This window comes from Gastrolobium bilobum, unplaced genomic scaffold (genome assembly GCF_033153095.1).
Source record: "Gastrolobium bilobum isolate Gb01-03AN ecotype WA unplaced genomic scaffold, APGP_CSIRO_Gbil_v1 utg4377, whole genome shotgun sequence".
Taxonomy (NCBI): Eukaryota; Viridiplantae; Streptophyta; class Magnoliopsida; order Fabales; family Fabaceae; genus Gastrolobium; species Gastrolobium bilobum.
In genome coordinates, this window is record NW_026895684.1 from 1066495 (window position 1) to 1137022 (window position 70528).

General features: G+C 34.5%; 8 protein-coding genes across 13 annotated transcripts; 5 read left to right on the forward strand and 3 right to left on the reverse strand.

The window, feature by feature from the left end:
- The first annotated feature begins 856 nt into the window (after positions 1 to 856).
- On the forward strand, positions 857 to 11670 carry LOC133290533 (protein CELLULOSE SYNTHASE INTERACTIVE 1-like). The gene is made up of 7 exons (XM_061488632.1): positions 857 to 907; positions 2009 to 2082; positions 2511 to 5568; positions 6510 to 9048; positions 10033 to 10487; positions 11106 to 11222; positions 11333 to 11670. Exons 1-7 carry the CDS (start codon positions 866 to 868, stop codon positions 11471 to 11473), a joined length of 6426 nt encoding a protein of 2141 aa, XP_061344616.1. The 5' UTR covers positions 857 to 865; the 3' UTR covers positions 11474 to 11670.
- Positions 11671 to 20991: 9321 nt separating this feature from the next.
- LOC133291122 (photosynthetic NDH subunit of lumenal location 4, chloroplastic) lies at positions 20992 to 29687 on the reverse strand. 6 transcript variants are annotated; one of them, XM_061489348.1, is made up of 6 exons: positions 29309 to 29687; positions 29133 to 29225; positions 28958 to 29018; positions 28797 to 28865; positions 27957 to 28090; positions 20992 to 21143 (listed from the first exon to the last, which is right to left on the reverse strand). In XM_061489348.1, the coding sequence occupies exons 1-5, from the start codon at positions 29648 to 29650 to the stop codon at positions 28011 to 28013; spliced, it is 645 nt and encodes a 214-aa protein (XP_061345332.1). In that variant the 5' UTR covers positions 29651 to 29687; the 3' UTR covers positions 20992 to 21143; positions 27957 to 28010. The 6 variants fall into 6 exon arrangements, with proteins under 6 accessions (XP_061345332.1, XP_061345341.1, XP_061345319.1 ...); XM_061489357.1 differs by lacking the exon at positions 20992 to 21143 and adding an exon at positions 26902 to 26980; XM_061489335.1 differs by lacking the exon at positions 20992 to 21143 and adding an exon at positions 27046 to 27240.
- On the forward strand, positions 21090 to 22063 carry LOC133291155 (heavy metal-associated isoprenylated plant protein 23). The gene is made up of 3 exons (XM_061489364.1): positions 21090 to 21221; positions 21518 to 21679; positions 21765 to 22063. Exons 2-3 carry the CDS (start codon positions 21520 to 21522, stop codon positions 22061 to 22063), a joined length of 459 nt encoding a protein of 152 aa, XP_061345348.1. The 5' UTR covers positions 21090 to 21221; positions 21518 to 21519.
- A 300-nt stretch (positions 29688 to 29987) lies between the features above and the next one.
- Positions 29988 to 31431, forward strand: LOC133291111 (fasciclin-like arabinogalactan protein 21). Its single transcript, XM_061489310.1, has one exon. The coding sequence runs from the start codon at positions 30076 to 30078 to the stop codon at positions 31429 to 31431; it is 1356 nt and encodes a 451-aa protein (XP_061345294.1). The 5' UTR covers positions 29988 to 30075.
- Positions 31432 to 33703: 2272 nt separating this feature from the next.
- LOC133291290 (L-ascorbate oxidase) lies at positions 33704 to 35917 on the reverse strand. Its single transcript, XM_061489532.1, has 5 exons — positions 35630 to 35917; positions 35429 to 35521; positions 35059 to 35265; positions 34763 to 34945; positions 33704 to 34660 (listed from the first exon to the last, which is right to left on the reverse strand). Exons 1-5 carry the CDS (start codon positions 35915 to 35917, stop codon positions 33704 to 33706), a joined length of 1728 nt encoding a protein of 575 aa, XP_061345516.1.
- An 11224-nt stretch (positions 35918 to 47141) lies between these two features.
- LOC133290427 (bifunctional aspartate aminotransferase and glutamate/aspartate-prephenate aminotransferase-like) lies at positions 47142 to 50606 on the forward strand. The gene is made up of 10 exons (XM_061488509.1): positions 47142 to 47443; positions 47529 to 47778; positions 47894 to 47987; positions 48078 to 48181; positions 48743 to 48991; positions 49087 to 49200; positions 49420 to 49503; positions 49727 to 49897; positions 49986 to 50099; positions 50335 to 50606. The coding sequence occupies exons 1-10, from the start codon at positions 47310 to 47312 to the stop codon at positions 50473 to 50475; spliced, it is 1455 nt and encodes a 484-aa protein (XP_061344493.1). The 5' UTR covers positions 47142 to 47309; the 3' UTR covers positions 50476 to 50606.
- Positions 50607 to 52577: 1971 nt separating this feature from the next.
- LOC133291388 (protein NEN4) lies at positions 52578 to 54032 on the forward strand. Its single transcript, XM_061489653.1, has 5 exons — positions 52578 to 53027; positions 53109 to 53155; positions 53275 to 53338; positions 53458 to 53634; positions 53937 to 54032. Exons 1-5 carry the CDS (start codon positions 52578 to 52580, stop codon positions 54030 to 54032), a joined length of 834 nt encoding a protein of 277 aa, XP_061345637.1.
- A 5808-nt stretch (positions 54033 to 59840) lies between these two features.
- LOC133290004 (sulfate transporter 2.1-like) lies at positions 59841 to 65994 on the reverse strand. The gene is made up of 12 exons (XM_061488047.1): positions 65671 to 65994; positions 65538 to 65586; positions 65018 to 65225; positions 64760 to 64934; positions 63928 to 63993; positions 63595 to 63825; positions 63366 to 63492; positions 62484 to 62770; positions 60600 to 60793; positions 60409 to 60497; positions 60060 to 60136; positions 59841 to 59966 (listed from the first exon to the last, which is right to left on the reverse strand). The coding sequence occupies exons 1-12, from the start codon at positions 65992 to 65994 to the stop codon at positions 59841 to 59843; spliced, it is 1953 nt and encodes a 650-aa protein (XP_061344031.1).
- Between the last annotated feature and the right edge of the window lie 4534 nt (positions 65995 to 70528).

Consider the following 70528-nt stretch of genomic DNA (forward strand, 5'->3'; position numbering starts at 1 on the left):
TATAACATGGTTTATAAGTTCCTAACAACTACCTATGATAATAATGATAAAAAAAAGTATTTATTTGTACTTTTGTATTTTTTTTTTAATTCCAAACTTTTCATTTCCAGTTTTTTTTTTTCACGAGAGTAAACGTGAAGCCGACACCTAGCTGTCAGCTGGTAAGCTTAGAGCTTGAACTTGGTAGTTGTCGGTGGTCGGGTCCAGCGACGGTCACAGTATGAAAAAACAGCCAAACTATTTCCCCTCACAGTTACAGACACTCCGTATCCATGAAAAATGAAAACGTAAGACACAATCAAAAGACCCACAAAGTAAAAAAGCAAAAATAAAAATAAATAAAAAATAAAAAAATAAAGAAAAGAACAAGTTACAGCCATATTTGTACCAAATGGTCGTGTCTTGTGTGTTCTGTCCTTCCCATTCCTCTCTCTTTTTATCTTCTACGAAATCCATTGATAGATGCGTATGCTGCATCATTCGCTACTCACTCTCTGAACATTCCATTCTCTCTTTATCTCTTCCCAATTCTAACTATAGCATTGCTGAATTCCTCAAGTTTCATGCATTTCGTTGTAACCTCATTGACTAACGAACCATAACACAAGCATATTCCACTTTGAACCACAGGTTATTGATCTGCTTCCTCGGATTAGATTGTTGCATGGAGAATTTCGTTTCAGTTCAATTTACTGTTTGAGATTCGTGATTGTGTTTGTGATCCACATTCTGTCATGTTTATGACTCTGCTATGTTGGTGTTGAGCAGGAGGAGACTTTGAATGATATTCTGAATGTCTCTATAGTGTAGATCTGGAGAGGGGCAGGGTTCTGGTTTGATCTTTCTACTTGATAGTGAAGTGAAGATGGCGACCACACTGACTTGGAGGCTTCCTGCTAATGATCTGGTACCTTCTTCAAACTTTTTTTTTCACATTTTTCCATGTTTGTGCCTTGCACTTCACTATACTCCTACACGATTTGTTGTTAGTAAAGGTGAGAAGTGCTCTAGTCAGTGTATGCATGTAATGCAATTTATGGATCTTAGTCCCAGCTGGTGACATCTGGATATTTTTTTTGTCAAATTCAACAGCCTCTAGGGTAAGGCTAGGATTCTCCTCACTCCTATCTCGCTAGTCGGGTTTAACGGGGAGTGATTTTTTTTATCATTGAGGATCAATCAATCACGGAAGTTTAAAGAAAATCTTGAGATTTAATTCTTCCTTTTTGTTGAATTGTCCCCTAAAAACATATCTGTGACCGTTATTGAGATTGAGACATGCACAGTTTTATGAATATTATGAAATTGGTAAGAAATATTTATTATAGATAGCAGGCTTTATGTTAACTACGCAACGCACCTAGTATTCTATGTGCTGCGCCTACAACATACAATCTTTGCATTGAAAGTGGGATGCAGGGAAAAACTAGAAAACGGAACGAAAGGATGGCAATTATAAGATAGTCCATGCCAGTTTATCTGTTTATGTATATTTTACTTAAGGTTGATGACTGTTTATCTTCACAGGTTTGTTATGATATTTGCTTGGCAAAGAACATATTCTTCTGTGGTTCTTTGGTGACATTTTACATTGCTGTGCAATGTTTACTTCCTATCAGAATTCCCTTCTGTTTTGCTCAATAAGATGCAATCCTAAATGATTAAAAAGTCAACTTTATTATAAGCAACAATTTTATTTGCTTTGTACTCTGAAATTTTTCATTTTCTTGATAAGGAATATAATCAAGTTGTGATATATATTGGTTCACCTATGTTCCATTAGAACTTGATAACCCATTTCATCTCCTCTTTCTTTAAAAATATTACTTAGTTTTCCACCCCTCACTTGCTTTATGAATATGAAAATGAAAAATACTAGCAACAAATGCTCCTAGGCTGATCTTTTTCTATATTATTCCTTTGTTTGTGTTTTTATTTTTTCTGTTTCTGATATTTTAATTGAAGTATTAAGAGATAACATTATCTGCTGTCATTCTTTTGATTGCAGGAAAGAAATGGTGATGGGAAGGCTCAAGATTCAGAGCCCCCAACTCCACATTCTGTTCTGAAGATGGGATTGAGGTTGGTTACAACTTCAAACGTACCTAAAAATTTTTGTCATACAGGAATAGTTGACATCCTAATAAAATTATTGATCAATTTCTTGCAATGCTGCTAGAACCAATGGTTGCAATTTCTTTTGTTTGATACATTTGTGCGCTAGTATCTGTCCTTCTGGTTGCAGCCAATTAAGCTAACTGTATAACTCCTGTGGGATTTCTCTTTTGGTAGTTTTATTGTCAAAAGGCAGAGATTTTTATTTTATTTTATGTTTTTTAAAAGAATCTCATATAATAGAGGATAAGGTTGTGGATGTCTTCAACAATTTGATATATATACTCTGATTTAAGAACCATCTGAATTGATACTTGGATTTATGGACTTTGGAAATTCAAATTTTTGTACACAACATTTTGGTATCTTACATTCTTAACTGGTTACACTTGCAGAGAGCGTAGCAGCAGCATGGAGGATCCAGATGGGACATTAGCTAGTGTTGCCCAATGCATTGAGCAGCTGCGTCAGAGCTCATCTTCTGTTCAAGAGAAAGAGTATTCCTTAAGGCAGTTATCGGAGCTTATAGATATGCGTGAAAATGCTTTTAGTGCTGTTGGATCTCACTCTCAGGCAGTTCCAGTACTTGTTTCCCTTCTCCGGACAGGTTCATTGAATGTGAAGATACAGGCAGCAACCGTCTTGGGCTCCCTTTGTAAAGAAAATGAGCTGAGGGTGAAAGTTTTGCTTGGAGGATGCATTCCTCCATTGCTTGGTCTGCTAAAGTCCAGTTCTACTGAAGGGCAGATTGCTGCTGCAAAGACTATTTATGCTGTCTCTCAAGATGGTGCAAAAGATCATGTTGGTTCAAAAATATTTTCAACTGAAGGAGTTGTACCAGTACTCTGGGAGCAGCTGCAAAGTGGCCTGAAGACAGGAAATGTAGTTGAAAGTTTATTGACTGGAGCATTGAAAAATCTCTCCAGCAATACTGAGGGATTCTGGAATGAAACAATACAGGCCGGAGGAGTGAACGTATTAATGAAGTTACTGGCAACAGGACAGCCTAGTACTTTAGCTAATGTGTGCTTTTTACTTGCTTCTCTAATGATGGAGGATGAATCTGTTTGTTCGAAGGTGTTGACAGCAGAGGCGACAAAACAACTCCTGAAACTATTAGGCCCCGGTAATGATGACCCTGTTAGAGCTGAAGCAGCCAGTGCTCTCAAATCTCTATCTGCCCAGTGCAAAGAAGCAAGGCGAGAGATAGCCAATTCCAATGGTATTCCTGCTTTGATCAATGCGACCATAGCTCCATCCAAAGAATTCATGCAGGGTGAGTGTGCTCAAGCATTACAGGAGAATGCTATGTGTGCTCTAGCAAACATCTCTGGTGGTTTGTCTTATGTCATATCTAGCCTTGGTCAAAGCCTTGAATCATGCACCTCACCTACCCAAATTGCTGACACATTAGGAGCTTTAGCATCAGCTCTTATGATATATGATAACAAGGCAGAATCTACCAGAGCATCAGATCCTTCTGTAGTTGAGCAGACATTAATCAAACAATTTAAACCTCGCTTGCCCTTCCTTGTGCAGGAACGGACCATTGAAGCTCTAGCTAGTTTGTATGGCAATCCCATACTCTCAACTAAACTTGCAAATTCTGATGCAAAACATTTGCTTGTTGGTTTAATAACAATGGCCGCCAATGAAGTGCAAGATGAGCTTATAAAAGCTCTCTTGACACTGTGCAATAGTGAAGACAGTCTATGGCGTGCACTTAAGGGTCGTGAAGGAATTCAGCTACTGATATCTCTTCTGGGACTTTCATCAGAACAGCAGCAAGAATGTGCAGTTGCCCTGCTTTGCCTTCTATCTAATGAAAATGATGAAAGTAAATGGGCAATCACTGCTGGCGGTGGTATACCTCCACTTGTTCAAATTTTGGAGACAGGATCTGCGAAAGCAAAGGAAGATTCTGCAAGAATCCTTAAGAACCTGTGCAATCATAGCGAAGATATACGTGCTTGTGTTGAAAGTGCTGATGCTGTTCCTGCATTGCTGTGGCTGTTGAAGAATGGAAGCCCAAATGGGAAGGATATTGCAGCAAAGACTTTACATCATTTAATTCATAAATCTGATACTACGGCTATCAGTCAGCTTACAGCGTTATTGACTAGTGATCTTCCTGATTCTAAGGTTTATGTTTTGGATGCTTTAAGAAGTATGCTTTCTGCTGCTCCTCTTAGTGACATTCTACGTGAAGGTAGTGCTGCCAGTGATGCATTTGATACCATGATAATATTATTGAGCTCTGCTAAGGAAGAAACTCAGGCAAAGTCTGCATCAGCTCTGGCAGGAATTTTCGAAACAAGGAAAGATGTACGTGAAAGTAGCTTTGCTGTTAAAACTCTTCGGTCAGCCATGAAATTGCTTAATGTTGAATCTGAAAGTATCCTAATGGAGTCCTCACACTGCCTGGCTGCAATATTTCTTTCCATTAAAGAGAACAGGGATGTAGCAGCTGTTGCAAGAGATGCAATATCCCCCCTAGTTGAACTAGCTAGCTCTTCAATTTTGGAAGTTGCAGAGATGGCAACGTGTGCTGTGGCAAATCTTATTTTGGATAGTGAAATTGCAGAGAAAGCTGATCCAGAAGAAGTTATCTTGCCTGCTACCAGAGTATTACATGAAGGCACAATATCGGGAAAAAGTCATGCTGCAGCAGCAATTGCTCGCCTCTTACATTCTCGGCAAGTTGATTATGCTGTAACTGATTGTGTGAATCGTTCTGGCACTGTTCTTGCATTAGTTTCTTTTTTAGATTCTGCTATTAATGGATCTGTTTCCACATCAGAGGCTCTAGAAGCACTTGCCATTTTGTCCAGGTCAGAACAGACCAGTGCACATAGCAAACCTGCATGTGCAGTTTTGGCCGAATTTCCTGAAAGCATAAGCCCAATAGTCCTGAGTATTGTTGATTCAACGCCGATGTTGCAGGATAAAACGATTGAGATTTTATCTCGATTATGCAAGGATCAGGCTGTTGTTTTAGGGCACGCTGTTACTTCTGCCTCTGGATGTATATCTTCAATAGCTAAGAGGATAATTAGTTCAACAAATGTAAAGGTCAAAATTGGGGGGGCTGCACTTCTTATTTGTGCTGCAAAAGAAAATCATCAGAGACTGGTGGAGGATCTCAATTTATCAAACTTGTGTGTTAATCTTATTCAGTCTCTAGTTGATATTGTTATTTCTGCACAGCTTTCTTTGGGTAATCAGGGTGATGACAAGAAGGAATTCATCAGCATATGCTGGCCCACAAAAGAAGAGGTCAATGGTTGTGAATCCAACACTGGCACCACCATTATATGTGGTGCGGACTTAGCTATATGGTTATTGTCTATTCTTGCTTGTCGTGATGAAAAAAATAAAATTGCAATAATGGAGGCTGGAGCAATTGATGTCCTCACTGACAGGATCTCAAATTATTTCTCACAATATTCTCAGGTATTTAAGTGCCTTTTCCAGTCAATCAAGAAGAAAGAAAGAGACAGTTCTTCTGATTCTGATCATAGTTAATACTTAATAGGGAAAATTATGCTTTAACTCTTCCACCTCCCCTCCCCTTGAAGTTTTGTCCAAAACCATCTTTAGTGCACCTAATTTAGAATCCTACAAGTTAAACCCGCCAAGTTTCAAAATCTCCACACTATATTCCCTTGCTAGAAACATTGTATGTGATCATTTTCTCAGTTAAATTGCATGGAATTTACCAAGATGCATCTGATATTGATCTTCTGAAACATATTAGTTGGAGAGACACTGAGTTCTGTGTATACTAAAAAACCGTTAAAGACAATATGAATTTTTGATGTAAACAGTAGAAAACAAGTTGTTGGGGAAATCTATGTACTCTTAGTGAATTTTTGCCAAAGAAAATGCTCACAAGTGTGGCCAATGACCTGTCCATTGTCAGTTTTAACTAATTAGTTAACCACTACAATGTTTTATATATCTTCCAGGAATTTTTTTTTTTTTTTTTGGGGGGGGGGGGGGGGTGGGGGGGGGTGGTGGTTAAGTGTATGTCTCAGAAACATAAGGGGAGTTAATATTTTTAAAATTGATTCAGACAAAAATTTCATGGAGGTAAACTGTAATTTTTCTTTGTAAATATTCACTTATTTGCACATAATGGTATCCGTACCTGTAAAACGTTGTTCCAATGCCTGCTGCCTGTTAGAGAGACTGATTTGTATCAGGTTTTCTATATAAATCATGTGTTCCATCAGTTTTCTGTTTAACTGACAGCTGTCAGCATAGGTAGAGTTAGTTATATACTTTTTGTTTTTATCACCCCCCTAATGCACAAAATTGTTAGACAACAGATTACTATATGACTATTATTTCTGTATATAAAACCGGTTTACTCCTTTATGATGAACATGCAGATTGACTACAAAGAAGATAGCAGCATGTGGATTTGTGCTTTGTTGTTGGCAATATTATTTCAAGATAGAGATATCATACGGGCACATGCAACCACAAAATCTGTAGCAGCACTTGCCAATTTATTAAAGTCAGAGGAATTGGCAAACAAATATTTTGCTGCACAATCAATAGCTAGCCTTGTCTGTAATGGTAGCAGGGGAACACTTCTTTCTGTTGCAAATTCTGGGGCAGCAGGTGGACTTATCTCTTTGCTTGGCTGTGCTGATACTGATATACAGAATCTTTTGGAATTGTCAGATGAATTTTTTTTGGTGCGTTATCCTGATCAAGTGGCTCTTGAGAGGTTGTTTAGAGTTGATGATATAAGAGTTGGTGCCACTTCTCGAAAGGCAATACCTGCCCTAGTTGATCTGCTCAAACCAATTCCAGATCGCCCTGGGGCACCATATTTAGCACTTGGGCTTTTGACTCAGCTTGGTAGAGATTGTCCATCGAATAAGATTGTAATGGTAGAGTCGGGGGCCTTAGAGGCACTTACAAAGTATCTTTCACTGAGTCCACAAGATGCAACCGAAGAAGCTGCTACAGATCTGCTAGGAATTCTGTTCAGTAGTGCTGAGATACGAAAACATGAGTCAGCATTTGGTGCTGTTACTCAACTTATAGCTGTGCTACGTTTAGGAGGAAGAGGTGCAAGGTACAGTGCTGCAAAAGCCTTGGAAAGTTTATTTTCTGCTGATCACATTAGAAATGCAGAGATTGCTAGACAAGCTATTCAACCCTTGGTTGAGATTCTTAATACTGGTTCAGAAAGGGAGCAGCATGCTGCAATTGCTGCATTGGTTGGGTTACTGAGTGAAAACCCATCAAGAGCACTGGCTGTTGCAGATGTTGAAATGAATGCAGTGGATGTTCTTTGTAGGATCCTTTCATCAAGTTGTTCAATGGACCTCAAAGGTGATGCTGCCGAATTATGTTGCGCTCTTTTTGGAAATACAAGGATTCGGTCCACGATGGCTGCTGCACAGTGTGTTGAACCTCTAGTGTCTCTCCTTGTAACCGAGTTTAGTCCTGCTCAGCATTCAGTTGTCCGGGCATTGGATAGGCTTGTTGATGATGAGCAACTTGCTGAATTAGTTGTTGCACATGGTGCAGTTGTTCCTCTTGTTGGCCTATTGTCTGGTAGGATACTTCATGAGGCCATATCCAGAGCTCTGGTCAAGTTAGGAAAAGACAGGCCTTCTTGTAAAATGGAAATGGTGAAAGCTGGAGTTATTGAAAGCCTACTAAACATCTTACATGAAGCACCTGATTATCTATGTGCATCTTTTACAGAATTGTTGCGTATATTGACCAATAATGCTAGCATAGCTAAAGGACCATCTGCTGCTAAAGTGGTTGAACCCTTGTTTTTGATGCTGACAAAACATGAATTTGGGCCTGATGGACAGCACAGTTCATTGCAGGTTTTGGTTAATATCTTAGAACATCCGCAGTGTCGTGCTGACTATTCATTGACTTCTCACCAAGTTATTGAACCACTTATCCCATTGCTTGATTCTCCAATATCAGCAGTGCAACAGTTGGCTGCTGAGCTTCTTTCACATCTACTTCTAGAGGAGAAACTTCAAAAGGATCCGGTGACACAACAAGTAATTGGCCCTCTTATACGAGTTCTTGGTTCTGGTATACACATATTACAGCAGAGAGCTGTAAAGGCCCTAGTTAGCATTGCACTAACATGGCCAAATGAAATTGCGAAAGAGGGTGGTGTTATTGAAATTTCCAAAGTGATATTGCAAGCCGATCCTTCCCTTCCTCATGCTTTATGGGAGTCTGCTGCCTCTGTTTTGTCAAGTATTCTGCAATTTAGTTCTGAATTCTACTTGGAAGTGCCTGTTGCTGTGTTGGTAAGGTTGCTTCGATCTGGCTCAGAGAGCACGGTTGTTGGTGCTTTAAATGCTCTTCTGGTGTTGGAAAGTGATGATGGAACTAGTGCAGAAGCTATGGCTGAAAGTGGTGCTATAGAGGCTCTCTTGGAGCTCCTAAGATCCCATCAGTGTGAGGAAACTGCTGCAAGACTCTTAGAAGTATTGCTGAACAATGTAAAGATCCGAGAGACCAAAGTTACTAAATCAGCTATCTTACCATTATCCCAGTACCTCTTGGACCCACAAACCCAAGCACAGCAGGCAAGGTTATTGGCAACTTTGTCTCTTGGTGACCTGTTCCAGAATGAGGGTCTTGCTCGAACAAGTGATGCAGTTTCAGCTTGTCGTGCTTTAGTGAATGTGCTTGAAGAACAACCGACAGAAGAAATGAAAGTTGTAGCCATATGTGCTTTGCAAAACCTTGTAATGTACAGTCGATCAAATAAAAGAGCAGTTGCAGAGGCCGGTGGTGTCCAGGTTGTATTGGATCTGATAGGTTCAAGTGTTCCAGAAACATCTGTTCAGGCTGCAATGTTTATTAAACTTCTCTTCTCAAATAATACTATTCAAGAGTATGCTTCTAGTGAAACAGTCAGAGCGATCACTGGTGAGTTTTTCTTTGCTTATCATGCAGTTTTTACTGCTTAGCTGATTGAGCACCTTAACACATTTTTTTTTCTTCTCAAAATTTTGAAAAAAATGCATAATAACTTATCATCATTTTATTCTCTAGAAGAGGCACCCTGATGCAGGTGTGAGGAGAATTCCTGATTTTATTTTAATGATGGCAGTTTTTCAAAACTGAATATAAACTGATTTTGAAATTGTAATAACAATAATAATAATAAAGATAAGTTCCTTAAAAGTAGGAGTGGATATAAGTGGTGGGCCTTTGTGTGCATTTCTAATTGACAATTTTGTGTTCGTTTAGTTATAGTTAAAACAAAACATTGAACATCTTGGGAAAGTTAAAAAGACAGAAGTGAGGGAATACACTTTCTACCAAAGTATTGATACAAAGTAGTGTGTTTGTTATTTTATATGTTCTGATGCAGATTTTCTTATCCTCTTAGTTATTTGCACAACCATGATAAATGCTTTTTGCCTTACTTTTATAAGCCTTAGCCAGGGCTCAACTTGATTTGTAAAAGTCTTTCAATAAAATAGGCAAAGAACACAAAATAATGTTACATATGAAGAAGTGAACGAACCTTTTGAATAACAGTAGAGCTGGTTATTGATTGGTCGTGCACCTAAAATTTAGAGAAGCATAAATATTAAAACTTGTGGCTTGTGAAATTCAGCCAATTATTGCGTTATTTAAACAACTTGACTCTAGTTGTGCTTATATAACCTCTTGTAGCAAAAATTGACACCTATTACTCTTGTAGCAAAAAGTGCCTTCAACGCCTAAATTACATGTATAAAGTTGCAGTTTTTCCTTATAATTGATCGATGAACATCGATGATTCTCTCAAGTTGCTTCAACATGAAAACATGAAAACCTCTCCCCCTTCCCCTGGTATATATATCTGTGTCTCTTGATTTGATGTGTGTAGACAAGGACTAACAAGGTTTTATGTTTTTGTAGCCGCTATTGAAAAAGATTTGTGGGCTACTGGAATTGTGAATGAAGAGTATCTGAAAGCCTTAAATTCTCTATTTAGCAACTTCCCACGACTGAGAGCAACTGAACCAGCAACACTTAGCATTCCTCATCTTGTTACATCCTTAAAGACAGGTTCAGAGGCTTGTCAGGAAGCCGCCTTGGACGCGCTTTTTCTTCTTAGACAAGCTTGGTCAGCATGCCCAGCTGAGGTTTCAAGAGCTCAGTCAATTGCAGCTGCAGATGCTATTCCATTGCTACAGTACTTAATCCAGTCTGGCCCACCCCGGTTTCAGGAGAAGGCAGAACTTTTATTGCAGTGTTTGCCGGGGACATTGGTGGTGATCATTAAGCGCGGTAACAATATGAAGCAGTCTGTTGGAAACCCAAGTGTTTACTGCAAGCTTACACTTGGCAGCACTCCACCAAGGCTAACCAAGGTCACTTCCTTTTTCATATAATTTCATATTTATCTATTATCTTTGAATCTCAACCATGCACAAATATAACCTATGAATGCTGTTTCTTGAATAACTTAATATTATCTGCTTTTTCTCTTTGAACATTATGCCAATACAAAAATGCTAAATTAGGATGTGCATTTTTAGAGCTGCTTCTTAGAAAGAATTCTGGTTGATCATCTGCATATTCTGCTGTGGTTTTGCTGCTTATGTAGACTTCAACAATGGAGATTCACTCAACCAAAATGATTTTATTTTGTCCCTTTAAAATGGTTTTGAATTAATTGTTGATTTACAACTTGGTTCTCAAGTTGTGGTTCCTCAACTCTTTGGCATCCTATCTAGAGCCACTTCAAGTTGTAGACTATTTTACCATTTTGAGTTTCAAGATGTACAGGCACGAATTTGTAGCCTGAATATGATTAAGGCATGGAACATTGTGTTTTCTGCTGAATGTGTATAAAACTTAATTGTTAATTTGTTTTCCTGATGGAGCTTTATTTTTTTGTTAATACATATCTTCTGCTGTATATACTCTTTTCCTGGAAAAGTGAATAAACTATATTACTAATATCCATATGATGATGTGCTAATCAGGTGGTCTCAACTGGCCCTAATCCAGAGTGGGATGAGAGCTTTTCATGGTCCTTTGAGAGTCCTCCAAAAGGCCAGAAGCTTAACATTTCTTGCAAAAATAAAAGCAAAGTGGGAAAGGTAAATGCATGAAAAACATGGACTAATAAATGCAGTGTATTTATCTTCAATTATCTTGTTTTTACACTTCCAATTAACCCCTCTATTGTGAAATTGTGATTTGATGACAGAGTAAATTTGGGAAAGTAACAATCCAGATTGATCGAGTGGTAATGCTTGGAGCAGTAGCTGGAGAGTACACTCTGTTGCCTCAAAGTAAAAGTGGCCCCTCAAGGAATCTAGAAATAGAATTTCAGTGGTCTAACAAGTGATACTTGTTGCTGAGTTTAGTGTCCAGCTTTCGAATTGGAACATTAGGGAACAAGCTGGGATGGAAAAAAAATTATTTTTATTTTTTTAAAATCGTGTATATAGCAGTTGTTTATTTTTCGTCTATAGTTCCAAACAGATTCTTTTGTCATAATATTCTTTTGTAACTTGGTCCTTCATTTCCTAGGATAAACACTAGGGGCACGAAGATCAAGTCTGCTTGTATGATTCATTGCGTGTGGTCAATTTAAAGTAAAATAGCGAGTCTGTGTTATCATTTCTGCTTTTGGGGCTGTAGTAGAAGTACAATTATTTGAGACTAAATTGAATATAAAATAACACACATATTGCTTCTGTGAACATAGTTGCTAAATAATCCTAACGTGTCACGTAAGGCAGATATTGTATAATTGTTCGATTTTTTTTTTTTTTAATTCTAAGCAATTAACCCCAAAATAAGAAATTGTATGGATACAGGGTATAAAAAAAGAGTAAATAAAATAGAAATAGATAAAGAAAGGGCTCGTTTGTATTGCCTTTTCAAAAAAGTCCTTTTTATCACTTCTTTATTTTAAAAGTACTTTATATAAAAGTTACAGCTATTTAGATTTTTTAAAAAATATTTGATTTTTGAAAAAAATATTTGGCTTTTGACTTCTGCTTTTTTAAAAAGCTAAATTTTTTAGCTTTCGAAAAAAAGTAGATTTTTGGCTTTTTTATGACTTCTGTTTTTTTTAAAAGCAGGCATCCAAACAGACTTTTTTTGAGAATTGCTTTTTTTTCTTAAAAAAAATAGCTTTTGAAGAAAAAAAGCTCATTCAAACGGGCTCATAAAGATTGTGGTGTATTAAAAGATAGTTTTCTTGATTAATTCCTTTTTCTTAGAATTACTGTCATCTTTTCATATTATATAATTAAATGATAATATAGAAAGTTTTAATTTGATATCAAAATCTGTTTTTATAAAAATAATTGAGAAAAATATACTTTATTCTGTAATATAGGTGTTTCATAACCAATTCCCATAAATTATTTTAGCTAATACTATATGTACGTATTATATACACCATATACTTTCAGAAGATCTTAAAATAATTTTTAATAGCTATCTCGTTCAAATATTATTGCATCTTTTTGTCTAATTTAATGTTATTCTTTTCTTTAACCCCCGCTCTTGGTGAGTACTGCCGCTGTACCCCATTGGGTATAGCTTTTTCCCAATTTTGGAATTTTTTTTTTCATTTCACTCCCTTTTTCTATTTCTATTCTGGTATGAGTCCCCAAATTTTTTTCCCTTTTGGTCAGATGTACCATACATCATCTATACTAAAGATTTTTCCCTTGGTGAGGTTATGTAAATTAACTTTACCTAGTGGTATCCTCAAACTGTTTTTTTTAGATTCAAGGTTTGTTTTTTCAATCAACCAGTTCTATGTTACTGTGTTAACTTCTTTGAGATTCTAATAGTCAAAGTGAAATATTGCTTTTGGTAAGTGGACAATTTAATTTTTCAAAAATTAAAAAGTATAGATTATAAGATTTTCTCATTTTATGTCATAACTAATAGGGGTTAATATTTCTTATGCAATATAAGAAGATTCTTCTCATGCTATATTTACACGTTTTGTATGTTAATATTTTTAATTTTTTTATTTACTTTTTTTTTTTCAGTGGAGTCATTAAGTATGTGTGTGCTGCAAAAATTCTTTTATTATGTTGTATAAGAAATATAAACTCCTAATATTATCAGAGAAAAGAAGTTCATGCTTTGTTGATTGTCTAGTCAATTACCTAAATGTATCAAATGATCACGTATCGTATTGGAGGACTATAGGAGAGTTGGCGTAATTCATACTGTGGTAGTTTTATGGCAAAAGCATGAAATATGACAAATTGACAAGTGCATTATGCGTAGTCGAGGGCAAATGGTCCTTGCAAGAAAAGCCCGATTGCGAGGCTATGTCATGAAGAACGATGACGAATCCACAAATATTGCATTGCGTTATACCCTAACCTAATCCTGTTCAACATTGCGTACGAGCATAAGTTTACATCAGTGCTATAAAAATTCATACCAGACCGAATAATATGTTGGGAAATACAAGTGTTATGTTACATGAAAAATCTCCATTTTTCTACACACTTAATATAGAATGAGACCCATTTCAACTTTTTTTTTTTTTTTTACTATACAATAGAGTCTACAGTATTTTTGTGTCCGTAACATGACACAAATAGTGTCATGTTACGTGACAAACTATTATCCATAATATGTTATATCAAACTCATATCAAACCCAGGGTGATTTGGACAATTGGTTCACGAGATAAAAAAGAAAAAGAAAATAAGAAGGCATTGAACCAACTTGAGAGTGAGTGGACCCCAGGTTACACATGCATGTCAGATATGTGATGTTGACTTGTAAATTTGTAATCTTCCCTCTTCAGCGAAAGAAGCTGTTGCTATTTGCTAAGGTCTTTCTCTTTCTGACCTCCAAAAGAAGACAGAAAGGATGAAATCAATTTAAGGGTGAGATGTCAAAATTTTCTTAAAGTATTTGTAAATAAAAATTAATATATACATAGTTCAATTAAAAGTATTAAATTATAATATTTATAAGTTATTATTATTCAGTTGAATGTGATTTATCCATTATATTTCTCCCGTGAACAATCTTCCCCGCTATTGTCCACTCATGTATTTAAAATAAAAATTGATTTAGAAATTAATTTTATTATATGGAAATTAAATTATATATAATTTATGAGATATGATATTGTGACAACCAAATAATATTATTACCACATTTTAACCATTGATTTCCGCCAATCAACGGTTATTATTTATTACGAATTAATAATTAATTAATGAGTTTGATTTGAAAAATGATAACCGTTGATTGGCAGAAATCAACGGTTAAGATGTGGTAATAACATTGATAGTAACATTATTTAGTTGTCACAATATCCTATTCCTTGTTTATTTTTTTTTGGATATAACATTTTTTTTTTTGGATATATCTATCCCTTGTTTATTAGTTAGGGATACACTTACTTAATTAGATTACTTTCCTTAAGATATGTTTTTAATATAAAAATTTAACTCCATCATCATTTGATAATCAGCTCTCCTCTATTTGACCCCTTATCACTTATTAGAATTATTAACCTACCATTTAACCTCATCAAACATTATCGACTTATTTAATACTTTTTAAGGCTTTTGCTAGGGGGAATTTAATATAGGACTTTGATTTATTTTTGAATGTATAATTTGTCTTTACAATCTCAATTTTTTTTTGTTTAACTCAGTTATTGTGTGTATCACAACATGTTTAGAAGAATAACACATAACTAAATGGTGGTAGTTCAGTTGGCGCATGAGAGATAAGCAGGTGAGAATGAGAACATGTGTTCGAATCTCCCCAGTACCATCTTTGGGAGGAATTTAAAATTGACCCGCCCCAAATCGAATTAGTTGCGAAGCAATAAACCGATTAAAATATTTCTAAAAAAAAAAAAATAACACGTAACAAACAATTATTAACCTTTGAATATATTAACTGTAGTGTAAAAAAAGTAAGGAAAAAATGGTGTGATCATTTTCAAAAACCTTCGAGCGTCAGAAAGGCAAACTCCAAGTGTAATGTAAACGAGTGTAATGTAAACAAAAGAGGGGAAAAAATGATGTGCAAACATCGTTTTCCTAAAGTGCTATGAAGTGAGAAGAGACTAAAGAGTGACAATGGGTTTGGATTCTTGGTTCTTATTAACAAAAGGGTTCAACCATTGTGTGAGTTTATAATAGGTTGCATTATCTTGCAAGATGCTGATTAGATGAATGGAACCTATGTCCTAATGGTTTACGCATTCAAGGAGAAAATCAATAGTGCCCACTAAGAACACATCTAAACGATAAAAATTTCAATCAAATGGGAATATCAAAGTCGGTGCTCCCTTTTATTAAGTAGGGAAATTTTTTAGGATCTAAAGAAAAATATAAAAAAAAAAATATGGGTATTTTTTTTTTTCTTTCTATTTAATAAAAAAGAGTACATTGAGGATTTTCTCCATCTAAATGGTCTTTGGTCTTTCGTTTTTTTGGCTGCTCGAAATATCCTCCAGTCAAATATTAATTTTTTCGAAGCAAGAGATCACATAAAATATGAGTAAATCGCTGCCACCAAAGTCTTTTCCAACTCTCTAGTCTTTACAAAGATACATGTAATCACTCTAGTTAATGAAAAAAATGCTTTTGTTGTTATTATTGTATTTGTGACTCCTTGAGGTTATATAATTTGAACAGTTCATGTTCCCAACTAAAAGCTACCCACGAAGGACGTCAAAATTGACATCTGTATGTGATTTCACTTCACATATATACTTGATGGAATGCTTTAGCGTGTGTCATAGTTCTAACAGGTGACAGAGTCCACTTCTAATAGCTATTGCTTTATACTAACGGCACTAAAAGCTTACATACATATCTTAATCTTGGTATTGTGATGCATGTTTCTCTTCTCAGTTCTCACCTACTATACCTTTGTTACATTTTTTTTATTTTTTGTTTACCTTTCTCTTTGCACCATACTTTTTTTTTTTTTTTTTTCAAAAGTGAGAGCTTTCTGTGTAGTATTGTTCTAATTGAAAAGGCTCATTCAGGTTGGTTAAATGATTTAAATTGCTTCATTTGGGTCCCTCAATAAATATATCAGAGATGAAAGCTGCTGTTATGTTAGCTTTTTGAGAAAGTATAAGACGAATCAAAGTTCCAAGGCTAATTCAAACAAGATGGGAATTTTTTTGTTGTTGTTGTTGAAAACAGAGGTATATCAATCTAGCAGCTTCTTTATCATGGTGCACCGAAACCATGATCGCCCCTGTGCCCCACTCTCTATCCCTAAAAAGAAAAAGGCAGAAAAAGAAAGAAAGAAAGAAAGAAAGAAGGGAACCAGGGTTCGTAATAAAAGAGAAACAGAAAAGGGGTAATGGTAATACTCTCTTCATTCTTCATATATTAGAAAATATAGTGACTTTGATTATGACTATCAAAATAATAAATGATAAATTGTTATTTATTTTTTTGTTTGTCATACGGAAGACCATTACCAAGCATATGAAAATTATAGCCTTTAACTTCTTCATGAATAAGATCAGAAATCATTTATTATTTATACAACCATGCAATATCTTTTTACTGAGCAGGTAACTATCGTTTTCCATAGATCATTCACTCTTATCCGGAAGGCTTCATGTTGTTAGTTGTAGTTACAACTTGCAACACACATAATTGTTGGCAGTTTTATATATATATATATATATATATATATAGAGAGAGAGAGAGAGAGAGAGAGGGGTGAGGGGTAGGATCCTTTGAAACTAGTGTCAAATTTGAAATTTGACATCTCATCTAATAGTCGTTAGATCAAAAAAGATCAATGGTGTCACATGCTTACAAATGAGAGTCGTTGATCTTTTTTGATCTAACGACTATTAGATGAGGTGTCAAAGGATCTACCGCATATATATATATATATATATATATATGTGTGTGTGTGTGTGTGTGTGTGTGTGTGTGGTAGGATCATTTGACACCAGTGTCAAACTTTGAAATTTGACATCAAATCCTAACCGTTAATTTCTGCCAATCAACGGTTATCATTTATTGGAAGTTAATAATTAATTAATAAGTTTGATTCCCAATAAATGATAACTGTTGATTGGCGAAAATCAATAGTTAAGATTTGGTGTCAAATTTTAAAGTTTGACAGCGGTGTCAAAGGATCATATCCCTATATATATATATGATATATGATCCTTTGACATCTCATCTGAGAGCCGTTAGATAAAAAGAGATCAACGACTTTGATTTGTAAGCATGTGACACCATTGATCTTTTTTTATCTAACGACTCTCAGATGAGGTGTCAAATTTAAATTTTGCACCAGTGTAAGTTACACTCTCAATCTTATCCGTTGACTCCATTTATATCTAACGCTCAAATTTTTTAGTAACGTGAGCCATTGGATACAAGTGGATCAATGGTCAAGATTGAGTGTAAGACTTCTAACTCTTACACCGGTGTAAGAATATTTTCTCTCTCTCTCTCTATATATATATATATATATATATATATATATATATATATAGAGGATCAGAGTCATTTTACACCGATGTAAGATTAATAACTCTTACACCACATCTTAACTGTTGATTCACGTGTATCCAACGGTTATAATTTAAGAAGTTGTACGAATTAATTAATATTAATTAATTATTAATTACACTACAAATACCAACCGATGATTTTCATCCATCAACGGTTAAGATATGGTGTAAGACTTGTTAGTCTTACTCTGATGTAAACAGAACCTGCCCTGTGTACTAAAAAAAAGAACATGTTACAAAATTTTTATTTATAAACTCTTACAAACTACACTATGTACTCCCAAAAGTACACTCGGTTACACTATGCACATCCGAGAGTACATAGTGTAATTTGAAAAAATTTGTAAAGAAAAATGTAAACGAATCATTCCCCATATAGGGGAAGATTATATTGACAAATATTTTTTCTTACAAACTACAATAAGTCTGACTAGTCATACACTCTTGATTGAAGTTCGACTAGTCAGACATAAGTATTTGAAAAAAGAGAAACAAGGTTGACATCTACTCATCTATTTATCAATTATGTCCCAATTTTTTTAAAACAAAACTAGAATTAACAATTCCTTTAATTAGATTGCATTGTTGGGAATTTAAGTGTGAGTAGTGAAGTTTTATATTAGTTAAAATAAACTCAATAAAAACTGTAACGCCTGGTCGCTTCAAGAATCAATGACTATCCCCACATACTAACACGAGACTTTTCAGTGTGCTTTTTTCTCACTCGCACACTTCTTGAGAAAACTTCCCAAGAGGTCACCCATCCCAGAATTGCCCCAAGTCAAACACGCTTAACTATGGAGTTCTTCCGTTCCGGGCTACCGAAAAGTAGATGCATCTTGTTAGTATAAGTAGTACCAATTAATTTTTATAAGTTATCCCAAACTATGCAGTCTCACACCTGCACAGTCTTTGGAATCCCTCTCTTTCGGGTGTCGATTCGATTCATTCATGCATGTAACCCCCCGCTGGAAGCCTATCAGGAGCCGCTTCTTATCCGTGCCTCTTTGCACCGGCGATCACTCCTCGTCCTCGTCAGCGCTTGGAATGTTACAAAAACCATATAAATATAAGTACCCATAAATTTAACACTTAAAATTTTAGATTAAGATATGATATCGAGCCCGATAAATTAGGGCTTCCCATTACCTACTAACATGCATTGCAGTAGTATTAACTTTAAACTCTAAAGAGATTATATTGATGGCTTTGTCTATATGCATCCACTATCTATATTGATAATCTTTTAGGTGGAGACAACAATTTCAATAGTGCATCTGCACTTTTGAAGAATTGGTTGTTTTAGGTAGATGGACCGATGATGATCGATCATATAATAGACTAGTGGCACCAAACGGCCATGCAAGAGTCTAGCACTATAGTAATATGCATGGGCGTGCTAATTGAGTGGAAAGGCATACTCATGGTCATGGGGTTGGTGAAAAGAGTGGGGCTTTGTTATCACATGCATTCAAATCTATGGAGGCCATAATAGCTGTAAGAGGACAAAACCAAACAGAGAAAAGGACGTGCACACATTTATTATGTCCTATATATCCATTTGTTATCCATGTATACTATCAACTGGATGGTTTTAGAGACAGGCATTGGACATTGCTATGTGTCCAGCATCATGGATGAATAAATAAAAGGGCAATAGTAAAGTTCTATATATTAAATAGAAGTATAAAACTAGTTAAGTAGGTAACAGTAAGCCAAAACAAAAAACAAAAGTTAAGTAGGTAATGGCGTACATGCTAATTTCCCCCTTGGTTCATTTAAGTTTGTTTTAGAGTTCAGTTTAACGCATTATTTACAATATAACAATTGATAAATAAAACCTTAAATTTAGGGTAGAATGCATTTTGCCCTCTTACTTCATTAGATCCGTTCACTTTAATTATATGATTAAGAGTATTCCACTCTAATTTTTTACACTCTTCCAATTTTTAATAAAACTAAATAAATTAATTGTAATTAACATAGAGTGCCAAAATTACAAATGTTGTCAATTCAGTATTAAAAATTATAAACTAACTAATAAAAATTACAAAACTCATTTAAGTTACAAATGTTATAATTTTTATTATTCAGACTTGATCAAAAACAATTTTTTGCTATGGGTAGGGGATCAAAGAAGCTTCCAAAACCACCATCATAGTCTTCTCTTAGATTATTCGATTGAAATAAAATAAATACTCATTTTGGAATTCATCATTATACGCACCAACTCTATAACAGCTGTAATGTGTGAATGTTCCCAACGAAACACGTTCGTGGCTTTTGTCATTTAACTGAATGTGTTACATAAACAAATTTGTAAAATAAAGTATTTGTAACGACTGCGTATGGTCACACATTAAGAAACAAGTGCATCTCAGGTTTATACTTTCTCCCTAACCCTAAGGGCTAAGGCCATGTCCTACGGTGTTTTGGTGTGGCAATATTTAGGATGCACACCTATAACCTAAAGTCACTTTCACCCTACCAAAGAAAATTGGTTCAAATCGTACATATTTGATTCCAGTAAAGTCTTGAATTTAAGTTTTTGTGAATACAAAACATTATCTCTGTGAAAGTTACTTCTATCATGATGTGAATATTCCTGACTCGAACATAATTGTATCTCACGAAGGATACACGTGGTTTATTCAACTCACTGCTTAATTATCAACCTCTGTTTGGGAACTAAAATCATAACCAAAAACATATCAATCATTTTTTTATCAAAATTAATTTTATAAAATCAAGACAATCCAAAATCAAGTTTTCAAACACTTCCTCAATCACACACTTCATTAGCTTATTTGGAGTGATTTTGTAGTGGAAAGAAAATAAAAAAGCTATGTAGTATGATAGTTTGCAAGGGCGCGGCAATGGAAGGCCCCAGTTTTACTTTTACAGATTTGTACGCTCTTTGCACAACGGAAGCATTTCAATCAGCGTGACCTGATTTGACCTCATACACATTCTGCGTTCATTCATACATGGGACTTGGAATTTCTTTCACTTTCATTGGTTGACCATTGCTCTCCAATTTGAATCCAAGCACTGGTGAACCGAAAGTTTTATTATCTTTGATTTGGAGCTTTCTTTGTGAATATTTTACTACATTAATTTATTGTATCAAAGATAAAATATTAAAACAAACGCACACATTTATATATGTAGCATTCTGATGATCATATTTTTTGTTCAAATTGTTTAAAATTTAACGAATCTCAAACTTTTGCATGCAAACCAAGGTTGACATAGACATGTAATATATTTAAATTTATATGTACCTAATCATTCAACTGTGTAATAATTGTCTGTCTCTCTACATATTTTGAGTTCAAACCCCAAAAGCCCTTTTTATGTTACAAAGAACCCATTTTATAAATAAGGTATACCATCTCAAAGGAAACATCAGGGGGTACCAAAAAGGCTTTTGTTTACTGGTGTAGGTAGGGGCCGCAACTTTTCCTCTGTTTGAATCTGATTAAACGCCTCTCTGTAAGTAGGCCTGTGCAAAACATCTCAAACCAAGTAAAGAAGTTCTTCATAGAACAACAGAGCAGCATTATTTATTGATTATTTCAAGGTAAGGAAGGAATCCATTTTACAGAAAGAAAGTTCCTTGCAACTTCTTTTTTGCTAGAGAGCTGGGTTCCCACGTTTTCAATATAAAACCATCTTTATACATTCCAATCATGATCAACCTATATATGCTATATATATTATCCCTTGCTCAACTCTCATCAAACACCCCCCTTTTTTTTTTGTGACATACTCAAGAAGTTAAGCTATCAATTGTGATCCTGTATTCATATCATATATATCCACGGGCAAGTCTTTTTCACTTTTTGTTTATAAACCATTTTACTTCTGAAAATACAGAAATGGGAGTTGGAGGCACTCTGGAGTACTTGTCTGATCTAATGGGCAGTGGCCACTACCACAAGAAGAAGAGAAAGCAGTTACAGACCGTAGAGCTAAAGGTGAGGATGGACTGTGATGGCTGTGAGCTTAAGGTCAAGAAAACCCTCTCTTCACTAAGTGGTGAGTTACATTCTTTGTTATCATCTAGTATCTATTTGTCAGTAGCATTCAACATGAAGCTGATGAAATGAAATGGTGATTGTAGGAGTGAAATCGGTGGAAATTAACCGTAAACAGCAGAAGGTGACAGTAACTGGGTATGTTGAACCAAACAAGGTGCTCAAGAAGGCCAAGTCAACAGGGAAGAAGGCTGAGATTTGGCCTTATGTACCCTACAACTTGGTGGCTCAACCATATGCTGCTCCCGCTTATGACAAGAAGGCTCCTCCTGGTTATGTGAGGAAAGTGGATATTACTCCTACCGTTGGAACCGTGACAAGATATGAAGACCCTTACATGAACATGTTCAGTGATGAAAACCCAAATGCCTGCTCTATCATGTAGACAAAATATGTATTCTTTTTCCCCCCACAGCACTGTAAATTTTCAAATTTTAATGTAATTTGTTCTTTCCTTCTTTCTGGTCAATTTCCAAGTTTTTGTTTTCCTGGAGTGTAGACTTTTCTTTACATAAAAAAGGATCAGAAGAGAACGTTGCTGTGATCAATGTTTTCCTAATTCTAGTGTTCCAGAACTGTGCACTGTTCTTGCTTGTAGTTTTGCAGTATGTAGTTAGGGTGGGCCTTGACCTTGAGATATAAAATTGTTTTTGTTATTATGGCCTTCTTTTTCCAAGAAACGAACCTGGATTGGGTGTAAAACAATCATTGTGAATTGCAAATGAATGAGGAAGGCAGGGTTGATATGGTAAATAGAACAAGCATGTCTGCTTGTAATTCAAGTTTTTTTATTTTTCTGTGTGCGCTTAGAGTTGAAGAGAGAAGTGGCAAATTTGGATCATTAGAAGAGAGTGAAAAACAAAAAAAGCAGCAGCAAGCAATATTACGAATGAAGGTCACAAAAAGGAAGCAGCAATTAACTTTAAAGACTCAAAATTGCTCGCAATTACAGGCTTTTATCATTTCCCATTAGTATCTGGCTTTGCTTGCCGCCTAGTTCTGGAGCATTTGGCCCCTCCTTTCACCAAAAAAAGAAATTTCAAGCGGATGTACTGGGGCTAGTGTTGAAAAAACATACGTAATTGAAATTCAATTCCAAATATACTTGGTTCCCAGAAGAAGCTGGAGCTAACAGGAACAATAATGTTCAAGTAAGGCATATCCTTTTCTCTCAATCAACGTGAGCCAGGAATCAGCTTTACTTTTTCTGCTTTGCCTTTTTCTGTTTTCCCTCTCCCTTTACAAGATCCTAACAAAGTGTAAAGGCACATGTAACTCGGGCCAGTATAGAGGATTCAACAGAATTACGCAGATGATGATTCTCATTATTAACACTAGAACTAGAAGACTGGGGTTGTGCAACATATTTATTCGGCATCTCCAAATTGGAGTACCATATAAATGACATATAAATTTTAGGTTTGAAATTTGAGCTCCTGGTCTAAACATAGATGAATTATATCAGATTCTATGCACAATGAATTATTATCATTTAAAAAAGTAAGTTTAGCTCGCTCGTATTTATGACCTAGTGAAACGCTAATATCAAGCCGCACTCATAGCTAGTTTACCTGGGATATTTTGCCTAACAAGTTGAAGTGTTGAACCAGACAACTTCCACATCAACAACAACATTATTCCAAATTAATTGGGATCCGTGATAGTTTAACCCAAATGAAAGGTACGAAGGGGTAAAATAAAAAGAAATAAACAAATAATAATAATAATATATAAAAAAAAAAGAGAAAGAAGAAGATGGGGAAGGGGAAAAGAGACAAAGGAAAAGAAGGAAAAAATAAGAAGAGGGGGGAGATGAAGCGAGAAAGGATTAAAAAAGGACCATCTCGAACATATGGATAACAATGGGTCAAACCTCCACCATTTTAATAGCTTTTCTCCATTCCGTCCTAAGACATACCGTCAGAGGTTAGAGCATCGCATTTGTAATACGATGGTCATCGGTTCGATTCCGATAGCCGGCTTTTCCCTATTTGTTTTTTTTTTTACCTAATTGATAATGTGCCTTTTCTTTATTTAAGAAATTGGGGGAATTCGATCTTTTTCGATCTCTGTAGAACAAACCAATAAAAGAACCTGTTAAGTAAACGTTAAATGTTACTTTAATGTGATTGAATTTGTCGGTTATGGAGTTTATGAGTCATGAGGGTTAGCATTAAGTTTAGGAGTTTTGAAAGGTTAAGAGTCAGTCGTTATGTTTTGTTATTAAGTTTGGTTTTAATTGTGGTTTATGGCTATTTAGTGTTGCAGTTTTAGAAAGGCAAACTATAGCCTATAAATAGTCTAGTATATTGTTTGAGAAATATAGAATTGAGAAGCAACGAAGTTTAGTAAAATATTTCACAGAAGTTTGTTCTCTTTCTCCACAAGTCCTCACGACATTCTTGAATAGTTGTTTTATTTGTTGATTTTGTATTTGAGCGATCCTACAAATTGGTATCAGAGCTATGGAAAGGGGGAGTGATATGGCACTACCAAAGTTGACGAAGGAGAACTACGAGAATTGGAGCATCCAGATGAAGGCTCTTCTCGGATCCCAGGACGCTTGGGAGAATGTTCAAGCAGGTTTTGTAGAACCACAGGATACTGGAGGCTATTCAGCGGCTCAAACTAAAGCGTTGAAAGAGATGCGTGCAAAAGACAAGCTGGCGTTATTCATGCTCTTCCGAGCTGTAGACGAATCCGGGTTCGAGAAGATAGCAAATTGTGAGACCTCAAAGGCAGCCTGGGACATCTTGGCAAATGTCTATAGAGGAGCTAACCGGGCTAAACAAGTCCGGCTTCAAACCCTTCGTGCCGAGTTGGAGGGAATGAAGATGAAGGACTTCTGCCTTAGTAAAAACTCCTTTGTTTTACTCTTCTCCTAACAAATTGGTATCAGAGCTATGGGGAAAAAGAGCGAGTTAGAGGTGCCACTCTTCTATGGAGATAAGGATGAAGCATTATATTGGCTTCTTTGTTTGAAGGAACATTTTCGGAAAGAAAAAACCTGGACGGAGGACAAATGGCAGGTGGCCATGAGAAGACTCAGAGGAAGAGCAATCAAATGGTTCCGTACATGGAACTGCCGCGACTTTAATAATATGTGGAAGGATTTTCTAATGGCCTTCGTAACAAAATACTTGCCTGGACGTTTTGATCTGATTAATGAAGAAGATGAAATCTTCAATGATGATGATGAAGATGAGGAGAATGATGCGGATGAAGAAGAGACCGAGATGGCGGAATCCGAGGTTGCCAACGGAAACGCATCCGCAGAGGAGATTGACGTGTCAGAACGCGTAAGAGACGACTCGGAGAAGAAGACGATGGAGATGACTGCGACCGAAGGAGCCGAGATAGAAGAGGAGGAGAACGAAGGAGCCGAGATCGAAGCAGAGAAGGACGAGAACGACGAGTCCATTGTCGAGGTAGAAGACTTCGTGGAACCTGAGTGTCTGGAGACAGAGTCGAAAATCGAAAAGGAGATTGAGAAGCCGAGGTGCTTGATGGAGACCAACATGGAAGAGACTGCGAATCCGAGTTCCTTGTTGATAACTGGGATGGGGGAGATCCTGGCTAAATCACCGAGTTCATCTTTTGGAGAAGAGCTCGACCCCGGCGTGATGAGGTTGACTTCGGCGACCGGCATAGGTCGCTGGTCCGAGATGCCATTGAGGAGGTGCGAGGAAGACGGCAATGGAGGAGCCGAGAACGGCGAAAAAATGGAAGGTGCATTTGAAGAAAAGGATGTGGTCTTGAAGAGAAAAAGAGGTTTTGTTGACAATACCAATGATGCAGAAATTGGGATTGGACGAGGAAATAAAATTGTGAAAGCAACTGGCGAAAAAATGGAAGGTGCATTTGAAGAAAAGGATGTGGTCTTGAAGAGAAAAAGAGGTTTTGTTGACAATACCAATGATGCAGAAATTGGGATTGGACGAGGAAATAAAATTGTGAAAGCAACTGATGAAGTGACGAATGAAACTGAGAAGAATTTGGGTGACGAGAAACTTGCAGGTGAAGAAGATGCAGCGAATGGAAACAAGGAAAGTCCTGCTAAGGAAACTGAAAATATCAAATTAAAGAAGCCACCAGATAAAATAAAATATGTTCAGAAAAATAATTGCTGGGGAGATATTTTTTTTTAGTTAAATAAGTTGGAAGGTGTTAGATGTTTCTTCTTAGTGATCAAGATTGAAGAAAACAGGCGCGATCAGAAAGTTGAAGAAAAACAGAAGCAACACGAAGAAAGAAAGAAGTATTTAAGTTTACAGGGGAGTTTTGTTAAGTAAACGTTAAATGTTATTTTAATGTGATTGAATTTGTCGGTTATGGAGTTTATGAGTCATGAGGGTTAGCATTAAGTTTAGGAGTTTTGAAAGGTTAGGAGTCAGTCGTTATGTTTTGTTATTAAGTTTGGTTTTAATTGTGGTTTATGGCTATTTAGTGTTGCAGTTTTAGAAAGGCAAACTATAGCCTATAAATAGTCAAGTATATTGTTTGAGAAATATAGAATTGAGAAGCAACAAAGTTTAGTAAAATATTTCACAGAAGTTTGTTCTCTTTCTCCACAAGTCCTCACGACATTCTTGAATAGTTGTTTTATTTGTTGATTTTGTATTTGAGCGATCCTACAGAACCTACTTTTTTTATTTTCTATATACAATAGAATAAGGTTCGTATATTGATCTAATTCATCTAATTCTTTTTTATTTGTCATTTAGTTTAGTTTTAATTTATAATATTTTCGTTTTTAAAGGAGTCTTTATGTCACGTTACAGAGGACCTCGTTTCAAAAAAATACGTCGTCTGGGGGCTCTACCAGGACTAACTAGTAAAAGACCTACAGTGGGAAGCGAACTTAGAAACCAATCGCGCTCCGGTAAAAAATCTCAATATCGTATTCGTTTAGAAGAAAAACAAAAATTACGTTTTCATTATGGTCTTACAGAACGACAATTGCTTAAATACGTTCGTATAGCCGGAAAAGCTAAAGGGTCAACCGGTAGGGTTTTACTACAATTACTTGAAATGCGCTTGGATAACATACGCCAATCTATATCTCACTCCATTAAATCTTATTTTTCTACCTTCCCCAAGTGTTGAAATGGACATAGAAGCAAAATTTGCATTTGAGAAAACTAAAATGTAGGATATCTTTAGGAACATATTTCTAATTTTAGATGAATTAAACCAAAATAATGGTTAATCAAGTCAACATAGTAATCATCTTTGAACATTTTTTGCCACTCAACTTGCTAATCAACCGAAATTATGATGCTCCCTTTGCATTTCATTGTTCCTAGCAAACAGAGCCATGCCCATTTCAGGCAAGAAGATCAAAAGGGTAAAGCATATCAAGTAGGAAGGATAAAATTTATCATATAAAGAATTAATGAATTTATCATTCAGAGAGCAGTATTGAAAATTACATTTACACCAAAGATACAAAGGCTGGATTGCATGTCATGCGCAAGAGATACACCTGACTTGTCTAATATATATTGCCTGGAAAGGCTGCTCATTTCTCTCAAAAGGGGTACCCAGGTCAACCATGTCCAACTGCACTAACCAGGAACAGTAACTTGAGTAGCTGGAATCAGGAAGGAGATTCTGCCAAACAAGTTGATCCACATTCTCTAGCCTATTTAATTGCTCTAAACTATTAGAGATCAGAATTATACCTATTATAGATAATACAGACCAGAGAAGAAAATACAGCATCAGTGTCACCATTAGCATTTATAGTTTTAAAGGTTTTTTTTCCTTATACTATAGGAAGATATATTAACTTGCAAATATGCTGGTCTACTTCTACTTGTCATTACTTGCTACAAGATCGATTAGACAACCAACAAAACCTCATATTAATCTTAAAAATCACTCAGTCGCTAAACAACATGGTATTGTACCCTATGTTTTCAGACAAGAGTCAAAATATTTAAGCAGATTATGCTTTAACTACGATCGTTTGTGTCAGAAAATTTTAACATTGCTTATTAGATGTAATTAATACCAAACTTGTCAAACCATTGAAGCAGGTGATCAATGTTTTATCATGCAGGCGCTGCATACACCTACAAATGCATAAAAGCTTCCTGGTTAAATGGCCAAGATTGGAAGCTGATGCTTACTATTTTGATGATGTGGAAAGAAAACCAGCAAGTTTAGGTGCCAAGCATGCAGAAAGTGAGCTGGACACAACAATCTCTACCATTTCATGTTTTCACCTATATACTCTTAAGGATATAATATTTTCAGGAGATCAGGAAACTCACTTGATTCATGTGTGGTTCATATGCAGATATGTATCTGATCAGTTTTGACTTGCTTCACTTTCGGTTGCCCGAATAAATACCAATAAAATTAATATCATATAAAAGAGTAGCATTGCCGGGTATGTTGCAGTCACCTATTGAATCAGAGACAAACATGTCAAAATCTAACAAATTTAATGACTTGCTGCATCTTCTGATAATAAATCATACAACTCAATATCTGCTGTAGCTTTTTCCAAAACCGAACTAATTAACAAGAAATTGCATGTCACCTGTGATAAAAACAATAAAAATCTTTTCCTGAAACAAGTAGACCTGGATTTTAGAAAATCAAATCCACGGTCTTAATTTTCTTAAAAAAAAGAAAGAAAAGAAATGTCGGACACTCGGACAGTATGAGGAGAGGATATACTAGAGGGATTACATGTGACTAAATGCGTAAGTAATTAACCAATGAATAATGATTTCTCCCTTCTCTCCACTCTACTACTTTTCATGTGTTGCAGATCTGGTAAAAATGGGTTTTTCCATGTTTATGACTGTTAGTAAAGTAAATAGTATCTCATATCATTGTATTAGTAATGTCTAGATTCATTGTAAAAGCTAACCAAATCCGGAATTTATAGTATTCTTTGTAATAATTATTCTTCACGTATTTTTCACCTATATCGTCATTAGTCATTATCCTGTATATTTAATGTCTAGTATCTTTGTAATTATTATTTTTTACCTATATTAATTCTAGCTCAGCACACATGAATTTCACTGCATGCCTCTAATTTCCTCCTCCCTTAACAATGACTAAATCAGATACTACAGCAATTAACGATGGAACATAACCTGAGAAGCACCCCGCAGGTTCAGGGCCATATGCTAACAGTGGAGGAATCCTCAATTTGCGTTTCCCACCTACATAAATATGGTAGGTTATAAAGTTCTGAAAGGGACAGGCAAGTGACATATACCAAAAAAAACTCAAACTCTTCAATTAAATTCCATACCTATCCGCATCGGTGGCACTCCTTCACCTCCTAAAATCCCCTGATCCAGGCCCTTGATTACCTGGACTTCATATACTCTTATAAGTGCGTGCCAACTTAACAAAAGTACGTTACAAAATGATTTTTGTGTAAAATATATATATAAATATCTTAATAGTGAAGAAAACTTGTTGACCTTGCCAGCGCCAATGCGCATGGTGAGAGGTCTAGCACGTTTATAGCTGCTATCAAAGACTGTCCCATCAGCGAATCTTGCAGTATAGTGAACCTGTAACGTATATAACATTCATTCACACACAGGAACAGTAAAGGAATCTAAAATGTTTGGATATAAAAAACAGAGTAACTGACATTGATAAGCTCACCGAGAGGAGCTTCGTCACCGACGCCCTCAACAATATCGCAGTAACCGAGGCCAGACTTAGCATAGTTCAGCTCACACAAAGGCTCTCCCACAGTAGCGTAGTATTCGATTCTCGTGGCATCCGCATCCAACGGCGTTAAACCCATCACCGAAGCCGCAACAACCCCAATACCAATTCCAACAAATGGATTCTTATCACTATGTGCATGTGCTGAACACGATACCTTATTAGGCGCTTTGCAACTCATGCCCTTCGGTTTCCAAAGACAAGAAGGAACAACGCCTACACCGTAGGAGAGTGAGAGTGAGAGTGAGAGTGAACGTGCCATCTTCTTTTCTCAGCTCCACCTATCTGTATACAGAGTCTTCGTATGGCTCTCAAGAGGATATCAAACCCGGACCCGGGTCCACCCACAGCCAACGATAGATTTTTATTAATAGACTTAAAAAAAAATCTAAAATATTTCTATTAGTCTAAAATTTCTTCATAAGGGTAATATTGGAATTGGAGTGATGAATAACGCTAACCCCATAACTGAATCCAAATCAAAAAGATTCAAGAACGTTCTAACCTCTAACAACCATGTAACTGACAAGCACGCTTCCAAGATTCCTCTAACCACCTTCTCATAACCGTTCCCTCCCTCACTCCCGCGCGCGCAAGTTTATATATTATAAATATCTTTGCACCTCCTTACTTGCTTCATTTTCCGTTGGCATTCACTCACTTCTTCTCTCTCTCTCTCTCTCAGCCATGGACAACTCCTCTTCATTCTCGTTGCGATTCGCACTGCTGTTCGCCGTCTCCGTTGCCGCCATGCTCGGCGGCCCCAAGGTTACCGCCACTGAAGGACTCGAAGCTCCCTTCACTCCTTCAACGCCCTTAACTCCACCTTCAACGCCCTTAACTCCACCTCCAACTCCAACTCCACAAGATCTCCAAGAACACTCGTTCTTCTCTCACACCGCACTCCTCCCTCCGATCTTGTCTCATCTCGGTTTCCACGAGCTGGCGACGGCGGCTCCGTCGCTCTCCGATACTGCATCCACCACTTCCTCTGCCTGGACCGGTCCTTCCACTATCTTTGCTCCCTCCGACTCCTCCCTCCGTACCTGCTTCTCTTGCTCCGTCCCCAACCTCCTCCGCGAGCACATTGTTCCAGGTCTCTTCACCATCGATTATCTGCGGAGACTTGCTTTTGGCACCAAGATCGAGACCTTGAGTCCTGGCCGTTGCATCACCATCACCTCCGATTCGGTCCATCCGAACACCACCGCCGCAGCTGCGAAGGTCTTCATCGGAGGCGTGGAGATCACGCAACCTGATCTCTTCAACAACGGCATGGTTGTGGTTCATGGCCTTCAAGGTTTCGTCACTCCGCTATCTCCGTTTTCTTGTGACGTGGAGAGGATGACCTCGCTCTCCTTCCCGTACCATCCAGATCAACGTTCCAGTCACCATCTCCACACTCCCGCCGCTTCGGTGCAGCCAGCTATAATGCGCCTAATGCTCAGAGATGCCATGCTCAGGCTCCGTAACAACGGCTTCAGCATCCTAGCCCTTGCCTTGAAGGTGAAGTACCCTGAGCTCGTGACTCTCAACAACATGACCGTGTTCGCCGTCGACGACCTTTCTATCTTCTCCGGTTCTCATTCGTATATCAGCAATGTCAGGTTCCATATTGTGCCGAACCATTACTTGTCGATTGCGGATCTGGAGAAGCTTCCGGTGGGGACTGCTCTGCCGACATTGGAACGAGGCCAACCGCTGCTCATCACAACCTCCGGTGGAGGAGTGACCTTGGCGCCGATGAGGATTAACTATGTGAGGGTTAAGGTGTCGGACGTCATTCGCAACGTCAAGATCATGGTGCACAGTGTGTACTTGCCATTTCCGCATATTAATCCTGTGGCCGCTGCTTATGACAGTATCTTAGGGGGTGAAGGAGCATCGGAAGGAGAGGCTAATATACCACCAGATTCGGTAGCTCAGAGTCAGAGGACAGAAGGGACCTGTTCTGCTCTTGATGGACGTGGAAATTGTGGTGGTGTCCCTCCGATGCCTAATGTCAAGCCAATGGTGGATATCGAAGACCACCATGGCCTGTGAATGTGATCCATCCTGATGAAGATGGTGTACTTCTTTCTCTACTGCATGTAGTGAATCTTTCTGACATCCGTAGTTAGTTCCCTCTGTTATCCATCTACTTTGCTTAGTTCTTTTCCGTTTGTGCGTTCAGCATGAAACCTGAGTGTTCTGTAGTTTGAGAACGTGCAACATATAATCCAATATACTGTTATCGCTTAATAAAACTTTGTTGATTCAAACTTCACAGATTTCTTGGCTTGTTTCCAGATTATCTTTGCTTTCTTGACTATATATCATGAATATTCAGCGATTCTTTATTGGTATTATCTATCAGGTTTTCCCTCTAGTAGTTCTTTCTTTTGCTCTTATTGCAGTGCTTCTTGGCTTGTAATTAAGTTGCTACTAGCAAGAATGATATTTAATCATGTCATTAGTCCTTAGATGCCTTTGGTAAACTCAACTGGCCAAACATTCTGTTGTGAAATTGATGTGAGTAACACTAAATAATCTAAACTCTTTTTTTATTTAATTAGACGATGAAATTCATCTAATAATAAAAGAACGTTTTATAAAGAATGTATTAAAGAATATCTTGCTAGTATTATTATTAAAGTATATTAAATAGCCGAATTGAAGATATTCCCATTAAATTTTACGACTAACGAGGGGTATTGCTCAAATGAATGGAAGGATAAAATCGTCTTTCGCTAGCCTTGCAATAACTAATACTAATAGATGTATTATCATTGCTCTGCTTTTCTTTCTCCGCCGGGAATTTCTTTCAATTTGTCAATTGCCTGGCCAGAGGCGTCACTCCTGGAAAAGTTCCTTTCATTAATTTTTTCCCTTTTTGGGTAAATTATGCATTATATAGCATCCACTCATCCGTTGCCTGCAGGGAGAGTTGTTCAATTTTGATCACATTATCTTTAATACTATTTTTTAAACGCAAATTTACAGTCTTACAGGGCTTCACATATAATGAGTTTTTTTTTAAAATTTGTAAAAATAAAAATTATGTAAAATGTAAAATAATTAAATTTTACATGAGAAAAGTGTTTCTCCGGTCATTGGAGATATCTTTATCTCCAGTGAACTCAAAACAACGTTATTTATTAAGTTATAAGATTAAAAAAACTATAATGATAAAGACAATATAAATATATAATCCTGCAATTTATTAGAATTACCAAAACACCTTAATTTCCGTCACAAAACAATGTTATTTTGGACTCACCAGAAATAACTTAACTCTATTAACCGGAGAAATTCTTTACCTTTTTACACGTGTGAAAATAATAGTACCGGGTTAAAAATATGATATGGATTATGTGAACTGGTTATCTAGTATCTTATCTATTAATTAGGCCGTAGTCAGTGCAAACACGATCCTTCACTCTCTTTTTTCTTTCCTTGGGGGTATTAGATGATTCAAGTTGTAAACCACCTGTAATCCAACATATGTGGATCCATTACATTTTTCTGATTTTTTTTAATTAGTTGACTATTATGCTTGAGGGACATTGAACCAAGTGACAAACTTTCTAATATTATCGACCGGAATGTAACCAATGACTTCGGTAATGTGACACTTTAGAAAAAATTTACTCCTATAATGACATTTCGGTCAATAATATTGAAAAGTGTGGCACTTGGTCAATGTCACTATGTTTGAAGATGAGAAGCGTGTCTTTGTGACGTAACTTTGTGTCAGTTGTGTGGAGTCTGGACTAGTGGAGATCATATTTAAGCGAGAAACTACAATAAGTGATATTAAAAATGAGATTGAAGATAAGATCGCAACGAATTAGCTTCTCGGTCAAAGATACGTTATATATGATGCACTGTGCAAGTTGGTAGTGATAATTGATAATTGCCGGCGGAGGCCATAGAGGGAATAATTTTAGTTTTCTCCAATATAAGAAAAAAATTAATTTCAACATTTGCTTATTATTAAATGGGTTGCAAGGGAATTTTAAAAATAAATATAGTAATTTCTCAATATTACCGCTTATAACAAGAAAGTGTTAAAAGGAACGAGTACAAATACAATTACGATTTACAATTTACAACCTACACTAACAAAGGAACAATTTCTACAACAGTAACAATTTTTTTAGTAAGAAAAAAAAAAAGACTTTTCTTGATGATTCTTCTGGACAGATGATTGAAATTTTCAATACTTTAAAGCAAACAGAATTGAATTGAATTAAACTGATACATATGCAACGCTAAATTCGAATGTCGTGAACATTTTTTTTTTTTACAAAGAAATTGAAATTGAATGTTAAAGTTAGGGCCTGTAAGAACCTTTGCTTTTACCACAACCCATGATGGATGGAGGGAGCTTCCCAACCCTTTCAATTCCTTCTTCAAAAACAACTCCCATGCCCATATACAAGTGAGGGTCTATATGGCAATGGAAAGCCCACACACCTGGATTATCCGACCTAAACCTCAATGCAGTCCATCCATATGTATGCAATGGCACCGTATTTTTCCTTATTGGGTTCTCCAAATTATAATTTTTTGTGTCATTCTTCATGTCAAACTTCCCCTTTCCATACCCAAGAACCCAAAAATCGTGCCCATGAAGATGCCATGGATGTGTCTCGCTGTTGTTTTTGTTCATGGTGTTGGCATTTTGAAGTATAACATCCACCGTTGTGTTGAACTTCAGCCTATAAATGCCATTGCCAGAAGTGGCATTTGTGTTGTTGGCCACACTGAAAATGTCATAATGAAGAGAATCATAGCCTTCAGGTGGAGGGGTTTGGTCGAATGCATCGGTTATGTTCTCTTTGAGGGCAACAAGATAAGGGGTGTGAGGGAGGGAGAAAGAGACATTGTTCACCGACCAATGGAAATAACCATTTATTTTATTCTGTGTGTTGAGGAATACTATAACTCTGTCCGAGGTTGTCGGAGGTTTTGTTATGTAACCTTGGCGAGCCTTGATGGCAAGGCTTTGAGCTAGCCTTGGCTCAACATCATCCCAAGCAGGTGGAGTAGGTGGAGCCGTTGGTGGTGACCGCCGTGGATGGTTGGGGTAGTAGTTGAAAATGGCCAAGCCAGGTGGGGTGGTTCTGTTTCTGCTTACCACATTTGAGGTCATCCAGTAGTTCCTCGATGGATCTTGATCAGCTTTCACAAGAACTGAGTATGTCTCACCAGAGTATATGAAGAGATTCTGAACCACAAAAGGCTCAACATAATGACCATCTGCTTCAACCACAGTCATATTATGACCCTGCATCATTAGAAATTGGTCAGAAACTGTTGTTTATGTACAAGATTATGTAAGCAAAAGAATAAGATGATCACAATTTGACAACTGAGAATGTAATATTACCTCTATTTGGAAACTGAGTGCTGATAAAGCAGTCAAGCTACCAATTCTGAAGCGGTATGTTTTTCCTGGGATCACAGTTCGTACAAGGGGAGAGCATTCAGGGTTTGATGTGTTACAAATACTAGTGCTTAAGGTTGGAGATGTAGAGCAGTTGAATCTTCCTTTTCCATGAATCAAAAGTGACTGGGGGAACCAAATATTGAGAAAGAGTAAAACCATTAGTTAGACAATAGAACAAAGAAAGAAAGAAAAAGAAAAAAAAAACATGGTAGAATTTGATCAGTAGATTCATTTACCTGAGGTTCCCCAACCCATTGAAAAGGAATTGAAGACAATCCAGCAGCTTGTTCATATGTGCTCTGGTGGTACCAATCATTCAGAATAATGCTTCGATCATAGTCATAAGTAAAGGGCTCAGGGTCACGGGATGCCACTCGAATTAATCCATATAATCCCGCAGCCCTTTGCATTCCATAGTGAGCATGGTAAAGATATGTACCAGGCTGTGATGTTAAAGATGCAAAACAAATTAGATATAAAAGTTTTTATGTCATGATCGATGATGATGAATAAATTACATATATTATCTTATACTAAATTGTTAGAAAGGAATCCACATAGTTATTCATATTGCTTAATGTCACAGCTCCAATTTTAACCACTTACCCTGTCAACAACAAACTGATACTTAAAGGGGTCTCCAGGCAGTATAGGACATTGAGTTACCCCTTCTGTTCCATCAAACCAAGGAGTTCCAATCTGCCACATACAAACCATAGATGTCATTAATCAATAAGTCCCAAAAAAAAAAAAAAAAAAAAGTCAATGCAGTACTTGAAAATCCATCTTATTTAATACTTATAATACCTGTCTAATCCCATGCCAATGGATGGCAAGGTTTTCTGTCAGCAAATTGTTGTTAACTTCTACAATGACAGTATCACCCTCCTCTGCTTGAATGGTAGGTCCTGGAGTCATGCCATTAATGGTGATAACCACCTTCTTAAAGCAATCAGGGGACTTATACTCATACTTAACCTCCCATTTGTAATGTCTAACTCTGGCCTCAGCTTTGTGGAAATTCCCCAAAATGAGGAAGAAACACAGAACCAACAATGTTGGCACAGCCCTTAAGCTTAATTGAAGATCAAACATGCCTATAAGTGAGTCAAGGATGTCTAGTCCTGAGAGAGAGTTCAAGTGCTAACAAAGAGATGGTTTAGGAATTTTAACTTTGGTGATTGATGTGTGTAGAGTTCTTTGGTCTAACAAAGAGAAAACTTTGGGATTGCCATTAATTAATGATTCTGCTCTGTTGAACTATATTCTCTATTTATATTATTGCTTCGGTCTATTCAAACTAAGTTGGTAGCGCGGCGTGTTGACAAAAAGATCTCTATAAAATATCGTTGAATTTGGATTAAGTGGCATGCCAATGCCATGAGCTTATTTAAGCTTAATCACTAATTTTAAATTCGAATTATAGGTATGTGATTGTGTTAATTATTAAAAATTTAGTAGGGAAAATTTTGTTATCTTATATAATCTTATTGAACTAAAATTTAATTAATCGAATAATCGATAAATCGACATCATAATAAAAATATATATATCATTTTTATTTTGATTCAGCGTGTTGATTTTTTTCTCAGCCTTGGAGTTTTTTTGTTATTCAATATATCCGTTTTTTGAACTAGTCGCTGTGGATTAGAAAAGTATAAGTAGTAAATTACCATGAAGATGTACAAGTTGATATTTATGTATGGAGCCTAATATAAGAGGTGATCATGACTCGGCTTGGACTGAGTTTAATTTGGTGGACTTTACTTTTTTAGAATGTAGACTTTACTTATTCAAGCCACTAATGGTACAGTTGAAATTGAAATAGATAAAATATATAATTAAATATTATATATAGCTAAATTATAAAATTTTAAAAATGAATAATTGAAATTAAAGGACTTTTAAATATGTATTGAAATGAATTATATTAATACAAAAATATTGTTATATTATACAAAAGTCATTAATTTAAGTTAATAAATTTTATAATTTATCATTAATTAAACAATCATGTTTTAAAATGTCATGTGGTATTGAGTTATTTGATATCAACCTAAAGTATAGCCCGAATTTAATTTAAAAATTCATAGGAGGAAATGAAAGATTGTCAAAATTCTAAAAGAGGAAAATCATAAGCGTAAATTAGAAACTCCTTCAAACTTCTCTCTCTCTCCTTTAAATCTAATTTACTCCAAATTGCAAAATTAAATAGAAAATTCCGGTTACTTCAATGTTGCATCCAAGCAACTTCCAAAGTAAACTTCATTAATCAATAATTTGAATTCTTAAAATAGAGAACATCGCCATATACGCAATAAACTTACTCTATTTGAATATAAACTTCAAATATAGTCCTTTTTGGTTTATCGCGCTTTCCACATTTCACGTAATAATAATCTTTGTGATTAAATCAACACGTTTGTAGGATACAAAAATAAAATAAAAAAATCAACGCGTTTGTTAAATCAACACATTTCCAGTTACTGATAATAATTTTATTGATTTTTATAGTCCAGTTGTAAATTTCTTAATAATTTTTTTTTATAATTTTGACCTTTTAACAATATTAAAGAAATATCAGGGGCCTGAAACATGCTTTCAATCAATGAACCCAACGTAAAAGGGAACTTAGATAATCATCATAATGAAAGCTGTTTATGTCTGGCGCTTTGGAATAAGTCGTGATCATAAAATCCTATAAGAACCATCCAACAAAAAGAAAAGCAAATAACTTTAGGATATATTTATTAAAAAAGACTTGAGAATATAGTGGTAAGGAAAATAGAAAAAGTCAAAAATAAAATAAAAATCTGAGCAAAGCAAATATAGAGGCTTTTCAAGGTTTGTGATTGTGATTGCCAAGTCATTTTGCTGCTAGAACCTTTTTCCTGACATGGCGTTCATTGTACATGTAACTGTAACCATGTGGATTTGTTCATTTCCTTGTTGATTGTTTACACTTTACACTCATATCATGGATTTCAGGAAAGTACCAGTGACATAGACTGAAGGAATAAATAACTTTTTCCCACAAACAGGTAAAAAAAAAAAAGATTTGCTAAAAACATTCAGTGGACGTTTTACTTTTACCTTCTAATTATTAATAGCATATTTGGTTATTAATTTTTTTTTTAAATAAACGCTTTTTTCTTAAGTTTTTTAGAATTTGTTAAAAAATCTATTCTTTAAAAATAAACTAATTTAAATACATCCTGAAACTTTCTTTTCTCTTACCTGGAATTTTCACTCAACTTGATCATCAGTTTTCTAAAGTCTAAAGTCACCTCCGGACATGATGTTGAGTAATTGGTCCAAATTGGATCTTTGCAATTGGACAAAATTCGAGAGAGTCACTTAACGGAAATAGCCTAACGCCCAATTGCTGTGTGAACAAAAAGAATTTGTCTTGTACCCAAATTCAAACTTGGCATAGATTCTCTCACTACATCAATTTCTGAGCTCAATTGCTATTCGACGGAACTATGCATTCTCTCTGAATAGAACAATGGTCTTATGCTTGAAGACTTGACTCATTAAATCAAATTCATAACCATCAATTACAAACTAACACGTTTCTCGTGCAATTTTCGTTGACTTTTATTTTTGTGAGAAAAAAAAAATGCAAATTTGACTTCAACGCCAAAGAAAAAAAAATTATATATATATGAGATAGGATCCTTTGACACCTCATCTGAGAGCCGTCAGATCAAAAAAGATCAACGACTCTGATTTGTAAACATGTGACATCATTGATCTTTTTTGATCTAACGACTCTCAGATGAGGTGTCAAATTTCAAATTTGACACTGGTGTTAAAGGATCCTAACCCTATATATATATATATATATGAGATAAGATCCTTTGACACCACTGTCAAATTTGAATCTTGACACCTCATCTAGAAGCCAATAGATCAAAAAAGATCAACGACTCTGATTTGTAAGCATGTGACACAATTGATCTTTTTTTATCAAATGGCTCCTAGATGAGGTGTCAAAATTCAAATTTGACACCGGTGTCAAAGGTTCCTACCTCTATATATATATATATATGGGGTTTAAATTTCTACAACTGCTATATGTGCAACAGTCAAATACTTGCCATATATATACATGAAAGCCTTAAATGTAAAGAATCATAATCATACAAAGATCAAAATATTAAATGTGGAGAACCCTAACTATACACCTGTCATTGTTGTACCTGTACGTAAAGAGTGTGGTTCTCTCGCACTGTTTTTGAAAAAAAACAATTATTTTCTATATATATATATATATATGAGGTAGGATCTTTTGACATCAGTGTCAAAATTTAAATTTGACATCTTATCTGAGAACCGTTAGATCAAAAAAGATCAACGGTGTCACATGCTTATAAATCAGAGTCGTTGATCTTTTTTGATCTAACGGCTCTCAGATGAGGTGTCAAATTTAAAATTTAACACCAGTATCAAAAGATCCTACCTCTATATATATATACATGTACATATATATGTATATACATATACGTATATGTATGTATGTATGAATATATATATATATATGTGTGTGTGTATGCACATATACATATACATATATATATATATATGTGTGTGTGCAAAAAAAATTAAAATATTATTTTTTTAATAAGTAATTACGAATATATAGCTGTTTTGAAACTATTTACGGATCTATAGCATTCATTCACGCTCAAATTGGATGTGAATGGTCACGCCTAACTTAGGCGTGACTTACGAGGCATTCACATCTAATTTAGGCGACTCGTCTCGTATTAACACGTGACACAAAAAAATCAACTTATGAACCGAAAATTTTTAGAAAGCCATAACTTTTGACTCAGGTATCCAAATTAAGTAAAAAAAATTTATTCCACATATCTTTTCAAGATCTATGTAATGACACCTCATTTGAGATATTTTATCTCTCACAAACACAGTTCGAATTTGCAACAATAGTATTATAAGAGCGTTTAAACCCAAAAACCTCTGAGTTCTTTTCAAACTAACACCAAACTCAGTCTTTTTTTTTTTAATCTGGAAATTGTAAAACATGGTACAAAAAGCAAACATCTAACTTTGTTTCATAGGTAGTGCATAAAGAATGACCTGGTTCTATCTTGCAAGCTCCACCTCATTTATTGAAGAGACATAGGAGCTCACAGACAAAATGAGTGTGTGTGTGTGTGTGTGTTCTTTGTCTTTGTTAAGTATCCTTATTTATAGATGAACTAATCCACTTTAGTGCCATCTTTAATTTCAGACCACGACTTAAAAGATAAAGTCTCAACTCACAGTGATAAGTAGAGCCGTCAAAACAGGCTCGGCTCAGCAGGCCAACCCGACTCGCCCGTTAAAAGGGGCGGGCAGGCCGGGTTTTTAGCACAATTTCAAAAGTGGTGTTGGGCGGGCTGACTCAGTTTTTGGCAGGGTGTCCCTGCTTTACCACCTCTAGTGATAAGTATACAACCCATAGGATATAAATAGGGAGGTTCTAGTAGGCAGAAGACTGTGTTAGGTGTTTATTCAGAAAAAACTCAGATGCTTCTGCGTTTAAACACTATTATAGTACCTTTGTTGCAAAATTCAAACTGTTTGTGAGAGATAAAATATGCTAAATGAGGTGTAATTGTGTATATATCGAAAAGTTATGTGGAATCAAAAAGCACATTACCTAATTTGGACACCTGAGTCAAAAGTTATAACATTCCAAAATTTTACGATTAAACTGTTAACTTTTTGTGCCGCATGTCAATATCAGACAAGTTATGCCTAAATTTGGCGTGAATGCTTCGTGAGTCACGCCTAACTTAGGCGTAAATGGTCACACCTAACTTGGACGCGATTGAGTGCTATAGGTCCATAAATAATTTCAAAACAGCTAATTATTTATTAAAATAATAATATTTTAATTTTATAAGACACGAGAAAAACTGACTAACGTGAAATAAGTTTTAAAAGTTTAACCTGAATACCTCATAACCAAAAATAAATTTAAGAATAAACAAGTAGTGAATGATAATTTAAGAGATTATGTTGCTATTTATTCTATTAAGTAATATATTTTTCAAAATGTGATCGGTCTTTATTGGTTTGACTTTATCATGAACGTGTATTTTAATTATATGATATGAGATAATCAATTGTTATTAAGATTTTGATAATTTTCTGTAAATTTATATTTAAAGTATGTGAAAGGATATTGTAGCTACCAACTAGAGTTACTACCAATCAATTTCACCGTTAGATCGATTATGCTGATCTAATGATTATATTTATTTCCAAATTTCACCGTTTGATCGATTATACTGATCCAAAGATTATATTTATTTCTATATTTGTATGGTTATTATTCCCCATATTTAACATTTTATATTTATTTTCACCTTTGTATGGTTATGATTTTCCATATTTAATGCTTTCATATTAAATATGTGGGATCATAACTATACAAAGATGAAAATAAATATAACCGTTGGATCAACATAATCGATCTAACGGTGAAATTGATTGATAATAACTCTTGGTAATAACGTTAACTGATTGTTACAATATCCTACTCGTTAAAGTATTTATAGGTGCAAAATGAGGTGAGTAAACCCTTTATTTGCTTATGTATAATCACATGGCTTTGGAACCGATTGGTTGGCTTTTATTTAGCCAAAAACTATTTTATTTTAGAATAAAACTTATACAAAATTAGTTTGAATGTTTGTTTTAAAAAAAAAAAACATAAGTCACAAAAAAATTAAAAACCTATTTCTTTTAAGCTAAAAATTCTAACTTCTAAAAAAAGCAAAAGTCGAAAACTAATTTTTTTTAAAAAAATTTAAATAGCTTTTACTTTTGCAAAAATTAATTCAAAAATAAACAAGACATAATTTTTTTCTTACACCTCCATAATAGCTTCTAACCAATTTCTAATGAAGCAGGGCTATAAGATGCCTGATGCATATGGCTATATCATGACATTTTCAGTGTGGCCAAGCCAACAACATAAATGCCACTTCTGGCAATGGTATTTATAGGCTGAAGTTCAACACAATAGTGGGTATTATACTTCAAAACGCCAACACCATTACCAAAAACAACAGCGAGACACATTCATGGGCACGATTTTTGGGTTATTGGATATGGAATGGGGAAGTTTGACATGAACAATGACACAAATTATAATTTGGAGACCCCGTAAGGAAGAATACGGTGAATTAATTAAGTTAATTTTTCTTTTTCTTTTTGGCAAGCTAAGGTAATTCTTCTTAGAGACTAAAGTAAGATACAAGAAAAACTAACTAACGTGAACTAAGTTTTATAAGTTTTAAGAACTAACTCATACCCATAAATGAATTTAAGAATAAACAATTAGTGAATTATGATTTATAGGACTTTGTTGCCATTTTATTTTAGGGAAAAATGTTTCTGCAGTTAATGCAGATAAATTATCTGCATTTATTTCCAAAACGACGTCATTTTGATATTGAAATTTTAAAAAATTTAAATATAAAGACTATTATAACCCTGAAATAAATTAAAATTACAAAAATACCATGATTTTCGTCACAAAACGACGTCGTATTAGACTTACTGCAGATAACTTGTAACTGCAGAAAAAGAGAACACTTTCTTTTATTAACTTTTTTTGCAAAAAGTGATCAACTTTACGGGTTCGCTTTTTCTGCAGATTCTGCAGTAAGCCCGATACGATGTCGTTTTGGGACGAAAATCATGATATTTTTGTAATTTTAATTTATTTCAGGATTATTATAGTCTTTATAATTATAATTTTTTAATCTTTCAATTCTAAAACGACGTCGTTTTGGAAATAAATGCAGATAAATTATCTGCAATAACTGCAGAAATATTTTTCTGTAACTTTATTAAAGAAAATGTATTTTAATTATATGAGATAATCAATTGGTATTAAGATTCTCTAAATTTGTATTTAAAGTATTTATAGGTGTAAAATAGGTGAGTAAACCCTTAATTTGCTTAGGAATAATCACGTGACTTTATCCTACGTAATTATATTAAAACAATTACACTTTGGTATAATTTAATAGGAATATTATACTCTTATGTTACACAGGCCTCTTCTCTCATTTTTACACTCACATCAAAAGACGTGCCTCACTTTTCTTTCTTTTTTTTTTAAATTGGTGGACCCCACTTAATTTATCTCACAACATGAGATAACTTTTCTCATACAATATGAGAGAAGTAAAACCCAATTTAATAATATTGAACTAATTATAACTATTTTCACAATTTCACATGTCCAGAATACGGCATTACAAATACCGGCATGTCATTTATTTAAAGGGTATAATTTTTTTCACGTTATAGTAGATAAAATTATTTTTTACACATATATAAAAATGTGTGGGTTTCGTGTTTTATTTTTTTTCTCTATTCTCCTCACATAACCTCACATGGAACTCATATTTTTTTATGTGTATGTAGGAGATAATTTTATCTCCTACAATATAAGAAATATTAAATCCTTATTTAAAATATATATATATATATATATATATATATATATAAAAGAATAAATTTAGCTATTGTAACTATTTAAGAAATGACTAATAAAATTTTCTCGGAAAGTGTTAAGTGGAGTAATGAGAAATTTATTTTCTAATAACAATAACATCAAATGAATTCATTTTGATGATACTTCTCGTCACAGCAGGCCATGAAAAAAAAGTTTTCTATGGCATCATGAACACATGTTGCAATTATATAGTAGTAATACAATTATGCAACAGTAAGCTAATATTAGCACAATAACTATTATGTTTATTGTTCTTTACTTCTTTATCATCTTAATAAGTTATTGATATTAACTTAGGCTACTTATATATATATTGACAGGACTCTTGTCAAATTCAATACGCAGGGAATCATATTCCCCAAACATGGAAGTCATCTTTTTAAAATGTAATCTCCAAAGACTCCCTAAGCAAAAAGAATTCATGAGCAAGATACCTTATGTTTTAGTAATAGGTAGCCTCATATATGTCATGTTATTCACCAAACTAGACATTTGTGACATAGGGTGAGTAGTGAGATGGTACCAATCCAATTCCAAGGGAACACTAGATAGATGTTAAGCATGTACTCAAGTATCTTCCGAAAGTGAGAGATTATATCTTAATATATTCTAATGCGAGTCTAGGAAACCTCAGTTACACAAACTCAACTTTTCAGGTGGATATTGATTTAAGAAGATCGACCTTGAGATGTGATGTTTACACTAAAGCAAGATAGAATTAGAGGTGAACCTTACATAACCTTTTACCAAGAGTTTATCTAAACTTGTGTTCAAGAGGCATGTTACTTCTTTTGGTCTTAAGAGGATCTCATACTTGTATTAGGCGAGTGATATTGTGTTCATTGTGCTCTCGAAGTAAGATAATATAATAATGTAATCATTTTCTAATTTTACAAATGAAGTATTATTCGTTACTTTTGTATACACGATTTACAAACATTGAGGTCTGGATCGATTATGAAGTATATGATCATTTGGGTATGTTTATAAAGGACATGATCATAGGTTCTCATAATTAACAAACATGTTCACAACTGTTAAATAAAGTTGGGCGTTTTATTTATGCCGTAATATTTTATGAAATGACTTGTCTGGATCATATTGTAAAATCCTAGTGTGAATTAATATTCACACTGAAAGGATCAATAAGAGATTTGATTAAGGTTGTATTTCTGTCATAAGGTATCAAATCTCCAATTAACAATAAGTATCTTATTGCTCTTAATCCTAAGTTTATTATAAATATATAATTAAATAATTTTTATTCTTTGATTTATCAATAGGTGAAGTTCAATTTATTGACGATCAATAACTGGGTATATTGGGAATGAAATTATTTGATTATTCATATTTATGAGATAAACAATATATAATTTGTAGGAAATATCCCATTGATATATTTCAATACTTAGATATTGAAGACACTAGTAGTGCATGTAATTCATTAAAGAAACTATTATAGTTAAGAGAATAAATAATTGATTGAGTAACAAAAAGCTCATCAGTCAATTATCGATATATATTTATTTTTCTGGTAAAACAATTATCAATATTCTATATAAAGGCGATACTTATTCATGTTATAATTATTAATAACCTTGGAGTTCAACTTCGAGTTTTTAGTAGAGTAGTACATAATTAGATAATCATCTGTTGATTATTAAAAGGCTTGATTAATTATAAATGGAAGATCCCCATGCTAGCTTGAGATAAGGGACAGGGTAATTTTAGTTAATGATGATGAGTGAGTGACATGGTCTTAAGCTTTGCCTTAAGTATGTACTCAAAAGCAAGTGAAAGATTTTTGGGTTTTGTTCTTTTACTTAAAGTTCATTTGGGCTTTAGTGTATGAGTGAAGCCCAAGAAACCTAGTGTTAGGGCACTTGCCCATATTAATAAGCTCACGTTGGTCATCAGTCATTAGTGTTGTTGTGATCAGAACACGATTATAAAAAAAAATGTAAACAAATCATTTGTATACACATACTTTCGTAATCTACATTCTACATGTATCCATTAAATGAGGCCCAAAATGAGATATACGTTTTCTCTATGGAATATGCGGCCACATATAATAGAAAATACTAAAAGGAAAAATAAATACATTTCCAATTTAGCAAAAAATCTAGTATATCTTGCAAAGCTTGGCTCTTCTAAAATTTTCCTCGTAACATTCGCAGTCCGTATTTTTGTTTAGGGAGCTTTATCGGATTAATCGATCGCGGCGACGACGCTGCTTTGCCTAGTTCCTATTCTCTTGGAGGCTCTTCTCTCCGTCGTCGTCGGCCGCCGCCAGGTTGGCTCCTCTCTTCTGCATACCTTTGTTTTCTGCCTAGGGGCTAGGGGGATGGGGTTTGGTAATTGTTAATGCTCTAATTAAAGTGTTGATTTAAATTTACGTATTTATTTATTTTTAACTATTTTTGGTGAGACTGATTATATTTACTATAATTTTAATCTTACTATTCTTATTATCTAATTGGTTATCATTAGATTAATTTGAAATCAACTGTTAAAAAAAAAAGAAAAAATTAACTATAATTGTTAAACAAATTAATCTAATGCTAATTAATCAGGTAACAAGAGTAATAAAAATAAAGAGAAGCGTTATTTTTATAATTTCTTTTTTATTGTTAATTTTTGTCATTTTAATGATTATAATTTATTAAGTCATATTTATTAATTAATTATAAATTTTAATAAATTATAATCGTTAGATTAACAAAATTAATATTAAAAAAATAAATTATAAAAGATTATAAGACTTTTAGGTTTAACAGTAAAATTAATATAATCTTTGGTTGGTGAGAAAGGTGTGGAAATGAAAACAATCTTCTTCTTTTTTGGCGAGGAAAAAATCTTCTAACAGATCTTTCGGGTGCAGTACTGTTTTTTTTTTAAAGGTTGATTTAGAATTATAATACTTAAAATTATCATTCTTTCTTAATTTAATTTTATATGTATATATATATTTTTTGGTAAATAATTTTTATATATATTTTGTTTGTATTTTTTTTAATTATTCTGTCGCTTATAAAATAATTCAAATTAACCCATTTAATTTTTTTTTTGTAAAATGTTCATTAAGGATTAAATTGACAAAAGATTTGCGATATAAAATATTTCAAAAACTTTTAATAAGTACGCATTTAGTTTAAAAAAATTACAAAAATTATAGGGATGAAAATTTCAATTTAACCTTCTCTTTAATACTCCAATTTTCTTATATTTTAAGAAATTTCAAATTTATTCAACAAAGTAAAATCAACTTAATTGTTTTAAAATAATGTTGATATTGTTTTGTAAGATATGAAATTCATTTAAAATTAAATTTTAATAAATACTTTTAATGAAAGGCTGATATCTATACAAATTAAACTGGTAAATTTCTCTACGTTACTATTCTATTACAAACCTAACAAAATTATATCAGTATTTTTTGTATTTTAAGTAATCGGTATATCAGTTATAAAAAATAAAATAAAAATAACTTATGTAATATCGTTTTATCTTACCACCTTTTTTAATTAATGTCATTTGAATATTACTTTAAATAAAAAATACCTGTTTACATTGAAAATATGCTCGAAGTAACAACGATAGGGTGAATAAGCACAAAATAATTATAAAAATATTATAAAGATCGTCATTGCAATCTACAAAGTACAAACTAGTCTTTAACTCAAAATAAAAAAATAAAAAAAAAAGAATAAAAAAGAAAAAGAAAGAGTTGAATTGCATTTGAAGACGGAGAGTTACGCTACACCACCAACTCTCCCCCACCCAACCAAACTCCACCAAACCCCCCCCTCGACCATCTAACTGCGTTGTTGTGCTTTTGCTTTTAGCTTTCTCAAAATAAAAAAACTTCATTGTTTGCTAAGCACTTTCTGTTTCAGAATTCCAACTTCTCTCTCTCTCTCTCTCTCTAGTTTCCATATGGCAAACTCACTATATAACGGCACCGCATGCCGAATCCCTGTCAGGGACCAATGTCCCGTTGTTAATTCGTCTTCTCGCCACGTTTTCAGATCCATATCTTTTTCCTCAAACCTTTCCTATCTTCCCCTCAAGTGAGTTCCTTTTCTTGTTTGTTTCTTCACACACTGCATCTTTTTTCTTATCGTTTCCTGATGATGGGTTTGCTTGTATTTGTAGAACACTGGAGATGGGCCTGGAAAAACACGTGGAGCAGAATAGAATGGTGGTGAAGGCAATGACTGATTTTGATGCAAGGGGCGTTGACATTGACATTGATATTTCCTTGAGCCCACGTGTTAATGCTTTGAAGCCTTCAAAGACTGTGGCCATAAGCGACCAAGCCACTGCTCTCGTTCAAGCCGGTGTTCCTGTTATTCGCTTGGCAGCTGGAGAACCTGATTTTGATACACCTGCTGTCATAGCTGAGGTATAAAAATGTGTTCTTTCTACATTCCCCATTTTCAATTAATACAAAAGTTTTTTTTTTTTTTTTTAAATAAAAAATTAGTTCTTTTTGATCATGTCATGAGTTGTATGGGTAGGTTGGGATTAATGCAATTCGTGAAGGTTACACGAGGTACACACCCAATGCCGGAACATTAGAACTACGCCAAGCAATTTGTCATAAGCTAAAGGGTTAGTTTGATCATGTTTTGTGCTTCATATGGATGCTTTGTTGTTTATACGAAATGGGGATTTTGACAATATGCCAGAATTGTTTTGCAGAGGAGAATGGAATTACTTATACTCCTGATCAGATTGTGGTTAGTAATGGAGCCAAGCAGAGTCTCACTCAGGCAGTGATTGCAGTTTGCTCCCCGGGAGATGAGGTATGTTAAAGGGGTTTAATTCGTACTCTAAGGATAAGCGTTAGAAGATATATTATGCTGCAAAGTCATTTGGGTTAGGTATGAGGGGATGATTTAATTCTAACTAAGTTTTTTGAATTATTCATGTTCTTTTATCTTTTGCCATTATGAAAGCGGGAGAAAATCTTTGGTGTATTAGAAATTTCAGGTGACAACGGTGCTCTTCTTTGGACGGCATCTTGTGTGTTTGTAGACTTGTTTTATCATTCTGCAATCTGTCTGAACTTATTGACATATATGCCTTTGTTTGTTCAAAAGATTCTGCAACTGACCTTTCATTTTCTAAAGCCTTTGTTCTGTGTTTTATCACTTTATTATCAGTTTATCATGTATTCTGGGTCCAGTAAGCCTTATTATGCTTACTGCGGTAAATGTCAAGCAAATTAAAAAGCCACTCCGTACTGTGCACTAATTTCCATTTACAATAATATGTTTGATTTGTGTTTGGACAAGTTATTATATATATGTTATTTCTCCTATTGCTCACTATGGTGGATTTCATTTATGGTGTGAATATTTCAGGTCATTATTCCAGCTCCATTCTGGGTTAGTTACCCCGAAATGGCAAGGTTGGCTGATGCAACACCTGTGATTCTTCCAACATCAATATCTGATAATTTCCTTTTGGATCCCAAACTCCTTGAGTCCAAAATTACTGAAAGATCAAGAGTGCTTATTCTTTGTTCACCATCTAATCCAACAGGATCCGTCTACCCTAAGAAATTACTTGAAGAAATAGCCCAGATTGTAGCAAAGTACCCGAGGCTTCTGGTACAGTCATACATCCATGACAAGATTTCTAGTGTTTCAATGTGTTCAACCTAGATGATAGTTCTTTTCAAGATCTTAATAGCTGTTTTATGCAGGTTATCTCTGATGAAATTTATGAACACATAATTTATGCACCAGCAACTCATACAAGCTTTGCGTCTTTACCAGGAATGTGGGACAGAACTCTAACTGTAAATGGATTTTCCAAGGTTAGTCTGTGTGTCGGGTTCTCTTTCTGGTAGAGTTGTATCTGCTAACTCCCAAAAATACTTGTTACTGTGATTTTTCTTTTTGGTATGTTTTTGGTGTCTGTGTTTTTATTTTCTACGCAATGCCTAAGCTGTATTTCATAGCGTGGCTGTAAATTATGACATGACATGGAAGGCCTCTGAATTGGATTCTGATGCTTTTAAACTGTTTTCCTGTAGGCCTTTGCAATGACTGGTTGGCGGCTTGGATATCTTGCTGGTCCAAAACATTTTGCTGCAGCATGTGGAAAGATTCAAAGTCAGGTGTGCTACATTTTTTATTAATCACTTTTGTCAGCTTTATTCCACATTTCAACTTGTCTTGATTTCCTTTTTCTACAAGACTTCTAACAGATTCTTTAATCAGATTTAGCATTTGAGCGGAAACATAAGAAATTTGTAGCATTCATTTGGAATGTGTTGGACTACTGTTGCTATTTAATATTATATGCAGCATATACTGGCTGATGCATCTTATTGAATTCAGTTCACCTCAGGGGCCAGTAGTATATCTCAGAAAGCTGCAGTTGCTGCATTAGGCATGGGCTATGCTGGTGGGGAGGCTGTTTCTACCATGGTAAAAGCATTTAGGGAGCGAAGGGATTTCTTGATTAAAAGTTTTAGCGAAATGGGTGGTATTAAAATATCGGAACCCCAGGTGCAAACTCAATTATTTTGTTTTGTTTTGTCTCTTCCTATTCGGGTCTGCTTTTATACTTAATTAGTATATACTTTTTCACTTGCAGGGAGCATTTTATCTATTCCTTGATTTCAGCTCCTATTATGGAAGAGAAGCTGAAGGATTTGGTAAAATTGAGGATTCTGAGTCTCTGTGTCGATATCTGCTGGATAAGGGCCAGGTATGTACTCATTTAATGGCTTTCAAATTTTAGTAATATTTTATGAGTAGGAAATTTTCAAATTGTCTTTCTTTTCACCGTATTCCCTTAAAAATAATGGAGAAAGAACTAAAGAAGAATTGTTATTAGCAAAAAGGATTTTCTCTTTCTTGAAATATGACAACAGTTGTCCAACTTGTTGAACTTATAATGTCTTGCGAGTCATGACATTGTGTTTTTCCGTTTTGGCTTACAGGTAGCCATGGTGCCAGGGAGTGCATTTGGAGATGATTCTTGCATCCGCATTTCTTATGCAGCATCCCTTACTACCCTACAGGCAGCTGTTGAGAGAATTAAGAAAGCACTTACCCCTCTAAGCTCTGCTGCACTTGTTTGATCTCCATGCTTTGTTGTAATGGGTGTATTTTATTCTAGAGTTGGCAACAATGTGTAGTCTGTTTATTCTGAAAATAAAGTGATACAACTGTAATATCAATGATTAACAAAATTGGCCCAAATTATTTTAGATGCTAGAAATGTTAATTTAAATAAAATATTATTTCGAATTTTTTTTTTGTAAGGCTCACATCCAAATATTTATTTAGAGTGAGAAAAAAGAAAAAAGAAAAGCCATGGCTCTAATAGTGATTAATGGCATAGCATGTAGAGAATATATATATATATATATATTGAGATAGGAATTTTTGATACCAGTGTCAAATTTTTGAAAATTGATACTATTGATTTTTTTGATCTAATGACTCTCAGATGAAGTGTCAAACTTTAAATTTGACGAAAGATCTTATGTCATATATATTATTTTGGTAAGGGGAGTAAGGGAATGCGAAAAGGGGTGCGGCTGGGGGTGTAAATGGGCTGGGCTGGGCTTTGGCCATCCTGGCCCAAGCCTACGTCAAAAAAAATTTAGCCTATCTGGCCTACTGGCCTATTAAAGGCTTTATTTGTAGGCCAAGCCCGGCCCATTTTCAAAAATAAGAAAGCCTGACATGGCCTACAGGCCTTGTAGGCCTCCCACTATATATACTAAGCAAAAAAAATAATTGTATAGAGCAAAGAAAGTTCCATTCATGCATGCACTAGTACTTCTCATATGAAAAAAATGACAAACAAGAAAGAGTCAACATAATACCTCAGCTCTAGAATGTATATCATAGAGGAATAGAGTCAAAGAAATGGGAAAAATAAGAAAAATACAATTACTAGATGCTGAAATAAAGTCTACAAGAGAATGTCATTCATCTAAAAATCTTTAAACCACCATCAAGACAAGGGAAAGAAGAGTATTATTGAAAGATCTTCATCAGTAACATCATAATCCAGCAAGGTACCCATTGTTCCATGGTATTAAGTTGCAACAACATGTAAAATTTGGAGACATTAGACAAGTTTTCCTTTCATAAAATAAAATAGCACAAAAAGTAAGAGATATTGCTATTTGGCACTTTGTGTCTTTGCCACATAAAATAAATATTATTTTATTATTTTATTTTAATAAATTAAATAGGCCAGCCTACAAGGCTGTAGGCCGGGCTTGACAAAATTGGCCTATGGCCTATTTATTAAAAAAGCTATTTTATAAGCCTAAGCCTACTCTACTTTTCTGAAAGGCTGGGCCTGGGCTGGGCTCAATGTAGGCCGGGCCGGGCCAGCCTGGCCCATTTACACCCCTAGGTGCGGCTGTTCTATGGGAAATTAAACTGACCTCCGATATTTCCAAAGCAACAGTAGAATAATGAAATCAAGTCTCGTAAGCAAAAGCTAAGGATTTGACTAGGGTTGTTGAAATCAGTTATTAGCGTTTGCTGCTATGAAGCCCATGAATGGTTGTCGGAAAAAAAGCCTAATTCGTGTTTGGTAGGGCCCATAACTTATGAGCCGTAAGATTTTTTGCTTTGTGGAAATCGAGCGGGACTAGTTAGGCTTGCAAGCACAAGCCCAAATTATAATATATTTGGAAAAACGAACGTTAATTAATCCGTTGGGGACATAGGCATGGAATAGTAAATTAATTGATAGAAGATGTGGCATATCATATGCTTATTTTGGCATAGAATCAATTCTCATATAGGAGACTTCTTGGCATGTCCAGCAACAGCTAGTTTTCCAATAGGTAAGGGTTAAGGTTTCATTGGAAGTTTCCTGTTTGAGAGGCAATGCAACACAATTGGGAAAAAGAAGAGGGCTTTTGGAAGGAAAGAAGGAAGGGTAATCTTAATTCTCCATGTTAAAATATTCCCATCATCTAGCCGTAAGCTTAACATCCTCAAGAAGAATCTAAGGAGCCCCTTCCCCTTCATTCAAAGCCTTGAATAGTGACTTGAACTAAAAGACAATCAACCTTAACATAAAATTATTGGGTTTCTTCTACATGTACTCTTCTGTTCCAAAGGATTATTACTACATGTACCTAGCTAAACCTCATCTATATATAGTAAATAGATGAAACCAAGTTGGAGAAAGGAAGAAAAAAACCTTACGATGGAGGTCTCTTATTCATGCAATGAGCATGCACCCGAGATTGTTTTCTTTGATTTGGAAACCACAGTCCCCAAAAAGGGTGGACAACGGTTCTGGGTCTTGGAGTTTGGTGCAATTGTAGTAAGCGCCCACAAACTCAGCGAGATTGAGAGCTATACCACTCTGATAAGACCCAAAGACTTATCTGTAGTCTCAGTGAAGTCTAGCAGATGCGATGGCATAACTCGTGGAGCTGTAGAAAATGCACCATCTTTTGAGGATGTTGCAGACAGGATATTCAATATCTTGAATGGAAGAGTTTGGGCAGGTCATAACATTCAGAGATTTGATTGTGTTCGTATCAAAGAGGCCTTTGAAGATATTAATAGGCCAGCACCTGTGCCAGTTGGAATCATTGATTCTTTGGGGGTCCTAACTGAAAAGTTTGGAAGAAGAGCTGGTAATATGAAGGTACGTATAATAAGAACTAGCAAGAAGTGATTAATTCCTCACACAACAAAATCCTCACAATTTGAAGTTCTTAATGGGCAGATGGCAACTTTGGCTTCTTATTTTGGCATGGGACAACAAAAGCACAGGTTCGTTGCACATTTCTAACTCTAGTACTTATAATAATAAGGTACTTTTGAGTACTTTATAATAATAGATTTTGTAAAAATTGAATGATATGGATTTATGAATGTTTTGAAATTAACAGGAGCCTAGATGATGTTCGTATGAACTTGGAGGTCCTTAAGAATTGTGCAACGGTGTTGTTTCTGGTATGTGCAATTAATCAATCTCAATATTCAAATTTGCTTGCTTAATTATTTACCTTTGAAAACAAAGATTCCAGCAGCATAATTCTCACACGTTTGTTATGGCTTGTGGTTAATGTTAGGAATCTAGTCTACCAAACACATTGCATAGCAAATGGTATGGCTCTTCCAGAGTGATCATGACGCGAAGCAGAACTAATGGGAAATCACCCTGCAAAGAAGAGAGTAGCAGAAAATCTCCTCCAACTTCATTAGCATATCAGAGGACAGTCCCCTGTGCTAGGGGAAGTTTGGAAAAGGTTTTTATTTATTGGGCATAATATTTTTTTTTTTCAAGTATAATTATATTAAGGGCTTAACATTTCTGCAGGAGCCGTAGATAGTGTTATCTACAGCTGACACAGAAAAGTGAGTCCCATGGCTTTTTTTTTAAAAAAAAAAAAAAAAAAAACTCAGGATCCGTTGCCGTATCCTAGGATCCGGACGTGGATCCTTGCTTGCTGTAGCTACAACAGCTGCACTTATATTAATCAACATTTTCGTGTTATATGGTATATATAGATCAGCGCTAACAATAATAATGGAACTCCTTTAAACACAGGTGACTGAAAAAGTAAAGGGGTTGTTGTGTAAAGCACAAGGGAAACCACCTCCTCTTCAACAACTACTCAAGCATTCTCATTCACTTCTAAGGTGAAGAAGAACTCCTAAGGTTGACGCTGCTTTCAGAAAATAGCAGCTACCTTCTAGAAGGTTACCTTGAAAAAGTCCTTGGCAGATTGAAAGGAAGACATGCATTCACAAGATGACAGTATGGTTTTTAAGGACTTTTCTGCGGAATATGTTTTAAGACTCAACCTCCAAAAAGAAACCTATGGCAACACAGATTCATTTTGTGTATACTTCAATTATTTGATTATTTCAAATTCTTAAAGCATACTTCTTCAATGAAAGATGCTGATAGAACAAGTATTTGTAAATGAAATCAAAATGAATATTGATATCAAAATTCTCTGGACAAAGAGTTTCGGATACAAACTTGGATTTTCCGTTCCAATGAATCACAATTATGTTGACTAAAACAACAGAGAATTTAACACTCGTATATACAATCTTACTATGAGTAATTCTTGGATGCTGACATCATTTATAACTTTTGTATAATATGAATTTAACCAATCTAACCGTTGAATAATGAGATATTATCTTGATGATCATATACACCAAATTTTATATAAATTAGACATTTAGAAGTATGTAATTTTATAAATGACATCTGCTAATATTTTAAAAATTATATGATGCGTTAAAATATATTTGTGCAATGAAATATCAACAAATTCTTGATAGTGTACACAATTTTGTAAACTTAATTCACTTAATGAGAACTATCAATTTAATGGTTGACTTGATAAAATTCAGCATGCATCCGTAAAAGCTATTTATATAATATAAGTATAATAAGATTTACTCTCACTGATGTTCAATACTTTTCATTCATTCATATATATATATATATATATATATATATATATATATATATATATATATATATATATATATATATGAGTAAATACCCTTTTTGGTCCTCAGCAAATTTCACGATACTCGTTCTAGTCCCTAGCAAATAAAATGGCCCATCGTGGTCCCTAAGAAATTCAAAATAGACCCATTTAGTTGAAATCGTGGTCCCTCACAAATTTAAAAAAGACTCATATTAGTCCTTAAAATGACTAAAATGGATCCATTTTGAATTTCTTTGGGACCACGATGGGCCTTTTTATTTGCTATGGACTAAAGCGGGCATCGTTAAATTTGCTGAGGACCAAAAAGTATATATACTCTATATAGAGAGAGAGAGAGAATGATTTGTTTACAAGTTACACTAAGTATGACCGGTCATACACTCTTGATTAAAGTATGATCGATCAGACATAGTGTAGTTTATAAACAAAAAGTTTGTAAACATAATCTTCCCCTATATATATATATATATAAATGGGTGGATTTTATTTTTCTCATTCTTTTTCTTTTCTTCATAAGCCCCACCCACTTAAATATTAACCACATATATATGTAGGGATTTATAAGGTAGTGTTTGGTTGGGGATTTCTCAATATTATCCTGGGGAAGTGGATGTGGGATTCATCGTTCTCCACATTTGGTTCAGGCTTTTCTTCTCAATTGCCCGTCAATGAGGTTTAGGTAGCAATCCATGAGAACGTGTAAAAGTTGGATATAAACACTGTTGATGAAGCCGGTTGTGAAGGTCGAATTGTTGTGAGAAAGCGGGTAAGTGAAAATGGAAAGAAAAGCATGACAACTTTACCCCTCCATCTTGTTTGGTTCTTGTTGTTAAGGATGAAACATACTAACCAGAACTATCGCAAGGCTTCTGATGCTACAGTTACCATACTGATAGGATGGTTACCATAAACCCAATGAAACATTCTTGTTTGGTTCAATGTGTCTGTCACCGCTCCAATTCTTGGATCCAACAAAGTTAAAGAACCTATATTGAAACTTTTGAAGATATTAAAACCCAAACATCTATAAATAGGGAAAATTTATATAAAAGGTAACAGACATTTGAAGATCCAATTAATGGAAGCAAGCTAACAAGAGCATCAGTCTGAAAAGCATATCATAGAAGCTAATAAGAGATGAGCAGAAGGTCAAAACCATGTTTTTGTAAGGATATTTTTGTAATTTCGTTAAGTTTTTACATCAATATTTTATCTTCAACCAAACACACATTCAGAAATTTCATTCAATTATCCTGGTAAAATTTTGCCCAACCAAACAACTTTTTTAAAACTTTCCTATCTAACTCATTTTCCCTGCAGATCCCTAGTATTTACATTTCCCTATTATTATAAAATTTCTCCCCAACCAAACACTACCTAAGTATCATGTTATAGGAAAGTGAGTATCCTTTGAGAAAACCCTTCAAAATCTATGGTTTTATTTATTTATTATTTTAGGAAAATCAATGGGCCCCACATGTGGTGTTTCTATAGCATAACATATTTATTTTTCTGCAACATGATACTTATAAAACCCATATATATATGGGGCAGGATCAACTTACACCAGTGTAAGATTTTTACTCTTACACCCCATCTGAACCATCCATTGCACTTTAATCCAACGGCCACGACTTCAAAAAGAATAGTAGGCACGTGACTCCAACTGTCATCTTTACCTCGTTCTTCTCTGAACTTCTCCATTTCCGCTCATTTCTTTCTTTTCTCATTGACGTTACAACTTCTGAACGAAGCATACCTACTTTCTTTTCTTTTCTTTTTTCTGTTTTCACAGTTGAAGCAGTTCCCACACCACTCTTCTACCTCAACCTCTCTACCAGTGACCCTGTAGAAATTTCAAAGGAGAAGTATTTTGAGTTTTTCCCTTTTCTATTTCCATGCTTTGTTTAAAAATTTAGAAGTTAGAAATCAAATCAACGAGAAAGTCTAAGGAAAAAAAGGGAGGTGCTTGTTATTTTTTCCTTTATTCATGATGCAGGAATCTATGAGATGAGGTTTCGGTTGAAGATTTATAATATAATTTTTTGTATAGACTGGATTTTTTATGTTGCAAAGAGTTTATTTGGTTTTTTTTTTTCCTCTGGATAATGATAACTTCATTTTTGTTTAAGTTGTTAATTATAAGTCACGGGTAGGGGGAAATGATTTTTATTTTTTTCCGTTGAATCTACAGCTTCCCATTGAAACTTACCATTTGTTTTCATGTTCTTCCCTGAAGCAAAGAAGCTCTCTATCTAAACATATATGTTCCCACACCACTTCTGTATGCCAACCTCTCCACAAGTGCCCCTTTAGAAATTTTGAAGAAGAAGTCTGCGAGGACTGATTAGAACTGTGATGTACCTTATACATTTAACTTCTCAAAATCTTTCTAAGAATTCACATCATGCGTATTTTATGGCTCACAGACTATTCTAGCTAGTTCCTTTGCTGAGAAAGACTATAACAAGGTGATTGTTGCCACAACAAGGACACTGTATATGGGTTTTGTTTTAGGAATGGGGCTCTCTCTTGTTGGAGTTGGATTTGTACTTTAGATTAAATTCTGCAATGTATTCTGCATAAAGATTAGTTAAGGACTTTGAATCGTATATGCATGATCACCAGGTAGGTGGAAGCAGGCAGTCAAATCCTCGTGTTGTTAATAGAAATTCAACTTTTAGTGATGATGCTACAAATTTGTTAGAGTGTCTTGCTCGATATGTTGCTGCAACCAATTCTGCAGCCGCAGCTTCTGTGCCTCCTTCGAGTATGAATGTTGACACAATTGTTGTTTTAGGCTCAGAGACAACACATAGGAGAAGAAGAAGAACTGAGGTTTTAAGATGATTTTCAACTACGCCCAGAAGAAGAAGGCTAAGATGATGGTCTTTTATGTTACATATATCATATTGATGGAAGGTTCCTAGTATACCCGTACTGCAATTTGTTTGTCATAAGAAATTCAGTTTCTTTTGTCTAAAACAAATATGTTTTCTAATTTATGTATAAAGTGTAAACAACCATTTCGTGCAATTTGTATGACAACCAATTTTATTCAACGTATGTGAGGATGTTTACATCATCAATATCTTTCTTTTGTCCACCTTGGCACAAAATTGTGCTTCTCACTGATCATCTGAATCTGATAGTAGAGAACGCCTTATAACTCTAATAACGTCTGTGAGAGACACAATCCCAACGAGCAAACCCGATGAACATCTGCCTTGTCAATCACCTTAGATAAAGGTGATTCAGCATAGCAGGTCACAAGTTCCCTTTTAGAGGTATTATTAGAAATGGTATTTGTTATTCATCATTTGTCACCATACAAAGGAATGTCATATATACACGTGAATATTACAAAAGATAAAACGGAAGACTTATCCACAATTTAAAATGCAAACACTACCTAAGTATCATGTTATAGGAAAGTGAGTATCCTTTGAGAAAACCCTTCAAAATCTATGGTTTTATTTATTTATTATTTTAGGAAAATCAATGGGCCCCACATGTGGTGTTTCTATAGCATAACATATTTATTTTTCTGCAACATGATACTTATAAAACCCATATATATATATATATATATATATATATATATATATACATATAGGGGCAGGATATTCTTACACTGGTGTAAGAGTTAGAAGTCTTACACTCAATCTTGACCATTGATCTACTTGTATCCAATGGCTCACATTACTAAAAATTTTGAGCCCTTCTATATAAGTGAGATCCACGGATAAGAATGAGAGTGTAACTTACACTGGTGTAAAATGATCCTAATCCATATATATATATATATATATATATATATATATATATATAATATATATATAAACATTTAATAGTATCCATATATTTTTATTTTATCTTATTGCACCGTGTGAACCATGAACTATTAACCTTTTTAATTCTTCAATTGAAGTGATTTTTAAAACACCGGACCAAATACTATTAAAATGCATAGTTGGCTTTCTGCTCTCCCCCGGGGTGGCCCTTCCCTCTTTTCTTTTTGTGAATTTGCTCTCTTTCGAAAAGGAGAAAATGAAGCATGGAGAACACACTTTATCATGAATGTCCGTCAAACAATCACAAAGTGTCTTGTATTAAATCACGGCCATCATGGCCATGGCCCATGGGCCAACATTTGACTCAACCAAAAACGCTTGTGGGTTGTGATTGTGGTGAAACTAGACAAATATATTTTTGATATATTCTTAAATCAAAGATATTATTACCCTCCAAATTATGGTAGCTCAGTTGGCATTAGAAAATTGAGCTGGTGAGAGTGAGAACATATGTTTAATCTTTTCCAATACCGTCTTTGGGAGAGGTTTACAGTTTTAATTTAAGGACTCGTCCCGAATCGGACTAATCACGAATCGATGAACCGATTGAAATATTTCAAATATATATATATATATATATATATATATATATATATTAGTACCCGATAATGAATAATCACAGTGAAAATAATTTATAATTCCCGACAAACTTTATTTATAATGTCCTGAATTTAAATTAAAAATATTGAAGATACAAGTACGAATTCGTAATCTCAGCATCACACTTAGTTTTGAACAATTAAGGTGATGTCAACTAAAACTAAAACTTAATCTGCTTGTCTTCTTAAGTTCCTACAAAGTTCTATAACATTCTTATGAGTTTTGTAGGCAGATGGAGACATAAACTTCACACAAACCAAATAGTTCTTTTAATACATAATAGTTACAAACCTATATAGTACAGAACCTAATTCGCACTTCCTATGTGCCTAACAGGAAGAGGACTTATTCTTCTGTCCCGCTATATTGTACATAAAGTACTCCTGGGCAGGAAAATCACACACCTAAAAGAAGCATCTTGTATGAGTAAAGTTACAACATTGCAATTCAACTCACACATGAAAAGCTAAGATTTTATTCCCACACGTGATTTCTATAAACAGAGGGCAGAGATACAGCAGTCATTTAGAAATCCAGCTTGCAGTCAATAGCTTCTCCAACAGTCAAGAATACCCTTCCTCCAATTGTTTTGACAAAGTTTGTAGCCTTTAGCTTGTGAATCACTTGCCACCTTGGGTTGACAATTGCTAACTGAGAAAAATTAATACTAGGAGTAGGTTAATAGGCACCATGCAGACATGAAAACTGCGAAATCACAGTGTAAAACCTCAAAGCAAAACTTGCCTTCTTCCCACTTGAGACCAAACTCTTATGCAGTTCTTCTAGAGAAGCAATGCCTGAGGTGTCAATGCTCACCAAATCTACCATAATAATAATATAATGAAATGAACTGTTCAGGATTAGGCTACTAGACTGTTACAACATATAAGTAGAAAAAACCCACACATGAATCATCGTTGGTGATGGCTGTTGCACTTTACATTTATCAGTAACAAAATATTATATAACTAAATCAGCAAAGGTAATTGATGCATTTTATGTGTATTTTTTTTTCTCTCCTTTTTTTTTTTCTTCTTATAAAAATCTTCTTTCAAGGGTTTTCAATTTCCTGTATTTCAGAAAAACAACTTACTGGAGGTGTCAAGGATTACGAGGTGAATAATGTTTCTGGGGTCTTCCTTGTTCCCCTCTGCTTCTTGCTGAATGATCCACTTCAGGATCCTTAGAAATAAGATTAGGTTGACGAGTTAGTTGATGGTCAAACTCGGTTAATTCATATTTAATTGTAAATGCTTATGTGTGCTTTATGCAAGTGCCTACTACCTTTCTCTGATTGAATTGGCATTAGCGAAGCAAAGTGATGAAGACTTTATGCGTATTATTACTACCCCGGGAGTCTTAGCAGCCATAGGATACTGATGAACATCGCAGAATATATCTGTGCCGGGAAGTCTTCCCAGATTTTCTGTGCCTGCTCCAATCGAGATTAAAATGATCTTTGTAAAAGATATCGCCACCTGAAAATAAATTTGAATGATCTTAATTTACTCTTTTTACCCTTGAGTACATTAGTTGTTCCTACTTGCTTTTTGAATCAAACATCTCTTTTTTACCCTTGATAATGGGGCTCTTTTCATTGTGCTGATACTGATATAAGGAGACATTGGAATTTCCAAACCCATCCACTTTGTGTCACTCTTATTGGACCAACATTCGTTGCTTATCAAAATTCAGCTTTGCATGTTAGTTCAATAAGGTAGTGAAAAATGGTAGCAGTTTGTTGTGCAATGAAAAAGCAAGGCCTCTGAGATGTACAAAACTAAATTTCTTAGTTACCAGTTTGATTGGGAAAAAACAAACAGAAGAAATCGCACTAGCTATATATCCTCTCAACTTGGCCACAAACTTATGCAGCGAACATTATTTAAGTATTATTTGCATCTCATGATTGCTCAATAATAATGTTATAATATTTAGTTTACGTCCCTCCTTGTCATAGACTCATATTAAATATTCGAGTTGGGAGCTCAACTCAAAGTAATCAATTCTTATCTAATTTAGAATTTTTGGTGCTGCGCTTTTCAAAAGTGTTAGATTCCATGACATAATTGTGTTAGTGGTGATTCTGAAGAATATACAATGGTGGTCGGTGGAGAGGTGACCTATGACAGTGACTACTGTTGGAACTCGGTTCCCTCAAGCTCGGCTAAGCAGCTTTTGCGGAATTCAGTCAATGATATCTTAGATTTTGGATCTCGGCAATACCTCGGCCTGAACTTCACCAGGTCGGGCAGCACAGCGGAAAATCAATACGAAAAATGGGAGAGAGAGAACACAAGCAGTTTTTAACGTGGGAAAACCTTCTCCAATAAAGAAGTAAAATCCCACGGGACCTAGTCCAGATCAAAAATCCACTATGAAAATAATGGTTATAAATAATCATAATCACTAATGTGGTGGTTAACTCAACCTCTCCAACAATGGTGATAATCAAACCTCCTAGAGATGTTTCACTCAAACTCTCTCTAGAGATCTCTCAAATACAAAGCATAAATCTTTGCTCAAACAATCTTCTCTCAAATTTCTAATCTCTCTCTTAATCTCTGACCTAGCCTCCACCCACAACTAATAAATATATAGAGGAGGTGAGATCTAGGTGTAGGGTTTTAGGGAACTCCTCAATGGGCTTGGGCTTAGCATTGAAGGAGGAAGCCCAACAACTACTGCGATTGAAATTTGTAGCACAGTTGATAAGATAGTGCTAGACTGGAGCTTAAAATAATGTTTCCAAACTCGGAGCCAGAAAATTTTATGAGAGGGGATGAAAGAAAGCAAAATTCACACTAACTTAGACAGGTCAACACGATAGTGGATCGATATGCAACTAGGTTTGAAGAACTCTCCAAGTTTTCTTGGTACATGAGAAACAATAAAGATAAAGAGGTGGGAACTTATGTTACATTACCTTTCTTTAAAATCTATCTGAATGTAATATGAGAAAAAGATTTAACGAACTTGAGGGGCAATAAATACCCCTCCTAGAGTCTAGCTAGCTCCACCACTATATGTTCCCTTAGAATTAGTCAACCTAGAGCTCCAACTTTGACTTGAAATTAATTAATATCAATAACAGTACATAACAGGGACATTGAGCACATGGTTGCAAAAGCTAGCAATGTTGAAAAGTGATCAAAGAAGTGCTCTTACCGCCACTAGCAGACCAATCTCAACTGAAGCAAACAGCACCCCAAAGAAAGCTCCAATGCAAGCAAGAAAATCAACCTTATCAACCTTCCAAATTTTGTAGGCCTCGTTGATGTCTATAAGTCCAGGGAGAGCTGAAAGGATTATTGAAGCAAGAATTGCAGTTGGGGTAAAATACAATAGCTTCGTGAAACATTGCAGTGATATGATGACAGTAATGGCCATCACAATGTTTGACGCTAATGTTTCACAACCGGCAGTGAAATTTACCACTGTGCGGGAGAAAGAACCTGCGGATTATTAAATCAAAGAAAATATTACTTAGCCAAAATGCTACTTTAATTAATGTTTTAAATAGGTTCCACTTGAGGTCGGTTACATGAGTGTTCAAATTTCTTCTTGCAAGTGATAGAAGATTAAAATATTTCAATCATGCGTTGTAGATCCTAACCATAAAGTACCTTCCCCAATAAAAACAAAACGTATATACTCTTCCACTAGCTAGTTTAATTTTGTGCTCTGTCGAACCTTGTACCTTTACATTGGACCATAGTCTTTTATTCCCCACTAATAGGTAAACGTCACGGAATCAATTCTTAATGAAATAACTTCGAGAATTCTATGCAAACTTTAGCTACCAAAATCTTACCTAATTGAAATTGATAGTGATTTTGATGGTTGCACTATCAACTAGGTTACTTTACGTATAATAAGAATATCCCAGAATATATTGATCGAATATTTTAAGGAATTTAAGAATTAAGTCTTTCTCTATGTTTTGTTAGTGGTGCTTACAAATTAAAACCTATAAAATGAAAACAAGCTTGTTTTAGAAATAAAAAAGAGCAAATTGGTGTTCATGTTACCATCTTTTATCAAACTTACCAGTTGCAACATAGCAAGAGGTAAAGGATCCTATGATGTTCACGAAGCCTAATGATGACATTTCCTTGTTTCCATCAAGGTGGTAACCTTTCATGGATGCAAAAGATCGGCCAACGGCAACCGATTCCTATAATCAATAAGATAACAAAAAAGAAAAATTGATAATTGGAACCCCACATAAAAATTAAATTGGTTTGCATATAAAGAGTAAATTAAATTGGGTACTCACAGTGAGTGCAACAACAGCAACAAGAAGTCCAATTTTGGCCAATGCTCCAACATGGGGGCTATGCAACTGTATCTGATTAATGGAGCTTGGATTTAGTCCTCCTTTTATATGTTTGACAATATTAACTCCACTTTTGTCCGCACGTGTCAGAAAAACTATAAGAGTTGATAACAAAACTGACACTAGAGGGGATATTGCTGGCATCCAGAACAGTTTCTTATTCCTTTTACCCTGGCAGGGTGAATTTGAACCGTGCATTAGACAAAAATATATTTTAGAAATAAATAGTTCAGAAAAACAAGATAGTTACTTCTTTGTATAATTATCACTCACCACAAATCTGGTAAACAGGATGAAAATGAGGAATGAACATCCCAGGACAAAATTGCGGGGGTTCCACTGCAGTTGAACAATTACAAGTGTTCACGTCATGATTTTTGGTTCAAATTCTAGGACAGCATATATGTTATCCGATATATATAGTGTTTAGATAGCAACACCAACATGTGGGAAATAAATTTTTTTCAGTAGATAGTACTAAAACTTCGGGTATCACCTACTAAAATCAGACTAGAAAATACTGCATTAATTATGTAGTTCCCTATTTATAAGTGAAACTTAGTATTTCTTTTCTCAATATATTCAACGTGAGACAAATGAATTTTGTAATGCAATAAGAATTTATCTATTATTTTTAATTATATATAGATATAATACAAAAAAATTCGTTGTAGTATCAATACTATAGCACTTTTGAGCCCTATAACATTTTGTATTAGTAGTATTACTTTTTCTTTTGTTTTCCTTTTTGTCCCCTTCTTACAAAAAAGTTAAAGAAATTTAATTTTTTTTTTCTTAAAAATTCTTGCCCCTCGAAATTATAATATTTAATACTTCATAATAGGTGCTATTTTTTACATAATAGTGAATATTATTTTCCACTTTTAAATAGTGAAAAAGTCATGATCACAAAATTCAGAGTTTGCGATAATGATATTTTAGATAATTATCTGGAGAGCAATATATGCAGGAGGTGGTTAATAGAGAAGTGTTGATAGTTATTTAATATTTTTTTCCCTCATAAATAACTCATTCACCCTTATGGCAGCCAGCCAGCAAACCAAACAGTAAAAGCAACAATAAAGGGATAAAAAGTGTAACATACGGGATGATGAGATGATTCCCAAACAGATTTCATGACAGAGATTATGTCTGTTTCGTTTGTAAAATGATTGATCCCAAATAGTCCCTTCAGCTGTTGAAGACCAATTATTATAGCCGCTCCCCCCATGAATCCAACAATAGCAGCATGAGACAGAAAATCCACAAGGAACCCCAACCTATTAATTTATTATCAAAGGTTAACACTGATAATGAGCCACATAATATAATATACGCTCATGCATGTAAATAACATACCCACCTGAAGAGTCCAAACGCTAGTTGAAATAAACCAGCAAACAAAGTGGCAGTGAAAACAAGTTTTCTGTAACCAATTGGATCATTAGCTGGGTCTATTAACTTCTGAATCATTGATGGCAAAAGAAGGGATACCACTGCCACGGGTCCAATTGCTATCTCTCTTGAGGTTCCCATTAAAGCATAGATAAGAGGTGGCACAACACTTGTATCTAATTTATTTAAAGCATAAGATATATTAATTTCAACTCTATAATTTCAAAGGAAAAAATATTTACGCAGGTAAGTTATCTGTATTTATTTCCAAAACGATGTCGTTTTGATATTGAAATCTTAAAAAATTATAAATATAAAGACTATTATAATCCTGAAATAAATTAAAATTACAAAAACACCATAATTTCCGTCCCAAAATGATTTCGTATTGATTTACTGGATATAAATTATGTGCAGTAACTCCAGAAAAAGCGAATCCAATTTCAAAATATTAAACATAATAATCTCAACTCTGAAAAGTAACTTACATAGGCCATATTCAGGATCAAGCTTTGCTAAAGTGGCATACCCAATGCTCTGCATGGAAACAGAATCTGTGTCAGTTTCACTTTTTGTATGATGTATGTTCTAATTGTGCAGCTATATAGAGAGTTATTATACCTGAGGAACGCAGAGAGTAGCAATGGTTAAACCTGCAAGTAAATCGTTCCTGAATTTGGTTACTGTATAATGTTGGCCCCACTCAAGAATAGGAAAAATGCCCTTCAAGAAGGAAAGCACAACTTTAGGTACGGGTTGGCCTCTGAGAGAATGGCACCTTGCTTGATTCTGTGAAATGGTGTTCTTCACAGAACCAACAAGTTTATGCCTCAGAGTTGGAGGATCAGGAGCATTGACCACCCACTGAGACCTTTCATGAGTGGTCTTCTCAGTTTCCATCACTGGATCAACTACTGTGCATGTCTCAATGTCTGACAAAGCCATGTTTTTATTGAAGTGTTTGGGAGAACGCTGTTCCCCTGCATAAAAGCCTAATTACTAGTCTTCTGTAGCAGAAAACTTGCCATGAACATGGTTGCTGAAAAGCTTTGATTCTGAAATGCTCACAAGCAATGTTTTGAAGGGCACTTGGTGAGAAATGAGAATGAAGGGCTTCTTATAAAAAGGAAAAGACTCGTGTAATGAATGTGAGAATTAATGTTTTTACTTTACAGAGTATTTTTTTAATTTAAATCATCGGTGATTACATTCCTCGGACTTTTTCTCACTCAATACTTTATAAAAATAGAAACGTGTGTTCAGACATATAGTTCGAGATACGAGTAACTAACGTGGAGTTTATAATATCTTGGATGTTTTTATTTTTTGAGCTAGCTTTTGGGGTGGTGTATCGTTCAATTCTCACCGTCTCCCACTTTAAAGTGGAATTAGATCTGTGCAATTCCACGCTTCTTGCTCGAAGGGTTCTTGCGTGAGGGATCATGTTGAGATATATATACAATCAATATGGGACTTTATGTATCAACAACATGTTCTTTTAATTATCCTTTTGGGGTTAACTAAAAGATAAAATTGTTCTGTCAATAAAAAAATTGAAAATATTTTGTTATGTTGTACCGAAAAAATTATCTCATGGAAATAAAATTATAAATAGAATCCATAATTAAGAAAAAAAATATACATGCGAGACCCATTTCTATTTTATGTGTTCTGAAATTTTATTTCTCTTGTGCAGGCAAGAGAGAATTAAAAAAATTAAAAAAGAAAAGTTTTGGAGATAGGCATATGTAGATTTGAATGTAGTTTACTGTTAGTAGGTAAAAAGGCAATCATAGAAGCCTCGTGTCTGCTTGACTAGAATAAACTCATCTAAACAATTTTTTATTTTTTTATTTATTAAATTACGTTTCTCCTTGTTTGTTTTTTTTTGGTAAGCGTTTCTCCTTGTTCTTTATTGCTGAAACAAGTCTCACGGATGTTTTAATTTTTCTATAATTATTACACAAGTGTGAGACATGACCCAATAAGAGAGTTGGGAATATTCTTATCTTGGTTTTGTCTCTTTTTTCTATTTTGAAATTTTTAGAATTTTATATATATTTATTAAAAAAATTCTCCAAAAGGCATGTAAATAGTTAAATAATGGATAACTTAAGCCCACGAATCAAATCTTAATAAAATTGGAAGAAATAATCTTTATTAAAGAAAACCGTCTTTTTATATAATTAACATTTTTTAAGAAATAAAAATGTTATTTGTAGACTATTCTAGTTTCGTTGTTTTTACATAGATTAATAATGTATAAATTTCTGGTTAACAATGTATAATATTTTTATTAACATACTAAAAATACACAGTACTAATAAAAAGCTTATACATCATTCATTAACCAATGTTACATTAATGTAAAAATTTTGGTATGAATATATAAAAACTGTTTAAGAAAATAATATTGCTGAAATCTACTTTAGTTTCCACTTAATATATATTTCAATAATTTGGTACGATTGTATCCCCAAAAAAAAATTAATTTGGTACGATTTACCAATTAAAATAGACTAAGCCTGATCATCCTTTATTTAATAATTGTGTTTTATCCTTAAATAGAGAGATTGGTATCACATTGTGTCTCCAAGCCTCCATTACTTTGAGTGGCTTTGCGTGTTGGTTATTTTAAGGTTGATGATGATGACGATGCATTGATACGCGAAGTGGGAACAGTCAGATGCACACTAGGTAGGAGTTGGTGTGTATATTTAACACAAACAAACAAACAATGAGTTGCGCCTATACTTGGATTCTGGCAATTTTTTTGGCAAAAAAAAATTAAAATTTTATAATTAAAATAATAATAAAATTGTAATAATTTAAAATCTATTTATGAATATGTAGCAATGAGTTGCGCCCATCCAATCACTCTTAAATTTGGACGTAACTTACACGATAATAACACGTGGCACACGGAAGACGATGCAATCAAAAAAAATTCCAAAAAAAATACTTATTTATGTCATGTTTGACACATTTTAACTCTGTAAATGATATTAATTAATTCTTACTATTATTTTTTTACTTTCTAACAATAACAAATAATCGTGACTAATTATGTAAAACTTATTCAACTTGTTCGAAAGTAAGTATCTGTATCCCAAAATTTTGTACGCTGTTAGGATCTCTGCATTATATGTAGGATTTATGAATTAGGGATAGTTTGTGTAATTTCTTTAATAAGTTGTGTGATTACAAAATTGTGTACATTTGCCGCCAGTGCATAGATCTCAAAAAATTACGTAGAATAAAAAAAAAATCATCTGATTCAAACTTCCGAGCCAAAAGTTATGATCTTCTAAAATTTTGTATCATGTGTCATCCTCAGGCAAATCTTCCCTGATTGAGCCTGGATTTGGGCGCGCCCGATCAAGTTGAAAAATTTTATGCTACGTGTCATCCTTAAGTGGGTCGCGCCCAGATTTAGACGCGACTGGTTGCTACACATTCATAAATGAGAAAAATGTGTATCATTTTGAAAAACACAAAATAATGTCATTTTAAATGAGAGAACGAGATAAATCATAGGAGAAAGAATGAGTAAAAAAAATTTAAAGGTGCGGGTCCCACCTCTTTGTGAGAGTGAAAGGATATAAGGTGTGTCATTTAAAATGACACATCTTTTTTTCCTTCATAAATAAGTTTGAAATTGTTATAATTTCATAATTTTTTATTTAAATTGCAATATTTTATTTTTATTTTTTTTCCATTTCATTCCATTAGTTATCAGGGATGTTCAGGCAATTTAGTTTGAGTTTAATGTAATAAAAATAAATAAATAAGCTGATCAAATTCAATTCAGTTAATTTATTACAAATAATATTAATGTGGATATCTATAATCTCAAAGAAATAATGTGTAACTTTTATAATTCCTATGAGTTAATAATATATAATTAAAAAATTTTAATTTTATCATTTATTTCATTGTAATGGATTGAGAGCTAATAATAAAGCTCATATGTAAAGTTTTTCATATATGTCACAATACAATAGAATTATTACTATTTTCTTTGTTATATTTACTATAATTCTTCTAGTTATATTTTAGTTTCATAAAAAAATTAATTTAATTCCTGAAATTTTCTTCTTCTTTTTTGGAGTGTTTAGGAAAATTAAATGGATAAATCAAAAGTATTTTTCACATGTTCAAGCTGAGAACATTCATATTACTATTGGACTAGCTCTCCCAATTGAGCCAACTTTACGAGTTGGTTCGATTGAGATTAAATTAATTATATTTACTATCATTCTTCTAGTTATCCTTTACTCTTTTAATGTTTTTATTTTCACTCATTATATTATATGCAGTTTTGAAATTTTTATATTTGTACGATAAACAAAAAATGGATTGGACAGCATATAATTAAAAAATCATAACCTTAAAGAAAATTAATTTATGCGTCACTTTACTCGCATGATTCTTACTTAATTTATTCTCAATCAATATGGTATTATCTCGCACTCAAATTTTCAACTTTATTTTGTTATGATAAAAACCTTTCGGGCTATGGAACACTGCTCCTTTACGTACATATATTTATAAATTATTATTTGTTAAAGTGTTGTTTTTAAGCACGCTTTTTTGCAAATTGAATTAGAACAAATTAGTTTTTATTTTTTTATTAAACTTTTTTAATACACACTTTCTTCGAGTCCATCAAAATTAGAAATTTAAATTCACCAAATTATAATACATAAATTAATTCGTCAAAATACAAATTAAAAATTATGTATGAGCCGAATTGCATTAACGTCTTAACAAACTAAAAACACTCGGTCACTTCTAAGCTGGGGACGAATTGCAAAGATGGATGCACGTTTAATAAAAATATATTATTCTTTTGAGTAAAGACCATTTTTGATCCCTAACAAAAAATATGTTCCCCACTTTAGTCCCTTACAAAAATAAATTAGTCAGTTAGTCCCTAATAAATACAAGGTGGACCCATTTTAGTCCTTTTGAGAGATTAATATGGGTCTTTTTTAAATTTGTGAGGGACCACGATTTCAACTAAATGGGTCCACTTTGAATTTGTTAGGGACTAACTGATTAATTTATTTTTGTAAGGGACTAAAGTGAAGACCGTATTTTTTGTTAGGAAATAAAAAAAGATATTTACTCTATTCTTTTCAACATCCGGACCAAGATTAGGGGAAAGTTCCTGGGGGTGTATAAGAGAGAGAAAAGCCTCACGTTGTTTTATTGAAGGAGGATTTTTAGGACGCATCTCTAAACCAAGAAGAAACAAAGTGGCAGACCAAATACATTTGGGTATCCTTAAATGAAAGATGCTAGTAATGCAAGTATTATAAATGAAATCAAAATAAAATGATTTTTCTTTTGGTAGTGATATCAAAATATTCTAGACGCAACTCCACTTGAGAACGCAAAGCCATAAATACATAGGCCAAAAAAGAAAAAAGAGCCACGCTCTTAAATTTAAACATTTATTGCGTATCAGATTTCC

Excerpts from the sequence above, each read along its gene's own strand:
- LOC133290533 (XM_061488632.1), top strand. The coding sequence starts at position 866 with ATGGCGACCACACTGACTTGGAGGCTTCCTGCTAATGATCTG. Across the intron at positions 908-2,008 it reads GGCTTCCTGCTAATGATCTG|GAAAGAAATGGTGATGGGAA; the intron begins GTACCTTCTTCA and ends TTTTGATTGCAG. Across the intron at positions 10,488-11,105 it reads CTCCACCAAGGCTAACCAAG|GTGGTCTCAACTGGCCCTAA; the intron begins GTCACTTCCTTT and ends TGTGCTAATCAG.
- LOC133291155 (XM_061489364.1), top strand. The coding sequence starts at position 21,520 with ATGGGAGTTGGAGGCACTCTGGAGTACTTGTCTGATCTAATGGGCAGT. Across the intron at positions 21,680-21,764 it reads AACCCTCTCTTCACTAAGTG|GAGTGAAATCGGTGGAAATT; the intron begins GTGAGTTACATT and ends TGGTGATTGTAG.
- LOC133291122 (XM_061489348.1), bottom strand. The coding sequence starts at position 29,650 with ATGGCACGTTCACTCTCACTCTCACTCTCACTCTCCTACGGTGTAGGC. Across the intron at positions 29,226-29,308 it reads CTCTCGGTGAGCTTATCAAT|GTTCACTATACTGCAAGATT; the intron begins GTCAGTTACTCT and ends TATACGTTACAG. Across the intron at positions 28,091-28,796 it reads ACCTGCGGGGTGCTTCTCAG|GTGACTGCAACATACCCGGC; the intron begins GTTATGTTCCAT and ends CTGATTCAATAG.
- LOC133291111 (XM_061489310.1), top strand. The coding sequence starts at position 30,076 with ATGGACAACTCCTCTTCATTCTCGTTGCGATTCGCACTGCTGTTCGCC.
- LOC133291290 (XM_061489532.1), bottom strand. The coding sequence starts at position 35,917 with ATGTTTGATCTTCAATTAAGCTTAAGGGCTGTGCCAACATTGTTGGTT. Across the intron at positions 35,522-35,629 it reads ATTGGCATGGGATTAGACAG|ATTGGAACTCCTTGGTTTGA; the intron begins GTATTATAAGTA and ends TGTATGTGGCAG. Across the intron at positions 35,266-35,428 it reads ATCAGTTTGTTGTTGACAGG|CCTGGTACATATCTTTACCA; the intron begins GTAAGTGGTTAA and ends TTAACATCACAG.
- LOC133290427 (XM_061488509.1), top strand. The coding sequence starts at position 47,310 with ATGGCAAACTCACTATATAACGGCACCGCATGCCGAATCCCTGTCAGG. Across the intron at positions 47,988-48,077 it reads AATTTGTCATAAGCTAAAGG|AGGAGAATGGAATTACTTAT; the intron begins GTTAGTTTGATC and ends ATTGTTTTGCAG. Across the intron at positions 48,182-48,742 it reads TTTGCTCCCCGGGAGATGAG|GTCATTATTCCAGCTCCATT; the intron begins GTATGTTAAAGG and ends TGAATATTTCAG.
- LOC133291388 (XM_061489653.1), top strand. The coding sequence starts at position 52,578 with ATGGAGGTCTCTTATTCATGCAATGAGCATGCACCCGAGATTGTTTTC. Across the intron at positions 53,339-53,457 it reads GTGCAACGGTGTTGTTTCTG|GAATCTAGTCTACCAAACAC; the intron begins GTATGTGCAATT and ends GGTTAATGTTAG. Across the intron at positions 53,635-53,936 it reads CTAGGGGAAGTTTGGAAAAG|GTGACTGAAAAAGTAAAGGG; the intron begins GTTTTTATTTAT and ends CTTTAAACACAG.
- LOC133290004 (XM_061488047.1), bottom strand. The coding sequence starts at position 65,994 with ATGGCTTTGTCAGACATTGAGACATGCACAGTAGTTGATCCAGTGATG. Across the intron at positions 63,493-63,594 it reads TTGCTGTTGTTGCACTCACT|GAATCGGTTGCCGTTGGCCG; the intron begins GTGAGTACCCAA and ends TATTGATTATAG. Across the intron at positions 62,771-63,365 it reads CTCTTGCTATGTTGCAACTG|GTTCTTTCTCCCGCACAGTG; the intron begins GTAAGTTTGATA and ends AATAATCCGCAG.